This window comes from Canis aureus, chromosome 19 (assembly GCF_053574225.1).
Source record: "Canis aureus isolate CA01 chromosome 19, VMU_Caureus_v.1.0, whole genome shotgun sequence".
Lineage (NCBI taxonomy): Eukaryota > Metazoa > Chordata > Mammalia > Carnivora > Canidae > Canis > Canis aureus.
Genome location: NC_135629.1, coordinates 49,341,629 through 49,398,331, shown reverse-complemented (window position 1 = coordinate 49,398,331; position 56,703 = coordinate 49,341,629). Strand labels below are relative to the sequence as shown.

The following is a 56,703-nucleotide window of genomic DNA, read 5'->3' as shown; positions in this document are numbered from 1 at the left end:
GTGGTGGGGGAAAGGGAGCAGAGATAAGCTGGTCAAACATAATCCTGCCACAACATTCCAACCTCCCTAAGCCTCTGACACAGTTAAACCTTCCTCCATAGTTTTCCAGGAAGATCTAGCCTTTCAACTTCATTTAGTGTAAGCTATCTTGGAGTCAATATTCTAGACAACAGATTCAAAACTGATGTCACCAGAGGTACAACTTCGGTCAAAAAACCGAATGAAGAGAAACCAGTCAATTGTGAGGGAGGCTTTAGGTAATATAAGGTAGATATTGTAGGTAATAATTATACCATAATGCTTACAGAGCTCCTCCTTTGTGCCCAGCAGCTCTAGGATGAGGATGAGGCATGCAAAATCTAAGGGGGCACCTGTCATCAAGATAAATAATTTTAGGGACCTCTGGGTGGCTCAGTGGTTGGGCACCTGCCTTCAGCTCAGGTCGTGACCCCGGGATCTGCTCAATGGGAAGTCTGCTCCCTGCTCAATGGGAAGTCTGCTTCTCCCTCTCCCTATGCTGCTCCCCCTGCTTGTGTTCTCTTTCTCACTTACTCTCTCAAATAAGCCCGTTATCGCATCGGGCTCCCAGTGGGGAGCCTGGTTCTCCCTCTACCTGTGTTTCTGCCTCTCTTTCAGTCTGTGTCTCTTATGAATAAATAAATCTTTTTAAAAAAGATAAATAATTTTAATCACTATTTTAAAACCACCCTTTTTATTTTTTATTTTTTTAAGATTTTATTTATTTATTCATAGACACAGAGACACAGGCAGAGGGAGAGGGAGAAGCAGGCTCCATGCAGGGAGCCCGATGTGGGACTCAATCCCAGGTCTCCAGGATCACACCATAGGCTGCAGGCGGTGCCAAACCGCTGTGCCACCGGGGCTGCCCTAAAACCACCATTTTTAAATAATAAAAAGCACTATTTTAAAATCAAAATTAGGGCAGCCCCGGTGGCGCAGCGGTTTAGCGCCGCCGGCAGCCCGGGGTGTGATCCTGGAGACCCGGGATCGAGTCCCACATCGGGCTCCTGGTGCATGGAGCCTGCTTCTCCCTCTGCCTGTGTCTCTGCCTCTCTTTCGCTCTCTCTGAATAAATAAATAAATAAATCTTTAAAAAAAATAAAAAATAAAATCAAAATTAACTTTTTAGCATAGCCCAGGTGGCTCAGCAGCTTAGCGCCACCTTCAGCCCAGGATGTGATCCTGGAGACTCAGGATCAAGTCCCACGTCAGGCTCCTGGCATGGAGCCTGCTTCTCCCCCTGCCTGTGTCTCTGCCTCTCTCTCTCTCTCTCTCTCTCTCTCTCTCTGTCTCATGAATATATAAATAAAATATTTTTAAAAAATCTATTATGATCAAAATATTAAGTAAAGACAGGATCAGTAACAGTGCTACATGGAGCAAAGCCATATTGCTGTCTGAGGCAAAAGGGAAAGATTGGGATAACTGATCCTGTCTTTATCTAGGCTTTTTGCATGGATTTTGATGTCAAAAATTATTGGATTAAAGCATTGTGTGTCTTGGGGCACCTGGGTGGCTCAGTAGGTGAAGCATCTGCCTTCAGCTTAGGTCATGATCCCAGAGTCCTGGGATGGAGCCCAGCCTCGAGCTCCCTGCTCAATGGGGAAAGTCTGCTTCTCCCTCTCCCTATGCTGCTCCCCCTGCTTGTGTTCTCTTTCTCACTTACTCTCTCATATAAGTAAATAAAATATTTAAAAAATAAATATAATAAATAAATATTATGTGTCTTGATTTTTGGCACCCCTTAAATGTTGTACCTGAGTGAATGCTTCACTCTCTTCACCCTAGTTCCCACCCTGGTGCTCAGTCTGGTTCTGAGAAATCTGAGCCTAGCACCTGACTGAATCCCCCACCTGAAGCAGATGAGTGCATGTATTAACATCTGCACTGTCAGATGGGTAACCTGAGGTTCAGAGAAAGTTAGTCCCAGCCCCAAGGCCACACAGATGGCAGGGATCCAAGCCCAAGCCATCTCCCTCCCTTACAATTGGCCACTTCCTACAAAGGTGGAGATAGAAGCCAAGGTAAGGTAACTTGGAAACCCAGAGAAAACCTGCCCCTGGGGAAAGAAGAGGTGCCCCAGGAAAGCAGATGAGAGGCAAGCTTGGAATAATTAATTATCTGAGGTGAGTTAGGAGACAGCCAAAGCCATTTGCATCCTGTTGAGAAGAGTTAAAATTAATAAACATTAATCTCACTAAAATAGAGTTGAGAAGCCCAGAGGGGGAGCTCTCACATAGAAAGAGCCCTTTACATTCTCAACTGGAAAAAGCCTGTACTTTTACTGTCCTGTTACTAGCGGGAGGAAGATTTTCTCCTGAGCCAGCAACAGCCTGACCAATGAGAGTCACAACTAAGCCAATGAAAAGCCACCCCACTTGGAGGGTCTCCTGGCTGGCTCAGTGGGTGGAGCATGGAAACGCTTAATGGGAGTAGGGGTTGTGAGTTTAAGCCCCACCTTGGGTATATAGAGATTTCAAAAGGAAAGGAGAGGGGAGGAGAGGGGAGGAAAGGGGAGGAGAGGAAGGGAAAGAAAAAGAGAGAAAGAGAGAGAGAAAGAAAATAAAAGAAAAGAAAAGAGAAAGAAGGAAGGAAGGAAGGAAGAGAGAGAGAGAAAGAAAGAAGAAAGAAAAAGAAAGAAAGAAGAAAGAAAGAAAGAAAGAAAGAAAGAAAGAAAGAGAAAGAAAGAAAGAAAGAAAGAAAGAAAGAAAGAAAGAAAGAAAAAGAGAAAAGAAAAGAAAGAGGATCCCCAGGTGGCTCAGTGGTTTGGCGCCTGCCTTTGGCCCAGGGCGTGATCCTGGAGGCTCCGGATTGAGTCCCACATCGGGCTCCCTGCTTGGAGCCTGCTTCTCCCTCTGCCTGTGTCTCTGCCTCTCTCTCTCTGTGTCTCTCATGAATAAATAAATAAAATCTTATAAAAGAAAGTGTTTGCAAGGCTCAATTGGCTAAGCCTCTGACCTTTGGTTTCTGCTCAGGTCAAGATCTCAGGGTGGTGAGATCAAGCCCCATGTGAGGCTCTGCACTGGGGCTCTGCACTGGGTATGGAGCCTGCTTCTCCCTTTCCCTTTGCCCCCCCCCCCCCCCACTGCTTGTGTGTTCCTTCTCTCTCTTGCTCACTTCTCACTCTCTCTTCAATAAATAAATAAAATCTTAAAAAAAAACCCTCACAAATGAATAGATCAAAAACTGGTCTGATCCAGTGATTCCACTTCTGGGTATTTACCCAGAGAAAGTGAAAGCTAATTTGAAAAGATATATTCCTCCTTTTGTCTCCTGCAGTATTATTTTTAATAGCCAATATATGGCAGTAACATAAATGTCCATCAATAGATGGATGTATAAAGATGTGCAGGATGCCTGAGTGGCTCAGTGGTTGAGCATCTGCCTTCAGCTCAAGTTGTGATCCTGGAGTCCCAGGATTGAGTCCCACATCAGGCGCCCTGCATGGCCTGCTTCTCCTTCTGCCTGTGTCTCTGCCTCTGTGTGTGTGTCTCTCATGAATAAATAAATAAAATCTTAAAAAAAAAAAGAAACAGAAGAAGAAGATGTGGTATACATATAAAATAAATTATTATTCATCTATTAAAAAAAACAGCAAAATCTTGACATTTGGGACAACATGGATGGTCCTAGAGAGTGTTAAGTCAGACAAATACCATACGATTTCATTTGCATGTAGAATCTAAAAAAACAAAACAAACAAAATCAGAAACAGACTCACTAATACACAGAACAACCTAGTGATTGCCAGAGGGACAGGGACTGGAGAGATGGGTGAAATAGGTGAAGGAGATTAAGAAACACAAACTTCCAGGGTTTTGTTTTTGTTTTTATTTTTTTTTAAAGATTTTTTATTTATTTGTTCACGACAGATACAAAGAGAGAGAGGCAGAGAGACAGGCAGAGGGAGAAAGCAGGCTCCGTACAGGGAGCCCGAGGTGGGACTCCATCCCGGGTCTCCAGGATCACGCCCTGGGCTGAAGGTGGCGCTAAACTGCTGTACCGCCGGGCTGCCCAACTTCCATTTTTTTTTTTTTTTAATATTTATTTATTCATTTATGAGAGAGAGAGAGAGAGAGAGGCAGAGGGAGAAGCGGGCTCCATGCCGGCAGCCCGACGCGGGACTCGATCCCGGGACTCCAGGATGGCGCCCTGGGCCAAAGGCAGGCGCAAAACCTCTGAGCCACCCAGGGATCCCCTCCAGTTTTAAAATAATGAAGTCATGGGGATGAAAAGTACAGCATAGGGAAAAGAGTCAATAATATGCTGATAATCTTGTATGGTAACAGATGGTAATTACACATCACAGGGAGCACTTCATAGTGTATATAATTGTCAAGTCACTATGTTGTACATCTGAAACTAATATAATATTATACACAATATAATATTGTACACAGCTATACTTCAATTGAACACACACACACGTGCATACAGAATCAACTATTATAAAAAGAAGAAACAGTGGTCCATCCATATCCTTGAATACCAGTAAAAATAAAAAGGAATAAACTATTGCTATATACAACATTACAGATGAACTTCAAAAACATCATGTTCTTGGGGTGTCTGGCTGGCTCAGAAGAACATATGACTCTTGATCTTGAGGTTGTGAGTTTGAGCCCTAAGTTAGGTGTAGAGATTACTAAAAATAAATAAACTTATTTTTAAAAAGATTTTATTTATTTATTTGTTCATGAGAGACACACACAGAGAGAGAAACAAAGACACAGGCAGAGAGAGAAGCAGGCTCTATGTGGGACTTGATCCCAGGACTCCAGGCTCACACCCTGGGCCGAAGGCAGGCGCTCAACCTCTGAGCCACCCAGGCATCCCTAAACAAATAAATTTAAAAACAACAGCAACAACAACACAACCCATCATGTTTTTTGTGAATATATTGAAAATCACTGGGATCATACACTTAAGAAAGGTAAATTTTATGCTATGTAAATTTCATTTCAATAGAAAAAGCAAAACATGTTGAGTGAAAGAATCCAGGCATAAAAACCCCAGATATTGGGATCCCTGGGTGGCGCAATGGTTTGGCGCCTGCCTTTGGCCCAGGGCACGATCCTGGAGACCCGCGATCGAATCCCACGTCGGGCTCCCGGTGCAAGGAGCCTGCTTCTCCCTCTGCCTGTGTCCCTGCCTCTCTCTCTCTCTGTGACTATCATAAATAAATAAATAAATAAATAAATAAATAAATAAATATTAAAAAAAAAAAAACCCAGGGATCCCTGGGTGGCGCAGCGGTTTAGTGCCTGCCTTTGGCCCAGGGCGCGATCCTGGAGACCCGGGATCGAATCCCATGTCGGGCTCCCAGTGCATGGAGCCTGCTACTCCCTCTGCCTGTGTCTCTGCCTCTCTCTCTCTCACTGTGTGCCTATCATAAATTAAAAAAAAAAAAACAACCCAGATATTAAAAAAAAAATCAGGGATGCCTGGATGGCTTAGCAGTTGAACGTCTGCCTTTGGCTCAGGGCATGATCCTGGTCCTGGGATCGAGTCCCGCATTGGGCTCCTTGGGCTCCCTCCGGGGAGCCTGCTTCTCCTTCTGCCTGTGTCTCCGCCTCTCTCTGTGTATCTCTCATGAATAAATAAACAAAATCTTTAAAATAAAAATAAAATAACTTTTAAAGATCATAATATGATCCCATATTGGATCAAGTGCAGGCCAAATTAATCTATGGTGATAGAATTTCTATAAGGTTGCCTGGCACAGGGCACAAATAAAAGGTATGCAGCAGGGGAGTGGACTAGTTGGTGGCCACAGGAATCTATACATATATAAAAATTCATGGAGCAGGGTGCTTCAATGGCTCAATCAGTTAAGCATCCGACCACTGATTTCATCTCAGGGTCCTGGGATCAAACCCTGTGTCACTTAGTCACTTATCTTGGAGTCTGCTTGTCTCTCCCTCTGCTCCCTGAAACTTAAATAAATAAAAAAAAAAATTTTTTTTTTTTTTTTTTTTTTTTTTAAATCGCAGAGCTGGGTGCCTGTGTGGCTCTGTTGGTTAAGTGCCTACCTTCGGCTCAGGTCATGATCCCAGGGTCCTGGGATGGAGCCCCATGTCATCAGGCTCTCTGCTCAGCAGGGCTGCTTCTCCCTCTTCCTCTGTCTGCCACTCCCCCTGCTTGTGCTGCTGTCAAATAAATAAACAAACAAATAAATAAATAAAATCCCCCCCACAAAAAAAAACCCCACAGACCTGCCCACCGAAGGATTTGTGCACTCCATCAGGGGTAAGTTGTGCCTCAATCAAAATAACTAACAATCAAAAATTAAAAGACATCCCTTATGGTTAAAACGAAGTCACCAGTGTTCACCTTCCCACTTCCACTCCCCTCCCCCACTACCGAAACAACTACTTAAATAAAAAGAATGATACCGAACTGACCCCCTTTGTTCTGTGCTTTACAAGAATTAATTCATTTAAGCTTCCCAGCAACCCTATGAGGGGAGGTGCCACTGTCTCATCCCTTTTTACAGATGAAGAAACTAAAGCACGGAACAGTGAAGTAACTTGCCCAGAATCCTACTATTGGTGTGTGGTGGTGCTAGGATTTGAACTGAGGTGGCCTCTGTCACCTCCTCCAGGGTGCCAGGCACACCAGAGCACACTACTCTCTTCAGGTTTTTATAAACTTGATACATAGTTTCACATTCTGTTTTTCAGTAATTGGTATAAGCAGTATCAAACTGTATCATTTTCTTCTACTTAACTTTTTAAATCCCTCCCCTTAAGGCAAAGTTTTTGAGTTTAGCTCTGTGGATACATTTAGCCTTTCTGGTGTCAGAACAATCTACTCCCCTTTCTGTTTCTGGCACCCAGCTGGCTGGCGGGAGACTTGGTTTGCAAAGAGTCTTTTGAGAAACAATCCTCACTGAGTTCCTCCCCTGCTAAGAATCAGTCAATGGCTCCCACAATCCTCAGGGTCAAGTTTGAACTCCAGGGAGGTGCTGGAGCCCCTCCATCCCCACCATCTGTGGCATCTGGAGACTGTCCCCACTCCAGGTTCATCAGCACTAAACACTCCAGCCACACTCCATGATGCCCTGTTTGTCCAACCACCTGTTCACCCAACAGCTATTTATTTGAGCACCTTCCATGTGCCAGACACTGTTCTAGTTGCTGGGGACTCAGCTTCGAACAAGACAATGATCCCTGTCCTTAGAGAGCTGACATCCTGATTGAGACAAACAAGTAAGAAAACAGAGTAAAATGTATTAAAATTAGCAAGGAAGAAAAATTGAGGTATGTGAGGGGTAGAGTTTGGTAGAGATGGGTTGGGGCCTGTTTTAGGTGGAGATGCAGTCAGGGAGGACTTCTCCAAGAAGGTGGCATTTGGGATCCCTGGGTGGCGCAGCGGTTTAGCGCCTGCCTTTGGCCCAGGGCGCGATCCTGGAGACCCGGGATCGAGTCCCACGTCGGGCTCCCGGTGCATGGAGCCTGCTTCTCCCTCTGCCTGTGTCTCTGTCTCCCTCTCTCTCACTGTGTGCCTATCATAAATAAATAAAAAATAAATAAATAAATAAAAAGAAGGTGGCATTTGAGCAAAGATGGAAATGAAGTGAAGAAGAAAGAATGCCAAGGCAGGAAGGAAAAGTATTGCAGGCAGAGGGGAAACAGGAAATACAGAGGCCCTGAGGTAGGAATAGGCATTTTTGAGGAGCGGTGAGGAGGCTGTTTGCCAGAGTGGCATGAATGAGGGGAGTGGAGCAGGAGATGGGGGGTGAGGGAGGAATTAGGACATGCCAGGTTCTCCCTCATCCACCTCTAGGGCTTTGCCCCTGATGGTCCTTCAACTAAACACTCTTCTCCTCTTTACTTACTTTGCGGTTCCCAAATTTGTCCTCATCCCGGTGCCAGCCCCTCTGCCTCTTCCACAGTGGGGCAGCTGCCTGCATAAGGCATCAACAGTTCTGGGATACCTTTCTCCTGACACCTCACATTGTATCCACTCATTCATTCTGCAAAAATTGAGTGAGCACAGGCCAAACGTTGGGCAATTTCAGAGAGGAGCCACAATTAAATAAAATGGGGCCATAATTGTAATAAATAGGACAGGGTATGAAAAGGTCTCTCAGAGGAGGTGACATTTAAACAGAGACCTAAATGATCAGAAAATACTAGCCATGGGGAGATGGGATGGAAGGGCATTCCAGACTGGAAAACAGCTAGAGCAAAGGCCCTGTGGTTGGAAGCAAAGTAAGAATATTTTAGGAACAGAAGGAAGGGCAGTGTTGCTGGATGGGGATGAGGGGAGAAGAGGGGGATGTGGCTGGACAGGTGGGCAGAGTCCTGACAAGGCTACCCTATAGATCAGGGGAGGGTCAGGTGTTTTTCTGAAGACCTCCAGAGAACCAGGGACAGGTTTTCCAGCAGGCAGAGGTGGGGGAAACCTTCGAGTTTCCGAGGCCCCAGAGCAGATTGGAGAGGGGCCAGAGCAGCCTCGGGGAGGTGCCAGTGCAGTTATCATATTTGGATGAGGTTGCACATTAAGTCCTTGGTCTCCCTGTTTCAAACCTGAGTGCGACTCTGTTTCCAGTGCCACCAAAGTCCCCAGCGGGCATCGATAAATATCCACTGAATAAACGAATGTTGGAAAGTTGGAGTGAGAATTTGGCAGGGTTCCCCAGCTCCATCCAGGGAGGAGGGAGCCTGGGATCTGGCAGGCAGCAGAAAGCCCATCCATGATCACAGTGGCCCAGTCCCTGGGCCAGCTTAGAGCCTAGCTTTGCCACATCCTCTCCACCTGTAAAATAGATGGGCTGAAGCATTAGGAGAAGACAGGGCAAGGGGTATAGACATCCCAGGTCTATAACTGGGGATTCTAATAGCTCTCACTGTGTCCACTCACTCATTCCACAAAGACTGAGTGAGCATAGGCCAAATGCTGAGCAATTTCAGAGGAGTGATTAAATAAATATGACAGCATGGAATGGTCTCTCAGAGAAAGTGATGTTTAAGTGGAGACACCTAAACTGTAAGAAAAGTCTTGAGGAGATGTGTGCCTCAGTTTCCTCATCTGTAAATTGGAAGCAAAAGAAATCGCTCAAAGGATTCTTGAATTCAATTAATAAATAATCAAGGATAGCCAGGAGGCTGCCGTGGCTAGAAGGAGTGAGCAAGGGGAAGACCTGGAAAGAGAGGTGAAAAGGAAGTTCACCTTCACGACGGAGGTAAATAGTGCAGGGCCTGTGCTCTTTGGGCAGGACTTTGGCTATTACTCTAAAGAAGGTGGGAGCCATGGAGGGATCTAGGCAGAGGAGGGACAGGACCTGACTCAGGTGTTCACAGGCATCCTCAGGCTTTTCTGGGGAAAATATACTAGGAAGTAAAGGGTGGAGCTGGGAGCCCTGGGAGGAGGCTACTGTGCTGGTCCAGGTGAGCGATGGGACCAGACCAGCTGGGGGTTGGGGAAGGGGTGAGAAGTGGGCAGATTCCAGGTCGGTGTCATTCTCTTCCTTCTCCTCCTTCTTTTTCTTTCTGTTAAAATCCTCTAAATAAAAAAGGGAAAGTAAACATCCAGCCCTCATCCCTAGGTAACCAAAGTACCCTCAGCCCGCCACATTTTGGCTGGTCCCTGCAGGGCACCCAAGTTCAGGCTCAGTCTCCATGGAGCGCCCCGCCCTGAGCCCCAGGGACCAAGGTTTGGCTCACTCACCCGGTTTCTAAGGGAGTCCGAGGTCAGCCAAGAGCCAAGCTGCACGCTCTGGAGACTCCGGGGACCCTGGAGAAGCTCCATGGAGGCCTCCACTCTCCTCCTCCACTTGGGCACGAGCCTGCATTTATGGACCCCCACCTGTATGCCACAGCTCCGAAGAAAAGGTCTGCCTCGTACCACAGGGAAAACTGAGTCTCAGCGGGCCACAGGATCCTTAGGGCCCTCAGCCAGAGCCAGTGACAGAGCCGGGATTCAAGCTATTTTCATAGCAAGGGCAATCCCATTAAAAGCCACAGCAGCTAACACTTATTGGGTCCTTACTAGTTTCTCAACCCTGGGCATGCACGATCTCACTTAATTTTATCGACACCAGAGGGGTGGGTTGGTAAATCCGGTCTCACAGCTGAGGCGCTCACGATGTGGGGGCTCCCTCAAGGCACGGGATGCTGGGATTTGAACCCAGATCTGCCCAGAGCCCGTCTGCAGGCAACGGGGTATCCTTCCCAGGAGACTCGAGTTTGCAAAGGAGGGGGCGGGGCGGGGGAGGCGAACCGCTTTTGTTTTCAGAGGGGTCCCGGGAGGCCCGGAGGCCTCTGCCACGCCCCGCTTTAACGCGGCTGAGTCTTTCCTTCGGGTTCCCGCGCGCTCAGCTGGGGCACCCCGGGGCCGAGCGAGGAGCGGCCCCAGGCACGCGCGGGAGCAGCCGGCAAGGGGGTCGCGGCCGCCCACCCGCAGAGCCCCGCAGGCGGGACCCGCAGCCCCGGGGGCCGCCGGGAGCCGCGCCCCCGCCGCCCCGCCCCCTCCCCGGGCGCCGACCTCGGCGGTCACGTGACCCGGCCCGGCGGCCGCTGGGGCCGGAGGGCGCGGCGCGCGGACGCGGCGGCCTGGCCAGGCGGGGCCGGAGCGGGCGGAGCAGGCCGGAGCGGGCCGCGCGCCGGCGGGGGCTGCGCCGCGCCCGCCCCTTCCCCGCCCCGCGCGGGGCGCACGCGCGCTCCTCTCGCCGCCCCTCCCTCCGCGCGGGGACCCCTGGCGGGCGGCGCGAGGACATGGCCAGCGACGCCGTGCAGGTAGGCGCACCTGCGTCCGCAGCCGCCCGGCGGCCGGCCAGCGCCGGGGACCCCCGCCCGCGCGTTGCCGGGTCCCCCGCGGCCCGGGTCGGCCCGGGCGGGGGCCTCCCGCGTGCCCGGCGCCCCCTCCCCGGGCCAACACGGTGGAGCGGGCGCGGTCCCCTTTTCGGCAGGTGGAGGTATGCATCGAGGGGGAGCGGGGAGGTCCGGAAGGCCCCGCTGCACCCCCAAGCTCCGCCCCTGCCCGAGGATTAGAGGGGGCGCGGCGGAGGCTCCACTCCAGTGTCTGTGGCTGGCTGTGCGTCCCGGTGCCCGCCGCCCCCGCCGCTCGACTCGGCACTCCCTCTCCCCCACCCCAGCGTTCGGTTCCCGGCAGGTGCCGCTCCACCTGGGGCAGGTGCCTGGCGCAGTGGCCCGGAGGGGAGGAGGCCGTTCGGTCCGTGCCCCTCCCCCGCACAACAAAGCTCTGGCGGCCCCCCGCCTCCAGACTGAGCTTTATGATGATCCGGACGCCACCCAGATTGGCACCTGTTGGCGGAAGTGTCCTAGAGTCACCTCATTAGGTTGAGGAATGGGGGACCCACAGTGGCCGCGCTCAGGGCTACCAGGTGGAACCTTATCCCAGGCTGGGGATTCTCTTGGACCTGGAACACTACCTGGGCATGGGTGGCAGGGCTGGGTCACGCAGACACACACAGCCTGGCACCAACCTGCCACCAGCCAGGTTCTCCGTGTACCACCTTGTGAATATCACAGCCTTGGACTCACCTTCCACATCTGTGACAAGCCAGGCCAGAATGACTTCTGACCTTCGGTTCAGAATCTGAGGCACATCCTGTGCCTCTGGTGCCCTCAGTAGTGCCTCAAAATCCCTCTGTTGTCCTGTGGTTGCTGTGTAACTGGGTTTTCGTCTCCTTCTGCACCTGCCCCCATCCCCTCTGTGTCTCCCCCATGACTCCCTGTCCCCCACCCCAGTCCTGCTGATGGCCTGTCAGCCTTGCCGTGGAGCTGGGCGTATCTGGTGTTGCCGATCACATAAGGTCAGACCTTGGGGCTGGGGTGGGCCGGGGTTTCTGACTCTACCCCCGGCCCTGGGAGGGCTCTGTAGGAATCCCCTGGCGCATGCATGCACTTGGCATGTGCGAAACATGACCCGGGTGGAGGCCGTGATTCCTGGAATGAGGCTGGACCTGTGCTGTTGTCCCCCCTCCCATGTCTTCCCCACTCTGTTCCCCCCTCCCGGTCATCCCTTGTGCCTGCTTGGGCCTGCCACCCTGTCCCTCTGTCTGTCCCGACGTATGCCTGTCTGTTTTGTGTCCGGCAAACGGATGTCCTGTCCAGATTCCGGAAACGCCCAAAGCATTGAAATCTCCGGACATGAGGGTCTAGGGCCCTGGCTGCTCTGGGAAGGGGGGGATTCTGGGAGGTGGACCCTCTGGACCTGAGTCTCATGTGGGAGGTGGGAGGTGGGGAAGCAGGGATTCTCCAAGGCTGGGCCAGGCTCCTGATTCGTGGGTTTGCCTTGCTGGCCCAGGGATCACCTCTGCCCTCTGGGTAGGAGTGAGTCACCCAAGGGAAGAGAACCCAGGAGGCTGGGCCTGTCTCCTTCCCTCCCTGCTCTGCGTGTTCTCAGGCCTCAGCTTCTCTTCCTGTCTGCCTGGACTGTCCCTATTTGAGCTGGCCTGGACCCTGGCTGTACCCTGCTCTGCCTGCTAGGGATGGGATGGGGCTGGGTGGTGGGCGGGCACTGGTCACCAGCTGGTAGTATTAGGTGAACTTGGGTTTAAATTCCAGCTCTGTCACTTTCTCACTGTGTGTCCTGGACCCAGTGCCTTTGCCTCTCTGAGCCATGGTCCTGCCACCAAAAAAATGGGTCTACAAGGGTGTTCATAGTCCAAAGGGAGAGATGTAGATGGGCCTGTGCTCTGCAGGTGGAGCTGCTGAGAAATCCTTACTGGTGGTCATGGTCAGCAGCCCAGGGTGTGAATCTGTGTCCTTTATTGCAGGGTTTCTTGACATCAGTGCTATTGATGTTTGGGGCCAAATCATTCTTTGAAGCGGGGGCTGTCCGGTGCACCTTAGGATGTTGATCAGGTTCCCAAGTCTCAACCCAAAAGATGCCAGGAGTACATCCTCCCCACCCCTAGTTGTGACAACCAAAAACGTTTCTGGATGTTGTTCAGTGGCCCTGGAGGTGTGTGTGGGGATAACCTCCCCCACCCCGAACTGCTACTGTCACCTCTCTCAGCCTGTTTCCTCGCCTGGAGAGTAGGGAAGAATAGTGGCAGCGGCTCAGGATTCATGTGATGGGTTGGTAGGATGGTGAGAGTGACACTCTCAGCTGAACCCTTGCTGGGGACAGCTGCCCTCTGGTTTGGCTGGGAGCCAACAAGGACTTTCCTCATCTGTGCAATGGGTCCTCCCAGTGGGGACTGTCATTCAGTGCCAGGCCTGACACTTGGACAGGGTGAGCAGATTCTGGGCACTCCTGTTTTAAATCCCAGCCCTTGGGCAGCTCCAGTGGCACAGCGGTTTGGCGCTGCCTGCAGCCCGGGGCGTGATCCTGGAGACCCGGAATCGAGTCCCACGTCGGGCTCCCTGCATGGAGCCTGCTTCTCCCTCTGCCTGTGTCTCTGCCTCTCTCTCGGTCTCTCTCTCTGTGTTGCTCATGAATAAATAAATAAAATCTTTAAAAAAAATAAAGTAAATCCCAGCCCTTCCTCCTGCTGGCTGTGGGGCCTCAGAGCAAGTTATGACATCACCACTCCAGGCCTTGGTATCCTTGTCTTGAAAATGGGGTGATGACAGTACCCACCTCATGAACTCGCATTAGGTGACCTCAGCAGAACTCCTAAAAACTACTCTTCTTATTATTAATAGTCATACTTGGCTTTTAGTGGGCCGCTGGTTTGTGGGTACTCTTAACCCAGCCCTCCAGCACTGTCTCCTCATGATGTAGGGCTCAGAGAGGTGGCCCTGGCCTGGCTGGGCCCTACCTGTGGTTACAGCAGTGGGTGACCAGACTGAGAGGAAGCCGGAAGTAGGGACTGCCTGCGTCAGCAGGAAGGGGGCTGGCCATAGAAGCCTCTCTGGCGGGCTTGTGTGTATCTGTGTGCATGGGGTAGGCACAGGGTGGGCACACACGTGCCTGCCTTGTTTTGTGCACACACCTATAGGTACACGAGAGGATGTATACACCTAGGGTAGCCCCTGGAGCCTGCATATACTCAAAGGAGGCTGGTCTCCATGTCTACACTAGCGAGCATGTGAGGTGTGTGCACACCTTAGCAACCTCCTAGGATGTCGAGGGAGGGCTGTCCCTGGTTGCCTCCTGAGAAGTCAGGCTTAGTCCCGGAGAGGGCACAGGGAGGGAAGGTCCTCTAGGTGCCCCAGAGCCCCAGAGCTGGCCCCACGCAGGGGATGCTGGGAGCTAGCAGGAAAGAGGAAGTGGCGGTCAAGAGGCCCTGGGAGGGCTGAGGTTCAGGAAGAGGGCGGGGCCCTCAGCCCGGACCCAGGATGGCGGAGGCCAATCCCCCTTTGGACCAGGAGCTGGAGGTCGGGGCTGGGGTCGGGGTGGGGGGCCAGAGAGGACCCCGGTGACACAGACCGGAGGTCCTGCCCTCGGTACCTCTCGATTTTGGACCAAGGAGAGATGGGTTTAGGAGTTTTCTGTTTTGAAGATGAAAATACGTGGGGTTTTTTTTGAGGCTCCCAGATCGGGGAAATAGAGAAGGAAGGAGACAGGGCTCTGCTCTTTAGGGCCCGGTTGTAGAGGATGAGAGCAGGGGAGACAGAGCTTGCCAGGACCTCCTAGTTTGAGGGTACAACAGGAGAGAGGTGGGGCCCGTCCTTAGAATGTAGTTTGGGGTTATAGCAGAGGGAAGACGAGACCTGCCCTTGGCACCTCCCAGCGTGAGGGCATAGCAGAGAGGAAGGGGGCCTGCTCAAAGGATCTTGACCCCATTGTTTTGGGGAGGGGTTGGCAGCAGAGGCCTGTCCTGATACTTCCTTGTTTGAGGAGCAGCAGAGGGACAATGGAGCCTGCCCTTGGGGCCTAGTTTTAGGGACAGTAGAGGGGAGTTGGGGCCTACCCTTGGGACCTCCTACCCTAGGGGGACAGCAGAAGTGACAAGGGGTCTGCCCTCAGGACCTTGTTGGGGGGGCAATGGGAGATAGGGCCTGAATTTAGGGACCTCTTCATTTGGGGGGGCACACTGGTGAGATAGTGGTGCCTGTCCTCCAGAATCCTACTGCATAAGAAATAGATGAAGGGAGACGGGACAGTACTTATGGGGTCCCCTCGCCTCAGGGGCCAGAGGAGGAGGAAGCCTATGCCCTTGGGACGTCACAGTTTAGGGCAGTCAGGAAGCAGGGACAGCACCACGTCTCACCTCCTGGCTTGGAGGGTCGGAGCATGTTTTGGAAGCCCCCGGCCGGGAGGAGGCCAGGCCAAGCTGGCTGAGCGCATTGGGCGCTGCGGTGTCCGGGCCCCACTGACCGCGCTCCGTCTCCCGCAGAGCGAGCCGCGCAGCTGGTCCCTGCTGGAGCAGCTGGGCCTGGCAGGTGCGGACCTGGCGGCTCCGGGGGTGCAGCAGCAGCTGGAGCTGGAGCGGGAGCGGCTGCGGCGCGAGATCCGCAAGGAACTGAAGCTGAAGGAGGGCGCCGAGAACCTGCGGCGGGCCACCACCGACCTGGGCCGCAGCCTCGGCCCCGTGGAGCTGCTGCTGCGCGGCTCCTCCCGCCGCCTGGACCTGCTGCACCAGCAGCTGCAGGAGCTGCACGCCCATGTGGTGCTGCCTGACCCAGCGGCTGCTGCCCGAGGTGAGTGGGGGGCTTCTCCAGGGTTGAGAGGCTGCGGGACTTCGGGGGTTCAACCGCCAGGGTTGAGCCTAGCCCAGCTGTCACCACTGGCCTCCACACACAATCAGAAAAAAACACCAAAAACCAACCAACACCCAGGGAAAGCTTAACACCATCACACCACCAGCAGCCAAACACCAACAGCCTTACATGGTGTCACACGAGTATCTGAAGACTCACACAGTTGTAACAACATCCGGACAACACCCAAGGATGCTTTTTTTTTTTTAAATTTTATTTATTCATGAGAGACACACAGAGAGAGGCAGAGACATAGGCAGAGGGAGAAGCAGGCTCCCTGCAGGGAGCCTGATTCAGGACTCGATTCCAGGACCCTGGGATCACGCCCTGAGCCAAAGGCAAACACTCAATTACAGAGCCACCCAGGCGTCCCCTGAGAATGCTTTTAAAAATTTCCTTAATTCTTATTTATTTAAAAAATTCTTACTTGGGGTCAAAAAACACATAACATGAAATTGATCATTTCAATCATATGTGTACGGTTCAAAAGGGTTCAGTAAATTCGCGGTGTCATGCAAGTCATCACAGAACTTTTCATCTTGTGACCAAGGATCCTTCCACATCATGCCAGTAGCCAGAGACCCTGACACACAGTATATACCAGCACCTTGATAACACCCAAGGATGGAGATGCTGGCATGCGAATCCCCAGAGACTTCCATACTACCACCCAGCACCCAGACAGATGCACATATGGTCACAGCAACACAGGGACAACATCTAGAGCCTTTCACACATGATCACACCAACCCCCAGACATTCACACCCACACAGCTGTCCGACCTTTACAGATGCACATTATGCCATCAACAGCTAGAGACTTCCACACAGACAAGGCTTACAGACTCTCAAACACCCATACGCCACCTAGACAGGTTAGCAGCTGGAGACTGGCCTGTCATGTCAATTCTCAGAGACAATTCATTCAACACCCACCATTTCATAGGATCACATCCGCATATAATGTCCCCCCTCCCCTCAGTCACACTACTCTCTAGCACTCACACAGAAACATGCCAGCATCCAGGGACACGTGTGCCTGACTGTACCAACACCCTGACAGAGCCGGTATAGACACGGTTGTTAACCAGCCCATGGGGATCTGAATGCACTCTTGTGCCAAAAGTTGGAAATATGTGCCTAGGGGTCACCCCAGCACCCAGGCCTCACACAGTCATTCTGAATAGCACCTGGCATTTCACATAGTTACACGAGCACCTAAGGAGTTACATAGTCATGCCAACACCCTGTGGGCACGGACATAACCACACCCAAACCCACAGACTCCCACACAGCCATAGAAGTAGTTGGGGGCTTCAGTACACAGTCACACCAACACCGAGGACTTCTATACACCTGGACGCTAAGCCTACACTCACTGATGCTGCTCTTGTCCCAGGGATGAGGGGAGGGCTGGAGTGGGGGGACCTTCTGGGCCCTGGCCCTCATTTCCTCCTTTACCCGGCCTTGGGGGGCAGAACCCAGGCTGGGCAGGGGGTGAATCCTCTCAGCTGGGCAGAGCCTCTTAGGTAGGAAAGCGAGGGCCATGGTGACTCTGTCTTACCTGCCCCCTTCTCCATAGATGCCCCCCTGTCCCCTGGTGCAAGTGGCCAGGCCTGCTCGGCCACCAACCTAAGCCGCGTGGCTGGCCTGGAGAAGCAGCTGGCCATCGAGCTGAAGGTGAAGCAGGGGGCAGAAAACATGATCCAGACATACAGCAATGGCAGCACCAAGGTAGGTGCAGCCTGTGTGCGCATCCCCCTGTGTGCATGCACACCGGCAGGCAGATCACAGGCTGGGGGTGGGAACCAGGGTGCCACCTATATCTCTCTGCCCCATGGGAAGCTGGGACCCTCTGGGTTGGGGACGGAGGGACCGATGGGTGACTTAGAGGCCAGGCCAGGATGTGGGCAGCCTGTGGGGGCATGTGAGAAACAGGATGGCTGTGTGTGATGTTAGACACAAAGCAGAGCCCGTCCCCCCCCACCCTATACTCAATTATCCCAGACACTTGAGGGATGTCCACAGCTGGGGCAGCATTCGGCCTCTCCTGGTGGCATCCCGCTGACACATATACACATAGCAAGGTCAACACTTACACACACACATGCTATCATCCTAACATCTAGAGACACACCCATAGTCATAACATCTAGAGGCACAGAGACTCCTATCAACACAGGCACACATGTATGCTGTCATAACATCCAGAGAGACAGCAGTAACAGCACTTAGAGATCCATGGAGGGTCACCACTATGACCACCTCTAGACACAGAGACACATGCCATCATGTGACACCCAGGACACATGGCACAGGCCAGCAGAACACCTGACATACAGACACGCAGACCATTAAATTCACACCCTGAGCCTGGAGTTGTCAAACAGATACCCCTGTGCCCCAGGCCTGGTGTCCCTGGACTCCACTTACTGCAGACTGTCTCACACAGCACCCCCCACTCACCCTTGAACTTGACTATGCGGCTGCAGTCAGGGCTACAGCCGCCTCAAGGAACCCTCACCCACGTGTATGCCATTCTGACAGCTGACAAATTCAGTGCCTCTGGCTGCCAGGCACGGATCAGAGCCCGCACCCAGATTAGCTCCTTCAATCCTCAGCCTGGTGGCAGCTGATGCCTTAGTGCTCCCGTCCCTGCAGATGAGGGAACGGGCCCAGAGAAGTGGAGTGGCTTGCCTGGAGTTACCCAGGTGGCAGGTGGCAGGGATTCAAGTGCCATGAGCTACATCTGCACAAAAGAATGCACGGATATTCCTGCTGTGTCACGGTCGCCATGGCCTGTGTGGACAGAGGGCCAGCAGCCAGTGCCCAGTTGCCTAGCCTGCCCCTTACAGCCCACCTCTGCCTCCAGGACCGGAAGCTGCTGCTGACAGCTCAGCAGATGCTTCAGGACAGTAAGACCAAGATCGACATCATCCGCATGCAGCTCCGCCGTGCTCTGCAGGCCGGCCAGCTGGAGAGCCAGGCCGCCCCCGACGAGGCCCAAGGTGAGCCCCTCACCCTGAGACAGACGAGCCTGCATTCTGGCCTGTGGAGCTCAGCTCCTCAGCCCAGATGGGGACCTTTTCTGAGGCAGAGAGGTGGCTGTTGTGACTCACAGGATGACCCAGACCCGTTCCTAACCATTTCCTGGCCTATTTCCCATTTTGTCCCATGGACGGTTTGTGCTAGGTCAGGTCCTGGCGGTGCCCCAAGACCAAAACTGCTGCTGCCTTTTTATTTGTGTGAATAAAGTTTTACTGACACGCAGCCATGCCCATTCATTTACTGTCTCCTTTTTTTTTTTTTTTTAATTTTTCTTTATTTATGATAGTCACACGAGAGAGAGAGAGAGGCAGAGACATAGGCAGAGGGAGAAGCAGGCTCCATGCACCGGGAGCCCGATGTGGGATTCGATCCCGGGTCTCCAGGATCGCGCCCTGGGCCAAAGGCAGGAGCCAAACCGCTGCGCCACCCAGGGATTCCCCCATTTACTGTCTCCTAAGGCTGCTTTTCACTGTGACAGTAGAGCTGAACAGGGGAGACAGAGCCTGTGTGTTCCACAGAGCTGAAAATATTTACCTTCTAGCTCTTTTTTTTTTTTTAATATTTTATTTATTCATTTGAGAGAGAGAGTACAAAGAGGGGGATGGGTAGAGGAAGAGGGAGAAGCAGGCTCCCAGCTGAGCAGGAAGCCCAATGCAGGACTCGATCCTAGGACCCCGGGATCACGCCCTGAGCCAAAGGTAGATGCTCAACCACTGAGCCAGCCAGGTGCCCCAACTCTCCAGCTCTTTATGAAAAGAAATTGCAGACCCCTGCCACCTTGTCATGTTGGCCCCAGTCGTGTAGGAACTGTGGGTGTCCACAGTGTGTATCTGTTTCCATGTATGTGTCCGTGTGTGAATGAATACCTGGGAGCGTCTTAAGCTAATTGTCCACCTGAATTTCATGACAAGACCTTGATATATGTTGTGTGCAAGGGTCATGGTGGCTATGTTACTAATGTGTATCAGTATTAATGTGACATTGTGAGGACCAGGGGCAGTGTGTATGTCCCAGTAAGTGTGTTACCATGAGAAAGCGCTGTGCGAGCTGTTAGGGGTATTAATGTGTTCAGGCTGCTGTAACAGAATGCCATAGACTGGGTGCCTTTTTTTTTTTTTTTAAGATTTTATTTATTTATTCATGAAAGATACAGAGGCAGAGAGAGGCAGAGACACAGGCAGAGGGAGAAGCAGGCTCCATGCAGGGAGCCCGATACGGGACTCCATCCTGGGACTCCAGGATCACGCCCTGGGCCGAAGGCAGACGCTAAACCACTGAGCCACCCAGGGATCCCCCTGGGTGCCTTTTAAACAACAGAAATTTATTGCTCACAGTTCTGGAGGCTGGAGTTCCAGGATGAAGGTGTTGATCCAGTGTCTGGCGAGAGCCCTCTTCTGGGTTCAAAGACCACCGCCTTTTTGCCGTGTGTGTCTTCCTGTGGTGGGGGTGGGGGTAGCTTTCCAAGGGCATCTCTTATTAGGGCCCTGGTACCATTCAGGAGGGCCCCATCCTCAGGACTTGGTCACTTCCCAAAGGCCCCACCTCCTAACACCTGGTACCATCACATTAGGAGTTGAGTTTCAATATATGACTTTTGGGGGAATAAAAACATTCACCCCGTAGCAGTGGGGTATATAACTCAGATGATGGTGGGTTTGTCTTTGGGGTATGGGAGGCATCAGTGTGATTGTTCATCTGTACTGGGAATACCTACATGGGCTTCTTGGTGGCCATGTACAATGGTATGATCATGTCCCTGTGCCTCTGGGTGATGTTGTAATCTTGACTAGTGGTGTGATTTTGTCCCTGTAAGTGTAAGGGTCTTGGTGACTCTCTGGACACATGTTGACAATAGGCCTGGGGGTGAGAGTGTGACTGTGTTTGTAAGGTGATGTGCCTGCAAATATCAAGGTTCCTGTGACACTGTGTCCATGTTGTTGATGTCTAGGTGAGTGTCACACACCTGTGAGTGGTAGCGTGACTCTCTCTGACAGAGCACTAGGGTCCGAGTCTGGGTCATTATACAGGATGGTGAGACTGTCCTCGGACCCTCCAGCCATGGGTAGTGTGGTCATGGCCTTTTGCCTCCAGTGACAGTGTGTCCTTATGCCTATCTCTGTGCCATCGAGTAACTGTAGTCATCCTGTATTGGGCCATGGCTGTGTCCCTGTGACTTCCTATTGGGTGTGACACTTGGTCTGTGTCCCTGTAATAGGGGATCTTGGGGCGTGTGACCGATGATGCCACCCTGTCTGTGTGACTGTGTGATGGCATTTCTTTGCCCTATCCCTGTGCCTTATCCATGTGCCAGTGTGATGATGTTTCTTGGGCTGGAGGTAGAGCCCCAGAGTTTTGCCACAGTATAAATGTGTCCCATAGGAGGTTTGTGTCTTGTGGTCATGTCTCTCTGTCCAGTACAATGTCCCTGTGTGGCAGTGTGACTGTATCTTTGTGAGAACGTGTGTTCCTCTGCCTGTGGGTGACAGTGTACCTACTCTGGTGACAAAGTGAGAATGCCACGGTTACCCTGTGCATGACAGTGTGGTGATGTCTGTGTGACAGTGCTCTTGTTCTCCCAACGGCATTATATTTCACTATGTGGACGGTCACATTCGTTTACCCAGATGACTCCTGCAAACGGGGTTGTTTCCAATCTTTTGCTCTTAGAAAGAAGGCTGCAGTGAATAACCAAGTACGTATGTTAAGGGCAGAGGTGTTTCTCTGGGATAAGGTTCCTGAGCTGAGATTGCTGAATTGAAGGGCAATTACAATTGTGATTTTGATGGATATGGCCAAACTGTCTCCATGTGTCCCTATGCCTGTGTGTCTGTCTCCTTCTGGCTGTCCAAATGGCCATAATGTCCTGTGACAGGACCTGGGGATGAAATGGGACCCTGCCAACATGTCCTTTAAGCCTGTGTGGATAGTGTACCTGTGTAGATGACTGTCCCTGTATGACAGCCTAACTCTGTTCCTGGGATAGTCCCTGCGGGTGACGGTGTTTGGACAAAAGAGTGATTGCATCTGGGTGGAAGTGTGACTGACCGACTGTGACCGCTTGCTTGGGAAAAACGTGATACGTCTTGGTGGCCAGTGCCTGTCTCCATGCATGAGTGTGTGTCCGGGGCTGGGGTGGCTGAACCCGGGTCCTAGGCTGGCCTTACCACCTGGCACCCCACGCCCACAGGGAGTCCAGACCTGGGGGCCGTGGAGCTGCGCATCGAGGAGCTGAGGCACCACTTCCGAGTGGAGCACGCCGTTGCCGAGGGTGCCAAGAACGTGCTTCGCCTGCTCAGCGCAGCCAAGGCTCCGGACCGCAAGGCGGTCAGCGAGGTGAGGGGCGGGGCCTCGGCGAGGGGCGGGGCCCAGCAAGGGGGCGGGGCCAGCAAAGGGGCGGGAATTGACCTGGAGGGCCTTGAGGGATGTGGAGGCTTCGGCCGGGGGCGGGGCTTCAGTGGGCGGCACCTCGGTCGGGGGCGGGGCCTGGGTCGGGGGCGGGGCCTGGGTCGAGGGCGGGGTCTAACGCTCCGAGAGCCAAGGAATAGGACCCGGATGGTTTGAGGGGTTGGGCCAGGTAAGACTTAGCTAGGCGTCCCCCCCCCCCCCCCCCCCGCCAGCCACACTCTGTCCCTCCCGTCGCAGGCCCAGGAGAAACTAACCGAGTCCAACCAGAAGCTGGGGCTGCTGCGGGAGGCGCTGGAGCGGCGGCTCGGGGAGCTGCCCGCAGACCACCCGAAGGGGCGGCTGCTGCGGGAGGAGCTTGCTGCGGCTTCATCTGCAGCCTTCAGTGCCCGCCTGGCAGGGCCCTTTCCCCCAACGCCCTATAGCACCCTGTGCAAGCCCGCGCCACTCACAGGTGGGTCCTGCCTCCTCAGCTCTGTACTTTGGATGGCCTCTCCCCAAGTCCTGAGACCCCTAACCTAAATCTCCATTCTCCCTACCCCTGGACTCCCATCTCACTGTTCCCTCCGTTCTCCATTCACCCTAACCCTGTAGCCCTGGGCCCCATTTCCCTAGGCCAGACACCCCCATGCACTCTGGACTTCTAGCCCCGGCTTGCCCGCTGATTCTGGACTCTGGCCCCCATGCCCACCATGTCCCCATCACTATCCTTCCCTACCTGGCCCTGGTATTTCCTACAGCCAGAGCCCCCCAGCCCAGTCCCACCACCCCTCACTCTCAGAACCCTCAGTCTGGAACCATTGTCTTCTCCCACCCTAAAGTCAGCCAGCTCCTCCCTCCTTAGACCGCTCAGCTACTATTTCTCCCTTAGAGACCAGCCCTGCCCTAGACCCTTGCCCCCATCTCGGACCTCAGGTCAGCTCCCTGAATCCTACCCCAGAACCCCTAGTCCAACCCAGCTCCCCATTGCCTTGATCATCAGCCTGTGCCCTAAACCTATCTTCTGTCACTAAATCCCAAGCATTCAGAGCCCCTTCCCAGTGTGGCCCACCCCAATCTCCCCCCTCCCCCTTGTCACATATTTCTCACTTGGGTACAGCCATCCCAGTATCAGATCTGTTCCACCCTGATTGTATGCTGGCCACATCTGGACATGTCCACTTCACCTGCAGTCCCCACCTTTTGGCCTGGCCCAGATGTGGGTCCCCCTGAGCCTGCCCCTCCCTCAGGAACTCTGGAGGTACGTGTGGTAGGCTGCAAGGACCTTCCAGAGACCATCCCCTGGAGCTCCTCACCCGCGGCAGGGGTGCCTGGGACCCCTGACAGCCGTACCACCTTCCTGAGCCGCCCAGCCCGGGGCCTTTACAGCCGCAGTGGAAGCCTCAGTGGCCGGAGCAGCCTCAAAGTGGAAGCTGAGAACACCAGTGAGTGGGCACTAAGGCCTGGAGGAGTGAGATGCAGTGGGGATCTTAGGGTGTCACACACTTGTAACACTTTAAAAAACTGATACATTACAGTCATTAGGATGGATTCTGTTAAGAAAAAAAAAAAGTGTTAGGGAGATAGTAGAGAAATTAGAATCCTCTGCAGTGCTGTTGGGAACATAAAGTCCTTCAGCCACTGTGAAAAAACTAAACATGGAATTACTATGTGATCAGTAGTCCCACTTCTGAGTGTATATACAAAAGAGTTTAAAGAAGGGACTCAAGTTGATAGTTGGACACTCATGTCCATAGCAGCATTATTCACAATGGCCAAAATGTAGCAGCAACACAAGTGTCTATTGACAGACAAATGGCTAAACCAAATGTGGTATGTGTGTGCGGTGGAGTAGGTAGTATTCAACCTTAAAAAGGAAGGGCGTTCTGACACAGGCTACCCCACAGATGAAGCTGAGGACATCACCCTAAAGGAAATAAGCCGGTCACAAAAAGACAAGGACTGTATTATTCCACTTCTATAAGGTACCTAGAGTAGTCTAATTCATAGAAATGGAAGAAGGATGGTTGCCAGTAGCTGGGTTGGAGGGGAGAAGAGAACTTTTGTTTAGTGGGGACAGTTTCAGTTGAGGAAGATGAAAAAAGTTCTGGACATGGATGGTGGTGTAGTTGTACAACAGTGTGAACTGTAAACTTGAAAATGATTACAGTGATAAATTTTATGTTATATGAATTTTACCACTTTTTAAAAAATCTGATGTATAGGAAAAAGTATGTATAAAAGAGGAATAACAATGGAACAAACACCCACGTTACCACCACCCAGGTCAAGAAATAGAACTCTCTAGAAACCCCCTTGCCCCTCCTCCCCTTTCTAGTCCCTTTCCCTGTCCAGAGGTAGCTACTCCCCTGATGCATTGTTATCATTTCCCTGCTTTTCTTCGTAGTTTTAGCATCTATGTACACATCTCAAAACAACAGAGTTTAATTTTGCCTGGTGTTTGAACTTTACATACGTGGAATCATACAGAATGTATTCCATGGTAATGGCTTCTTCCATTTAACATAGTTTGGGAAGTTTATCCATGTCGTTGCATGAAGCTATAGTCCATTCATTTATTTTAACTCCTGTTTATTTATTTTTATATTTTTTAACTCCTGTTTAATAGCCCATTAGACTATTAGACTGAGCCATATCAATTGTGGGGGCCTTTTAAAGTAAAATATAGTAATTGTTGAATATCAGTTAATAAGGCTATGTTATAGCTTATATATTCTATTTATAGATATTTCTAGTTTGGGTCCCTTATATACGCATATATGGATATATATGTATATATGCATCTCCCCATTATACCTGCATGCATTTTTCCAGGGTAAGTTCTTAGGAGTATATTGCTAGAAGTTGCATATAAAGCGAAAGTGAATTTGGATCTCTACCTCACATCATACACAGAAATCAACTGGAAGTTGATTAAATGCCTTGATGTGAAAGCTTTGTGAGGGTAGCGTAGCAGAATGTGATGGGTGGAAGGGAGGATTTCTTTACTAAGATATGGGCCAAGATGCCTCCCCCCAACTCCAAACATTTCCCGACATCCTCCTCCACCCCTCATTCCAGGCGAGGTTAGCACTGTGCTCAAGCTGGATAACACGGTGGTGGGGCAGACATCCTGGAAGCCGTGTGGCCCCAGCGCCTGGGACCAGAGCTTCACCCTGGAGCTGGAAAGGGTGAGCTAAGTTGGGGGATGGCAGGGCCTGGATCCAGGAGGAGGATCCAAATCCTCCTTGGGCAGTGCCAAATGATGGCACCCGTTCCTCTCCCTCCAGGCTCGGGAACTGGAGTTGGCCGTGTTCTGGCGGGACCAACGGGGCCTTTGTGCCCTCAAATTCCTGAAGTTGGAGGATTTCTTGGACAATGAGAGGCATGAGGTGCAGCTGGACATGGAGCCCCAGGGCTGCCTGGTGGCCGAGGTACAGCCCGACCCCTGACCCTATGAAAATACTTCTTGCATCTGCCTACTCGCGGTTTTCTAGAAAGGGAAGATATATGTGTTGGATTGGTCTCTGAATCTTGATAGAGAAATACATATAATTAGTTACTTCAGTGACACAACTTAAGCTGGGATTGGTTTTGTTTTAAGGGAAGAAATTAAGAAAAAAAAAGAAAAGAAAAGAAATTGCAAAATTTCACCAAGCCAAAAAAGAAAAGAAAAACCTGGTGGCACATCAAGGAGATTGCTGTCAGAGCCACAGTCGAGTAGAGAGAAATTCCTTCTACAGTGGTGTTAGGATTAAAGTCTAAATTGAGGTGTCCTGCATTTGGCACTAGAGACAAGTGTGCCATAGTGGGCTGGATCATTCTTGGTTGTCCTGTAGGGTGCTGAGCAGCATCCCCAGTTTGCACCCAGAGGGAGCCAGCACCACCCTCCCTCCAAGTTGTGACAATCAAAACGGTCTCTAGACATTGCCCTGTCCCCTGGTTGAGAGCCCATGTTCTAAATAACATTCCTAGCTGATCCCTTGTGGTGTGAGCCAAGCCCTGTCCTACTTGCTTTGCTGGCATTAACTTGTTAATCCTTACAATGACCCACTTCCACCCAACCCGAATCAGGAGGGATCGATTCAGGAGGGATCGTCATTAGTCACCTCTGACGGGGGAGGAAACAGAGACACAGAGTAGGAAAGCCATTGGCCCCCTCATTCAGTCAAAATTTTCCTCAAAAATTCTTTAAGTGTGCCCCTAACACATACGTGTGCCCTGTTACATATCCACATCTCCATGTGGGAGTTCTGACATGATCTCATAATCGAGCCCCACTGAAGAAAAAGAGCAGAAGGGCCGGGCAGGGCAGTGACATTGCTCTTCCATTAGGAAGACCGGCCAGTACCAAGCAGGAATGGTGGGGGTGGTAGGGGAAGGGGGCAAGTTCTGAGGCAAGCCTGCTGGCCCTCAACGTTCACTTGTAGCATTCTGTTCTATTTTTCCGCCTCCCCCAGAGTGCCAGTCAATAGAACTTTCTAGAGTTCTGTTGTCGATGAGCCTACAATAGTTGCATTCTGTTGTAGATGGGAATGTTGTATATGTCCACCGTCCAACATAGCAGCCGCCAGCCACTTAGAGCATGGCTGGTGTGACCAGGGAACTAAAGTTTTCATGTTACTTAAAATTTTACTGAATTTAAATAGCCTTACGTGGCTAGTGGCGAGCGTATCAGACACACATAAAGTCACACAGTTCTGTGACTTTGGCGCCTTCTAGAAGATGCTTCGGAGTTGGGAGAATGCAGCTAGAGTAGTGGCTTCCCCATACCAGCTGGAGGGCTTGTTGAAACACAGGCTGCTGAACCCCACACTTGTATTTCTGACTCCGTGTGTCCAGGCAGGGGCCTGGGTATCTGCATTTCTGGCAAGGCCCCAGGTGCTGCTGCTGGTCCAGGGCCCCACTTGGGGAATCATGACCCTAAATGATGTAGGACCTTGCTGGAGTTGCATTTACCTCTTGTTGGGTCAGGACCCCCCACCCCACCCCTAGAGGAGGTCTTGGTTGCCTGCTTCTTGACTTTCTAAGATGGCACTTCAGGAGGTGGCCCTACCAGGCACTGGATTGGTTTTCTAACCCCTTAATAAGTTACAACATCTTCATACTCTGTTTGGATGTGGAGCCACAGTAATTCGAACCCGCAAAACATAAGGGTGTGCCTATCTACGCTCTCAGGGCTTCCACACCACCTAGAGCTGGGAGTGAGTTCTTACCCACTGGCCCTTCTCTCCAGGTTACCTTCCGCAACCCTGTCATTGAGAGGATACCCCGGCTCCGAAGGCAGAAGAAAATTTTCTCCAAGCAGCAAGGTGAGGTAGTGGTCAAGGTAGGGAAGAAGCCAGGGGTCCCAGGAGTATCATGAAGGGTAACCCCCATCCCCTGTACCCCCCTCCACCCGCCCCAGGGAAAGCATTTCAGCGCGCTAGGCAGATGAACATTGATGTTGCCACCTGGGTGCGGCTGCTTCGAAGGCTCATCCCCAATGCCACGGCCACAAGCACCTTCAGCCCTGGGGCTTCTCCAGGCCCCGAGGTCCGCTCCACAGGGTAAGGAGGGTGCTCTCTGAAGTCTAGGCTGTCCCTGGTTGCATGCTGGGGTGCTTGGTCCCACACACACCCTCCTCTCTTGGTCTGCAGTGATATATCTGTGGAGAAGCTGAACCTTGGGACTGCCTTGGATAGCTTACCCCAGAAGAGTCCTCTGGGTCCTCCTTCCAGCCCATCAAGCCTGGTGAGTGTTCCACTCCTTTCCCCCCACACCTGGATCTTCCAGGCTTCTCTACCCACTCAAGACCCAGACACCACCAGGAATTTCCCTGGGTCCCATATCTCTGCTAGAAGCAGGTGGTCGCATTCTCTATTCTGAATAAAAACATGATCTCAGGAGCCAGGCCACCTGGGTCCATGTTCCTGCAGTGTGACCCACGGCAAGCTGCTTCACCTTGCTGTGCTCTGTGCACTGGCCTGTAAAACAAGCATGTATAAAACTCACTTCGAAGATAGAAGTCAGGATGGTGGTTTTCTCGGGGTGGGGTGGGGGGGTATCATTGATAGGAGGGAGATACGAGGGAGCCTGTTGGGGTCATGGCCATGTTGTGCCTCTTATTTATTTATTTATTTTTAAATATTTTATTTATTCATGAGAGACCCACACAAAGAGGCAGAGACATAGGCAGAGGGAGAAGCAGGCTCCCTGTGGGGAGCCCGGTGCAGGACTCAATCCCAGGACACCAGGATCATGCCCTGAGCCAAAGGCAGACGCTCAACCACTGAGCCACCTAGGTGTCCTTATGTTGTGCCTCTTAATGTAGGTCAGAGATCAGCACGCCTTTTCCATAAAGGGGCATGGAGCCGATATTTTCGGCTTTGTGGGCCAGACTGTCTTGGTCACAGTGACTCAACGCTGCCATTGTAGAAAACAGCTGTAGGGGATACATACATACACCAGTGGGCATGGCTGTGTTCTGGTTAAAGCTTTATGGATGGACACTGAACTTTATTTATTTATTTTTTAAAGATTTTATTTATTTATTCATGAGAGATGCAGAGAGAGAGGGAGAGGCAGAGGGAGAAGCAGGCTCCATGCAGGGAGCGTGATGTGGGATTGAATCCCGGGATTCCAGGATCACGCCCTGGGCTGAAGGCAGGTGCCAAACCACTGAGCCACCCAGGGATCTCCACTGAACTTGGAATGTCCTATCACTTTCTCAGATCACAAAATATTACTCTCCTTTTGATTTTTCCCCCCAACCCCTTAAAAATGTAAAAGCTATTCTCGGCTCACGTACTGTACCAAACCTCGTTTACCCACCCCCGCTGCGTGCAATGCATACCCAGATGGACATGTTTATAAGAGCAGGCCCCTTGGCCCAGCTCACATTTTATGCATTTTATACCTCATTTGAAAAAAAAAGAAAAAAGCAGGGGGGAAGCCTGGGTGGCTCAGCAGCTGGAGATCTGCCTTCAGCTCAAGGCGTGATCCCAAGTCTGGGGATCGAGTCCCACATTGGGCTCCCTGAGGGGAGCCTGTTTCTCCCTGTGTCTATATCTCTGCCTCTCTCTGTGTCTCTCATGAATAAATAAATAAAAATCTTTAAAAAAATGATAGTATATGCTTCTGTATTTTATTTACAATAATATAATGAGATAGGTCATCAGGTGAGTTTGGCAAAACAAAATCCAAAAGTTTAATACCATCAAATGCCAGGCAGGGCACAGGGAGACAGGCATGTAGATTGTTGCATCTCCTTAGGAGGGCATAGCTGGTTGCCCTAAAAATGGACATCGTCTTGACCCAGGAGTTCCAATCCTGGACGCTCACACTGTGCGCATCCGGAAAGTTCACTGCAGCGGCTTTGTGTGGGCAAAAGTGGAAACGGCAGCGTCCATCCATAGGAGAGCCAGTGCTAAGTAAATGACGAGGTGGGCTGTGACAAATGAAGCTGGTCTCCCAGTGCTGGGACAGAGTGGTTTCCATAACAGGTTGTCCAGTAGGGGAGGCAAGATTAGAATATTGTCAATAGCGGAAACAAGTGAAATGGAGCCTCTCCCATCACTTTTACTTGTGTGGGTATAGAATATGTTTAGAAAGGTACTCAGGAAATCATTGATGGTGGCTGGTTCTGGGGAGGGTGGCTGGGGCACGAGAGGCCTGTCTTTCCCACCAGCCACCTACTTGTATTGATTGCATTTCTAGAACTGTGTCTGTAGTAGATGATGATGAACCAGTCGTAATATGTTCCCATTCACCATGTATTTTTTTCTAAGATTTTATTTATTTATTGGGGGGGGGGTGCAGAGGAAGGGGGAGGGAGAGAGAGGAGACTCCCTTCTGGGCGCGGAGCTGGATACAGGGCGATCTCACATCCCTGAGATCACAACCTGAGCCGAAACCAAGAGTTGGACACTTAACTGACTGAGCCACCCAGTCCCCCCCACCCTCTTCCATTTACAATATGAATTTTGACTCTTTTCAAAGTTACATGCCCATGTGGTATAAAGAATTAAGTAGCTTTTAGGGCAAATACCCATAAAGGAAATATGTAGGTAAATGGTAAAATATATTTATAGCATGAAAAAAAAGCAGTGAAAGGGGACAGGGAGTATGTGTGGGTATGGCAGGGAGTGGGGGGTCCGTTAGTTACTTAATATGATGGTCAGCTGACCACCTGTGAAGGCGACATCTGCATGAATGGCCTGAAGGAGGTAAGGGAGGAGCTGTGCAGATGTCGGGGTGGGGGGATTCCAGGTAGAGGGAATAGCCTATGCAAAGGCCCTGGGCTGGAAACGTGCTTGGTGTGTTCAGGGCGTGGGGGGAGGGATAGCGTGCCTGGAGGGCAGTGAGCAAGAGGGCAAGTGGAAGGAGAAGTGAGGTCAGAGAGGTGACGGGAGCCTCGGTGGCTATTGTGGTTATGGGTGCCTCTGACTTCCCTCTCTCTGCCACAGAGTTCCCCGATCCAGGAAACTACCACCACCCCGGAGCCGCCTTCAGAGACCCAGGAGACCCCAGGCCCCGCCCTGAGCAGGTGACACCCCTCCCCTGCTCACCACCCACCACCCCTGCCTGCTGTCCTTGTCCCCACCAGTGTCCTCTCTCCACAGCCCTCTGAAGAAGTCGCCCCTGACCCTCGAGGATTTCAAATTCCTGGCAGTGCTGGGCCGGGGTCACTTTGGAAAGGTGAGGCAGGGGGCAAGGAGTTAGGGGAACAGGGAGTTCCCGGGCTGACCATTAAGGTCATCGCTGCCCTTTGTGGTTCCAGGTGCTGCTCTCTGAATTCCGGCCCAGCGGAGAGCTGTTCGCCATCAAGGCTTTGAAGAAAGGCGACATTGTGGCCCGAGATGAGGTGGAGAGGTGGGGACCCAGCCCAGGCCCTCTGAGAACCTCAGTCTTTTCTTCAGGAAGATGGGAGACAGAGCAGTGCCCTCTCTGGAGCTGCTGTGACAGTGATTCATAACAGTCACTGGCACTAATTAAGCTAGTACTTAAGATACTAACTCTTAGAAAGCACCCACTATGCACCTTATGTTCAGGAACTCATTCATCCTCCACGACAGACTGATGAAGTAAATACCATTATGGTTCCCATTCTGCTGATGGCACAGAGAGGTTGAGCGAGTTGCCCAAAGTCACAAAGCCAGTAAGCAGCAGGTTGGGGATTCAAGCCTAGGGACTCAGGCTCTGAAGCCTGTACCCTTAATGGCACCATGGCCCACCTCTGCTTTGAGTCAGGGTCCTGGGTTCAAACCCCACCTCTGCCACAAATGTGCTTGGAGAGTCTGGGGAAGTCACTTTGCCTTCCTGATCCACAGCCTCCCTGTCTATAAAAGGGGAGTAATAATGCCTTTCTTGCAGGGTGGTCAGGTGGATTAAGTGAGAGGATGCATCAAGAGCATTCTGCACTACCTGGGCCCCTGCAAGAAGGCCCAGTAGAGGCGCTGAGATTGTCCCTAAGCTTTCTGACCTCCTTTTGTTGATCAGGAACCCAACTCAGATAGGCTTAAGCAAAAGAGGAATTTATTGCTCTGGATCAGAAAAGTCCAGGAGTGGACTACCTTCAGGCATGTCTGTATCCAGGTGCTCACATGACATCTCTCAGTCGGCTTTCCTCTTTGTAGGCTTTGCTTGCAGTCTTCTCAAGGGGACAGAGATAGCCTCCTGCCCCAGCCGTGTAAGACTCATCCAGTAGTTTTAGCCCTTCTTCCTTAATAATTCCAGCAGAAATCCTGAGATTGAGCCCCACTTCCTTGGCTTGCCCATTCCCAAACCAATTCCTGGCCAGGGGAATGGGGTGTTCCCATTAGCCCCCCCTGGCTGTTCCCTAAAGGGATATCAGGGGGCTGTTACTAGGATGACAGATGGCTTCCGGGTGCGTGTTTAGCAGACAAAGCTGCTGAGGTTCAGAGATACTAGGCAGCTTGCCCAAGGTTGCGCAGCTATGTGAGGTCCTCAGCAAACAGCTGATGATCGAGGACCCTGGAGTGTGGGAGATGGGGTAGGGGACTGCTGTGGTCTCTGACCCCCGCCCCCTACCCTACCCAGCCTGATGTGTGAGAAGCGGATCTTGGCAGCAGTGACCAGAGCAGGACACCCCTTCCTGGTGAACCTGTTTGGCTGTTTCCAGACACCAGAGCACGTGTGCTTCGTGATGGAGTACTCGGCCGGCGGGGATCTGATGCTGCACATCCACAGTGATGTGTTCTCTGAACCTCGCGCTGTGTGAGCTCCCCACCCGCGCCTCAACCCCCAACAGGCAGTGGCAGCCCCCCCTTCCCCTCCACCCTTCGGCCCCTGCCCCCCCCACCCTCCTGGAGTTTTTTGGGGGGATGTCTGGGGGGCTTTTGAGGATGAGGGAGCCAGGCTTCTATGGCCTTCCTTCCTGGCTGAGAGGCCTGGCTCCGTCACACCAGCTTCTCTCTGCAGCTTTTATTCAGCCTGTGTGGTGCTGGGGTTACAGTTTCTCCACGAACACAAGATTGTCTACAGGTGTGTGCCTTGTGCGTGCCTCAGCTCCTGTACGCACGCTCCGCCCACCGGGGGGCCCTCAGGCTTCAGGCAGGGCCCAGACCCCCACTCATCCCTCTTTACATCCCCCTCCCAACCCATCACAGGGACCTGAAGTTGGACAATTTGCTCCTGGACACCGAGGGCTATGTCAAGATCGCAGACTTTGGCCTCTGCAAGGAGGGTGAGGGGGGCGGTTGGGATCTGAAGGGCTGGCCTCTGGGGTTTAGACAGAGCGGGGAGGGAATGGAGTCCCCAGCCCTCCCTGGGTTACCCCCCACCCTGACCCTGGGATGGGGCTGGCTGGCTGAGCGGGCCACCCCACGCTGGGCTGGCCTACCTCTGGGAGCACCCCTCCCTCCTCACATGGCCCTCCTGCCCCCAGGGATGGGCTTTGGGGACCGGACCAGCACATTCTGTGGGACCCCAGAGTTCCTGGCACCCGAGGTGCTGACAGACACATCTTATACCCGGGCTGTGGACTGGTGGGGGCTGGGCGTGCTGCTCTATGAGATGCTGGTTGGTGAGGTAAGGCCCCAGGCTGCCCCCACCCTGCCTGACCCTGGGATGACGCTGGAAACTGCTTGTGCTGGCTGTGGGATCAGACGGGGCTTCGGTGTGCTGTGGGGTGGAGGCAGCTGGCTTTGCCCCCCCGCCCTTGCCTCAGTGTTCTCATCTGTAAAATGGGGTACTTACCTTCTCACATCAGCCAGCACCCAGGGGAAAGTGTGCTGGAGCCGAGGGCTTAGGTGGGGCTGGGAGAGGAGTGGCCAGAGGAGGGGCCTAATTCACCCTGGCTCTCTCTGTCCCCAGTCCCCATTTCCAGGGGACGACGAGGAAGAGGTATTTGACAGCATAGTCAATGATGAGGTTCGCTACCCACGCTTCCTATCAGCTGAAGCCATTGGCATCATGCGCAGGGTGAGGAGCACCCCCACCTTGGGCCTGGGCAGGGGCTCTGGGGCCAGGAGGGGGAAGACTGACAACTGTCCTCCCTCCAGCTGCTGCGGAGGAATCCCGAGCGGAGGCTGGGCTCCAGCGAGAGAGATGCTGAGGATGTGAAAAAGCAGCCCTTCTATAGGGTGAGGTCACCCCATGTGCCTGGCCAACTCCCCACCAGAGACCTGGTCATCCCCCCCAACCCCCAGGGCCTAGTCATTTCTCCCCTACCCAGACAGCTACTTCCCCTCCAGCATTGTCCCCTCCATATCCTCCCCTCCCTTCATGCCCACTTACCCTCCTACACCCACATCTCCTCCAGGCTGGCCTGGTTCCTGGGTATGAACCCGGGGCTCCCTCTCCCCCCACCCCAGGGCTCCCCATACATAAACTGTGATCCTTACTGGGCCCCCAGCCCCCATGGACCCCTCCCTCTGTGACTCCTTATGCTAATCCCCGCAGATGCAGGGCCGGCCTGGGCACCTCCTGCGTCCCCCCACTCCCCCTGCTGACCCCCTCCCTCTCTCCCCCTTCTCCCCCACCTAGACACTGGTCTGGGACAGTCTGCTGGCCCGACGCTTGCCACCTCCCTTCGTGCCCACGCTGTCAGGCCGCACGGATGTCAGCAACTTCGACGAGGAGTTCACGGGGGAGGCCCCCACGCTGAGCCCGCCCCGCGACGCGCGGCCCCTCACGGCCGCAGAGCAGGCCGCCTTCCGGGACTTCGACTTCGTGGCCGGGGGCTGCTAGCCCTCTCCCCTTCTCCCCTGCCCCCCCCGCCCCCCGACCAAGCTCTCAGTAGTTTTTAAAAAGGCCTTTGGGGTTTGCCCCATCCATGCAGTCTCCGGCTCCTCGCGTGTGCAGTGACGCTGGCGCGGGGCGGGGGGGCGTGTACTTGGAGGTGGGGAGAGTTGTGGGGGCAGATCCAGCGCGTGGCGGGGGGTGATGCCCTGGGTTATGGGGGGGGGTGTCTCGTGATGAGGGTTAAGGGAAGGTGGGGACTCCGGGCTCCTACTATGTGCCGAGCGTGGGCAGGCCGGGGTGGGACAGGGCTGGGAGCTGTGTTAGGGACTCTGCAGTTTGGAGGCCCTGATGGGAGTGGTTCGGGGGCAGGGCCTTGCGGCTGTGTTGGAGGCGCCCAGGGCCACAATGAGAGAATTGTTGCTGGGGTCAGTCCTGGCGGCGGCAGGAGCAAAAAGCCTCGGTTCCGGCTCAGCTGCTCGGCTCTTGACAGCCGGGGCCTCGGGCTGGGGCTGCGGCCTTCGGCGCATGCTCCGGCGGCTCCAGCTCCGCGCCTCCGCGCCTCCGCGTGGAAAGTCCTGGAACTGCACACCCCGGAGGCTCACGCGGCGCCTCTGTCGCCCCCGCGCGGTCACAGGGGTGCTGCGGCCCCCACCCGACACAGGCCCCGCGCAGGTCCGCAAAACGGCTTTATTCCCCCGAAGGCTCCGCGCTGCGGTCCTGGGCCCGGGGTGGGCTGACTTGGCCTCTGGGACTCCTGGCTCGCCTAGAGGTGGCTGAGGCTGCTGTGCCTGGAGCTGCGCAGCGAGCTGGCCTCCCAGGCGCTCCTGGTTAGGGCCAGCCCCGCCGGGCTGCCCTTGGCGCCGGGCCTCGGGGGCAGGAGGCGAAGCAGTTGGCGCAGCACCGCCTGGCGCAGCAGGATGTACACCCAGGGGTCCAGGATCTGGTTCCATGAAGCGAGGCGCACAGCCAAAAACAGCGGCCGCTGCAGGGAGCTGGAGCCCCAGCCCCCGACAGCCAGCACCACTAACACCTGCGGGAGAAGCCGGTGTGAGCGGTGGGGCAGGTGTAGGGAGAAGGGGACTGGCCAGGGGCGGGGCTGGGATGGATGAGCGCGCGGCCGAAGGGGAAGGGAGCCGGGAGCAGGAGCAGAGGCTCACTGGCTGGGGAGATGGGAGTCTCCGTGCGGAAGGGCTACGGAGCGGGCCGAAGGGGGCGTGGCAGAAGCAAAGGTCGCGGTGCTCGGGGGCTCGAACAGAAAAGGAGAGAAGCGCCGGGTGTCCCGAAGGACAGGGGGCCCGGGGGAGAAGAGAAGCCGGGCGCGTGCTGCTGGAAGGGGTTCGGGCACCGCGCGTCCGGGAGGAGGCTCGCCTGGGTAGGCGGCCCTACGGAGGCCCCGGGCCGGGTAAGCGGAGGGGGTGGGATGTCCGAGGGGGCCGGAGGGCGGGGAAGGGAGCGAGAACCCAGGTACCCCCGGAGGGCAGGGGTGGGAGGGGCCAAGGAGGGGGCCGGAAGGAGCCTGGCCCGAGGGGCGTGTGCGCCCCTCACCAGCAGCGGGCTCCAGCAGATGCACGACACCACCATGATGCCCACGAGCTGGCCCACCATCTCCACATCGTGGGCGCGGGCTCTGCGCGCGGAGCCCCGGCCCGGGGAACCGCCGGGGACCGAAGCGACGGACGAGGAGGACGAGGCGGAGGCCGAGCGGGGCGCGCGCGCCCCCCAGTGACGGCGGCCGTCGGGGCCGCAGGCCTGAGGACGCCGTCGAGAGCGGCGGCGGCGCCAGCGGGCGCGCAGCAAGGCCAGGCCGCTGAGCGTGTTGCACACGAGCGCGGCGAGCAGCGCGGCCAGGCCGAGGCCGGCGAAGAGGCCGGCGAGCAGCGCCTGGCGCCAGCCGCCCGCCGGGCGCAGGCCGATGAAGCACCACGTGCCCGGGTACTGCAGCTCGTAGCGGCCCACGCGCGCCAGCGGCAGCAGCGCCACCGCCAAGGCCAGCGCGGCCAGCACGGCCAGGGCCAGGCGCGCGCGGGCCGCCGAGACGCGCGCCGCGTGCAGCAGCGGCCGCGTGACGCCCACGCAGCGCTCCACGGCCATGCCGCAGCCGAGCAGCAGCGGGCACAGGCCGAAGAAGACCATGCAGCCGCCCAGGAAGTGGCAGGCGCCGCCGGCCGGCGAGCGGCCCGCCGCGTACAGGCGCAGCACCAGCGCCCCCGGGATGACGTGGCCCGCCAGGTCGGTGGCCAGGAGGCTGGCGACGAACAGCAGGAAGGTGGCGGCCGAGCGGCGGCGGCGCAGGCGGCCCGCGGCCTGCGCCAGCAGCGCCAGCGCCAGCACGTTGGACACGGCGCCCAGGGTCATGGAGAAGATGGGCAGCGCCGGCGACGCGCTCGCCCGGCCGGACGGCGGCCAAGCCGACGCGTTGGGAGCCCCGGGCTCCGCACACGGGGTCGCCTCCCCGGCCAGGCTCAGGTTGAGGGGCCCGCAGAGACTCATGTCAGGTGCTGGGGTGGGGGCTGGGGAGAGGAGAGGAAGGGCACCGTGAGGCCGGGCTGGAGAGGAAGGGCACGGCCGGCTGGCGCTGGCGGGCCGCCCCGCTGAGAGCCCCGCTCCCTGCCCCATGCCGATGCCGGGCATTCTCCCTGTCACTCTCCCTGCGGCCGCTCCGGATGGCTCCGGATGACCCCGGCTGCCCCATGCCCGACCCTTCCTCCTCCTCTGCCCCATCAGCCCATCTCTTGCCAGGGCCCCTCGCCACCTTCTCTGTCCACCTTGCTTCCCTGAGCTTCAGCCTTCCGTGTCCCTGTCCCCACCTCTGGACGCCTCGGATCCACTTCTGACACCCACCTCAGTTTCGCAGCACAGCGAATTCCCGGTCCCCTGCTCGTCTGACTCCCACTCACCCGTTTCTGATCACAGGGCCCCACCTGACCTCACTGCCCGGTCTCGGTCTCTGACCGTCACAGGTCACGTTTTCCCCAGTCCCATGTGTGATGCTCACAGCCCCACCTCTGCCACCACGGGCGCCTCTCTATCCCCTCAGTCCCTGTCCCCCCCACTGCCATCTCTGAGTTCCGTTCCTGTCTCACCCAGGCCCTGCTCCTGACCACGGCCACCTCATAGTGGATGCCCGTGGTTCCCATCCCCCCCCCCAAGTCCCTGCCTCGAAGGCCTCAAGGCAGGCCAGCAACCCCCATTCCTTGATACCCCAGAGGTGAGGGCTGAGAGGGCAGAGCTGCCTGCTGGCCAGATGGGAAGGGCACATGGGGACAGACCGTAAGACTCACAGGGATAGATGGGGCTGAGAGTCAAGAACACAGGCCAGAGAGACTGAGGTGGCCATGGCCCCATCCTCCCACCCCCTCCTCCCCCACCAGAGATCCTCAGGCCCCAGTCTTCTTACCCACACAGCTTGGGACGCCAGGTCCCCATCGCCTGCTGCTTGGCCCTGCTGCCTGCTGCACCCGCGCCCGCTGCACCAGAGCGCTCTCCGGCAGGCCGCTCCCTCTCCCTCCCTCCTGGGGCGGCTCCCCAGCTCCCTGCCTCCTCCCGCCACCCGTGCTCTGGCCTCCAGGGGCTGCTCCGGCTATCTTGCATCTTGCGCTATCTTGCGCCCGCTATCTTGCGCCCGCAGGGGACCTAGGGTGGCAGAGACCCATCTGTGCTCCTGGCAATGGGCAGGGGCCACTCTGGACCCCAGCTGCCCCCTCCAGGACGGGGGCTCTCGGGGAGTTGGCTTGGTTCCCCATGACCCCCTCCCTGCTGGCCGGGCGGGAGTAGCCCTCCCCCCACCCCCAGGCGCGGGCCTTTCGCCTGCCTCATTAATAAAGTGGATAAAATCTAAACACTGGAAAATGTGAGCATCACCCAGGGCGGGCTGGGGCAGCTGCAGGGGGTGCCACTGCTCCCAGGGGGACTGCGAGGTGCGGGGGGGGGGGGGGGGGGGGGCTAACCCCGCCTGGGGGCAGCCCCACCCTCTTGCCCTGCCAAAGCCTCCAGGATGTTGGGGTGGTGGCCACAGCGGTGGTGGTGGGCAGTGCCTCTTGTGCACCAGCTTGGGTCTGGCCCAGGAGACCCGCCCACTATTTACACAGGGGCTTAAAGCTCAGGCCAGGGCCAGCGTGAGTCAAACCCTGGGAGGGGCAAGAGAGGAGGCGAAGAGGGGGCAAGGGACTCTGTCCTGGGACACACAAGTCCCAAGCCACCTGTGGACACAACTGCAGCCTCACATCCTGCCCTGACAAGCAGGGGCACACACACAGTCTCACATTCTAAGACACAGGGTCACACCTCTTCACATCCTAAGACCAGATCCTGCCAGTCTGTCCCCAGCACAGCAGGAGCCACATCATCGGACCCCTGAACACGGTGACAACATCACCCCGAGGACCCCCGGAGATCCCCATTGTCACTGGTTCTAACTTAACATGCTGAGATGCAATCCCCTGAGAAAATGCTTGGAGCACAGAGACACCCAGACAATCCCTACCTCCTCTGAGACAGCCCACCAGCCACACTCACCCAGACACCCCCGAATGGTCCAAGACAGGCCCCACGAATACACTCCACACCCCCAAGATGCAAGGGGTGGCACCTCCAGGGCATCTTGAGATCCAGCTGGTTAACACCTACCCTAGAACAGAAACACCCAGAGACACACATACACCCCTGGACACCTCGAGCTGCACTTACATGGCCGCGCTCCACACGCACCGACACCCTGATAGACACAGGCTTACGGTCTAAATGCCGAGACGCACAGCCACACCCCTTCACACCCTGAGCTGTTTACCAGCATAGACACGGAGCACCCCCCCAACAGCTGTCTCCATTCCCTCCCCCACCCAAGAATACAACCAGGGGCTGCACACACACCTCCAGTCTGGCCAGTCCCCCCAGCTCCCCTCTCCCAGGCAGGCCCAGTGCCCACCTGTGCAAAGTAGGGATGAAAATGGGGAGCGGGCAGAACTGAGACATTCCTGCAGGGACCTCTGGCCCGGTTCCCCTTGCTTCCACTCCTGCCCTTCCCTCCAGGTCTGGCCAGGGTCCCACCCCCCTCCCCGATCTCCACTCAATCCTGGAGGATGAAGTGGGTTGTCAAAACAAGCACGCAGGGTTTATGTCCAGGGCCGAACATGGTGCACCATGGGCGCCAGCAGACCCCACACATCTGCAGTCAGCAGGAGCCCGAAGGAGTGGCAGCCACACCGTGACCGCTCCCCTCAGTCTTGGGGAGCCCCCCCACAGCACTTGCCCTGGCAGGCTTCCATCTTGGGCCCCCTCATCTCTTTTTTCCCAAGCCAGCCTTCCCGGCCTCCCAGCCCCGGTGCTCCCTGTGGCCCTGGGCGCCAACAGCCTCACACCCACTGTTCACATCAGGCTCGAGGTGACGAGGTGACGGGAGGCCTGGCTCTAGGCGAGCAAGATTTGAACCTCAGTAGGCCTAGCAGCTCCGGCCTTTGACTGGAAGCCTTGTGGCTGGCAGCCAGAAAGCTCATCAGGCGGAACGGGTGGGGGGAGGCCCAGGCAGGCTCCTAATTCAATTTGGAGCCTGAGGAGGATGGATTTCAGCTGCTACATTCTTTCCCAGCCCTGGCTCACCCCCTTCTCCCACCCTAAAGCCGAGGCCGCCACACAGGTCCAACAGCAGATAGATTCTTTATGGTTTAAGACAGCAAATTCAGATATAAAATGCCCATCGCCATCCTCCCTCCTGCCCCTTCCGTCTGGGGCTAGGCTGAGGGGGACACGGGGCAGGGGAGGCAGGGAGGTTGGGGGGTTCACAGCAGACTAGTGTTTCGGATGCAGAGGTAACAGACTCCACGGTGAGGGGGCTCCTCTCTGGGTGGGGCGCGGGGAGGAGGGCATTATTGCATTTGCTGAGGGGGGAATGCCCCCCCTTCTGCATTCCCTGCAGCAGGAAACTAGGGAGGTCACGACCCCCAAACAGGCCCCAGGGAGATGAGGGACCAGTTTGGCAGCTGATGCGGAAAGTGTTGGGGGCGGAGGGTGGCCGCCCCATCTGGCTGGGCCCTCCCCCCTCCCTGCGCCTGACTCGGCTGAGGTAAGTGGGGAGCAGGGCAAGGGGGGACCGGGGACCCCAGCCAGGGTGGGAGCTGGGGAGGGGTGGTACCGATTGGAGTGGGGCGGAGGCTGGGCCCCACCGCCACTCTGCATCATCCTTGGGCCCTTGAGCAAGGTCCAAGCCGGATGCTGGGGTCCAGGCCATGGAGGCCCTCCCACTGGGGGCTCCCACCAAGCAGAGCCAGGTCACTGAGAGGTCTGGAGGGAGGCCTAGAAGCGGCCGACCTTGGCATCCCCAATGGCACCCCAGACGTCAAAGACGAACTCATCAGGGAAAGCAAAGTCACCAAGCCGTTCATCCAGGGCCTCGGCGAGCTCATCTGGGTTCCTTTTGTCCTTTCCAAGCTCTACCATGGTGGCCGCTGGACAAGGGTGTGGGGGGATGACAGGATGGAAGCACAGATGACAGAGGTACTCAGGGCAGACCCAGCCCCACAAGACCCAGAAGCCCTCCCCTCAAGACTTGCAACCCCCCCTCCAGACCCAGGCTCCCCACTCACCCAACTCCGTGTCCCTGATGCCCATGTAACTCTCCAGCAGGTCATCTACCTTCTCAATTGCCTTCTCCTCAAAGGCTGAGGGCTGGGGGGGGGGGGGGGGAGGAACAGTGACATCACAAAACCATGAATAAATCTGTAATTATATTATTTATAATATAATAATAATTATATTACTAGGTGTGGGATGCTCTTTTCACCACTCTACGTGTATTAACCCACAGCTCATCCTCCCCACAGCCCTGTGATAGTCTTACTAGCCCACTATTTAAAAATGAGGAAACTAGGGATCCCTGGGTGGCGCAGAGGTTTAGCGCCTGCCTTTGGCCCAGGGCGCGATCCTGGAGACTGGGGATCGAATCCCACGTCGGGCTCCCGGTGCATGGAGCCTGCTTCTCCCTCTGCCTGTGTCTCTGCCCCTCTCTCTCTCTCTCTCTCTCTCTCTCTTTCTCTCTCTGTGTGTGACTATCATAAATAAATAAAAATTAAAAAAAAAAAAGAGGAAACTGAGGCCCGCTTGCCCAACCAAGGTCCCAGAGCTGGAATGTGGCAGAGGTAGATTTGAATCTAGTGCACAAAGCCCCTCCGCCAACCAAGGCTGCAGCCACCTATGGATGTCCGGGGCCGGGCCAGAACACTCACCACATCCTCTACTGTGGCAGGGCCGCGGGATCTGAGCCGGAGGGTCCCTCGGCCAGTGCCCAGCTGGGGGCCAGAGCCAGGACGGCCACCCCCTGAGCGGACACCGATCATGTCTGTGGGAGGCAGGGAAGGGGTGAGGGTCTGGGAAGCCCTGGGCAGGACCCCAGGCAGCCTAGCCTCAGAGACCCCCTTCTACCTTCTCCAAGCTTCTGCAGGTTCTGGGGGGCTGCCCTCCCTCCATCTGACCCCAGGAGTGCAGGCCCCTTACTGGGCTCAGCAAGGATGGAGAAAGGACAGCCAGGGGCAAAAAATGGAAGAGGCTGGAGGGGAGACAGAGGGGGCCCTGTTCCCAGGGCCTGAAGGACAGGAAGGGGTGGGGCCTGGGTCTTGAGCAGTTCTCCCCAAGGCCAAGGGGAGACACAGCTGCCAGGGGCCAAGGACCAGCCCAAACGGCCTGGGGAAGTGTTTGAGAGTCCCCCACCCCCACCTTAGGGGCCTCAGGCTCATTCCAGAAAGTTAGTGAAGCCAGACGGAGAAGTGGGGGTGCAGGAACAAGGCAGCCAAGCCTGGCTTCTCAGGCCTGGGGGTGACGGGGGGGCACTCGCCAGGGTTGGGGGCGCTTGGCTGGGCTAATGATTCCGGGAAGCTGGGTGTGGGGGCAACTTCCTCCTTGCTCTTACCCTCCTCCCAGGCTGGGCGGAGAGCCAGCACCCCCTCCCCAGGGCAAGGCGGAGCTACCCCCCCTTCCACTGCGGCTGGCTGGCCTTGGGCGCCACCTGCTGGTGTCTCCCCGCCACTGCGGCCCAAACCCCAGGGACCGGGCCAAGGCGGTGGTCCAGGCAGCAGGCCCTCACCGAAGGCCTTGCGGGGCTCTGTGAGCTTCAGCGTGAAGGTGCGGCCTCGGGGCAGCTCCTTGAGCAGACGAGCCACCTCGTAGTGCCGGCAGCCCAGCAGACTCTGCCCGTTAATGGCCTCGATCATGTCACCCACACTGATGAGCTGGATGTGGTCGATCACGCTTCCCTCCTTAATGCGCTGTGCAGAGAGGAGCGGTCAGCCCCCGTGGCTCTGCCCTTGGGTCCTATGGCCCACCTGTACCCTCAGGACTCGGGGTGCCCCAGTTACCCCAGGCACCTTGATGAAGGCATAGCCGGCCCCGTTGTCAGTGATGGTGAGCCCCAGCGCCTCCTCTGACTTGAACACCTCTACCTCCTTGCGCTGCCCCTTGACGTGGGCAAAGATGAAGTCCTCCAGCCCGATCTGGCCCCCCAAGAGCTTGTCCATGTCCACTTTGTGGGTGTTGAGGGTACAAAACATCACCTGCGTGGGTAGGAGACACTCAACCCTCACCTCCCTCCCTCACCCTTTGCTAACCACCACCCGAGGGGGAAGGAGGGTGCTAGGAAAGGGCTGGAGGTCCCTGCCTGACCACCCCAGAGTGGCCCCCACTTGGATGCAGCTCTGCTAGGGCTGGGATTTCCCTGCTGCTCCCAGAGCATAGAGCCTGGCACACAGCAGATGCTCAGTAAGGGTTTGTGGAATGAATGAAGGGGCACAGATTGCCCACCACACCTGCTGAGACCTTCGCATCAATCTCCTGCTCAACCTCACTGTTTCCCATCTTTCAGCTCCCAAAGTCCTTGGGGTAAGGCCTTCCAATGTATCATAGAGAAATGAATCTCGCATCTAACCTCCAGATCCCGTAATCAACTGGGGCACTAGTCTCCCAATGCATGATGGGAATGTCACAAACAGCCCTGGTCATGCACTTCTACAGTCCACTGGGGCATGGGCCTCCCAATGCCTAATGGGAACTCAGCACCCAGGCTTGGCCTCCAGGTCCCCACAACTCACTGGGGAGCAGGCCTCAGCGGGCATAACTTTAGCACCGGAGCCCCGGCTCACGAGCTGGATTTACGCCCAGGCCTCAGCCCACATCAGGGACCCCGGTGCCCAGCTCCCCAGTGGTACCTCGGCAGCTGGCAGCCGGAAGGCCTCGGCGATCTTGCCGTACAGCTCCTTGACGTTGGTGAAGCCCTCGATGCGGCCAGTGGGACTGCCGTGGGCCAGCTGGGTGTGGAACACGAGGCGGGGCCGCAGGGCCGGGGGAGGCGGGGGTAGGCCCATGTGGGGCCCCCCTGCCCCACCCCCACCCAGGGGCCCTGGCTCCCCCACGCCCAGCCCCCCACGGCCTGGCTCGGCCTCCTCATTTTCCACCAGAGGCGGCGCCTTTTTCCGCCGCCCCAGTCCCAGCGGCATGAGCAGCGAGAAGCGGGGGCGCACTCTGGAGATCTGCAGGGCGGAAAGTGGGCTTAGGAGCTGGCCAGGGGCCTTGAGCCGCTTCTCCCCCATATTAGCACCCTACTGGCCTTATGAAATATTTAGAGCACAGACTGGCCTTGGGTCAAAACCTGGTCCCGGCACTTATGTGCCTTGTACAGAAGTAGTAACGGCAGCTAATACCTACTAAGACCCCGAGCAAACTGTGCTGTGACCTTACTTCATCTTTATACCACATCGGGACGTGAGGACCATATGAGGTTATGATTATGCCCATTTAAGAGATGAGAAAATGTAGGCTCAAAGTGGTTATGCTGCTCTTGATTTTTCTATTGGTGGCAGCCACTAGTGCTGAGCACAAAAAACTGCTGACTCTCCTTTCAGGGCACACAGGCAGGTGACACTTGCTGACCTCTTCGTGACAGGGCAGGCACATGACTAGTTCTGGCCACTGAGTTGTGAGAGGAAGCGACACATGACATTTCTGGGCTGAAGCGTTTAGTTATGGGAGCAAGAGACATGGATGGGGGGGGGGGTGTAGGGGGGCGGTTCTTTATCTCCCAGACATGGTGACTGGCCCCATCTGGTAAGGTGGCAACTCCATCGGCCAGCCCCTGGGTGACTACAAAGTATGTAACCTCCAGCCAAGCTGCAGTGATGCAGCACGAACAAAAAAAATAAACCTTTGTGGAGTTCACCCAGGAAGATTTGGGGGGCGTCGTTTGTTCCTGTAGCAAAACTTGTCCTGATATACTCTTTTCCTTTCCTTTTTCTTTCCTCTACCCCCATTTCCTCTCAGTTTCTTTCTTCTTCCCTCGTTTCAAATATTTTTTGCATACTCACTATATGCCATGCACATTTTAGACATTGCCTTCAGTAAGACAAGCAAGGTCCCTGACCGGGGCCACTATATGCCATTGCACAGGTTGTTCACTGTGCAAAAGCACCAGACCAAGGTGGCAGGTAGAAATGAAATTCAGCCTGTGCTCTGCTTGCTGAAGCCACACGCCAAGCTGATGGGTCTGCTGGGAGGAAGGGCTGCCTCTCTCCAATTCCCTCAGGGTGCCATGGATGCTAGCTGGACCTCTGTCCACGTTGTCCAGAGCATACAGTCCAGAGGAGAAGGCAGATGCACAGTGAGCAAGCACATGTGTCAAAGTCTAATATAATTTCTAATCGTGCTATGAAGACAGTAAGACAAGTTCTTCAACAGACAAAGTCAAGGAGGGCCTCTCTGAGCAGGTGAAACTGAGCCTGAGGCCTGAATGATAGGAAGTATTCATATGAGGATGTGAGGCAAGAAGGCTCCAGGCAGAGGGAATAGCCAGTACGAAGGCCCTGAAGGGGGCCGTGCTTGGTGTGTTTGAGGAGCAGCTAGGCGGCCTGTGTGGTTGGAACAGAATGGTAAAGGGGACAGCAGGAGGAGGGAGGGGGCAGAGCGACCAGGGCCTCATGGGCTCAGGGAAGACTTACGCCTTTGCTCTCAGTGAGGTGGCAGTCACGGGAGGGTTCTGAGCAGACTCACAGACTCACAGACAAGCAAGAGACCAGTGTAACCAGAGAGGAGTGAGCCATGGGAGAGTGCAGAGGGGTGGTAAAAAGAGGTGATGAGGCGTGGGAGGGGTCGATGGTGCGGGCCCTCCAGACTGGGAAAGAGTTCGGATTTCATTTTCGAGTCACGCATCCGAAGTCACAGAAGCCAGGTGAGTTCTGTGGTCTGTTTGACTCCCATGCAAAGTGGTTCCCTAAGCAGCTCAATCTCCCTCAGCCTGGGATGTCCACTCTGCAAGCGGGGCCAGGCTGTGCTGAGGAGCACATTATGCCAAATTTGGTTTTTCTGTGTAAAGGGGACTTCCTGCTCCCTCCCTTAAGACCTCTTCCTCCAGGGGGCCATCCTGGATTCAGCCAAGCCCAGTGTGCTGCACCCACTCTCAGGCCTCCACTCCTTGGCTGCTGCTGATGCGCCTGCTCTCCCAACACCACCTCCAGGAGCACCTGCTCCAGCCCCAGCGTCTCTCACCTACACTAGTGCAGTTGCCTCCTGGGAGTCGGCGGCTTCTGCCCTCGCCCTCCACGGTCTGTGTCAACAGAGCAGCCAGAATGATCCTGTAAAACAGAAGTCACGTCACATCCGTCCTCTGCTCCAACCCCTCCCAGGGCTTCTACCTCCTTCAGAGTAAGAGTCAACATTCTCCTTTCGACCCACAGGCCCCAAGAGATCTGCCCCCATGGCCTCCCTGCCCTCACCTTCACCCACTCTCCGCCTTGCTCATCCCTCTGAGGCACACTCAGCCTCCTAGGCTCAGTGCTTCTGCGTTTGACTCTGCCTTCTGGCATCCACACAACTCATCCTCGCATCTCTTTCAATGCAATGGGATATATATTTCATCCACTATTCTTGTCTGCTGTTTTCCGAAAGGCAAGGAATTTTGTCTGCCTTATGCATCCTTATACTCTTAGCACAGAGAACACTGCCTGGTGCATAGCAGGTGCTCAATAAATACTTGTTGAATGAACGTATAGATGAATGATCCTAATATTCATCAGCCCATCAGTCCCTGTGCCTGGCTTTGGGGAGACAGAAGGACCCAGGCTATAGTCCCTGCCCCAAGGGGGTCTTGTCTCACCAGCAAAAGAGCAAGCGCCCCCCTGTGGTCCTCATCCCTTGCTTCCCAGCATAGTGCTGGGGACAGGGTAGGTGCTCCTTCTAGCCACACTGATTTCTCCCTCACCTTTCATCATGGTTTTGTTTTCACTCCCTTCATAATCAAGGATGCTGAACAACTTTTTTCTTTTTCCATGGGGGCAGGGAAAGGTTGGGGTGGTGGTGGAGGAGAACCTTAAGCAGGCTCTACAACCGGTGTGGAGCCTGATGTGGGGCTTGATCTCACAACCCTGAGATCATGACCCGAGCTGAAATCAAGAGTCAGACGCTTAACCAACTGAGCCACCCAGGCACTCCAGGCTTAACAGCTTTTTTTTTTAAAGATTGTATTTATTCATGAGAGACATACACAGAGAGAGGCAGAGACATAGGCAGAGGAAGAAGCAGACTCCCTGCGGGGAGCCTGATGCAGAACTTGATCCCTTGACCCCAGGATTATGCCCTGAGCCAAAGGCAGACGCTCAACCACTGAGTAATGCTTAACAACTTTTAAGACATTTATTAACTGCTTGGATTTGTCGTTTTGTGAATTGTCTAAGTCTTTGCCCATTTTTAAAAATTGCACAGTTTGTTTTTTATTGTAATGCCTATATCTTTTTCTTTTCTTTTTTTTTTTTAAGATTTTATTTATTTATTCATGGGAGACACAGAGGCAGAGAAAGGCAGAGACACAGGCAGAAGGAGAAGCAGGCTCCATGCGGGGAGCCCAATGTGGGACTCGATCCTGGGTCTCCAGGATCAAGCCCTGGGCTGAAGGTGGCGCTAAACTGCTGAGCCACTGGGCTGCCCTGCCTTTATCTTTTTCTTATTGATTTTTGGGAATTGTTTACATATTTGGGATACTAGTCTTTTATTGGTTACTTCATCTAACCATAGCACACATCACAGTAAGCATTCACCTAATATCTGATAAAAAACAAATTCTGAATGAATAAACCCATACTGCCCCCTCAGATTATTACAACACACTCAGTGATGCTTCAAACCAAACCAAACCAAACCCCTCATCATCACCTCCCCTGTTCTCCTCCTGCTGCCCCTCATACATCTTAGCGGGATGCTGAGAACATGAGTCTGGAACCTGGTTTCTCCACTTATTAGCTGTGTGACCTTGGGCAAGTATCTTAACTTCTCTGAGCTCCAAGGAGGGTGGCCTGGGTTCAAATCCCATCCTTGCCACTTACCAGCTGCGTGGTCGTGGGCAAGTGTCACTTCATGTGATGGAGCCTCAGTTTTCTCAGTCGAAAAATGGGTGGAATTCCTGTCTCTCTCCAGGTGCTTATGGGAATCCAAAGAGATTGTGCAGACAACCCGATTAGCATTTTGCCTGACATTCAATTTAAGAAAACTGTTACTAGTATTGTCATTATTATTATGGCCTCCTCCCCTGCCCCCCCCCCCCCCCCGCCGCCCAGGAACATCCCAGTCTGTGCTTCTGCTGTCTGCTGTCCGCGGAGGCCTAGTCTAGGTGGCCTCCTCCAGGCAGCCTCCCTGGCTTGCCCCAGCCTGCTGGAACTGCCCCTGTGGTCCAGACAGCTCAAGGCCCATGAACTTAATTACACATTATCCCGGCAGAACTCTTGTCTTTCAGTCCCAGGCTGCTATTTCACTTCGTGTCTCTATTTTAAAATGTAAACCAGATCACGTCACTCCCCGGCTTCCAATCTTACAGCGGTCTCCTACCTTTACAGAGGAAAAGCCCCAAACTCCTGACTATGAGCCACAAGCCCCTGCAGAACTGCCACTCTGGCGGCAGCTCGTGCCCCCACACACTATCCCAAGCTCCATCCAGCCTCAGAGTTTTTGCCCAGGCTGGGCCCCCTGCCTGACCTTTGCTGGGCCACCTTCTTTCTGTCATTTAGATCTTGTCTCCAAAGTCGCCTCCTCCAAAAGCCACCCCCTTTACCACAGATTCCACCCGGCCACCCCCCTCATTATTTTATTCATAGCACACGCACTTACTACCATCCGTGGGTACTGTCTTTATCTACTTGTTAACTTGCTTGCTGCCCTTTTCCCCACTAGGACGGCGGCTCCCACAGAGCAGGGATTTTTGTCTTGTTTGCTATTATGCCCTCTGTGCCAAGGACAGTGCTTGGCCCATGGGAGGTGCTCAGTAAATGTTTGCAGAATGGACGGGTGTGCGTGCCTCGTGTCCTCATTCAGACTCCTCTCTGAGCCCTCCTATCCTCAGAACATGCCTGCTGTGGGGTTGCTAACTGACACTTCCTCCCCACATTCCCAGTGTCCCCTCAAACCTGAACATAGGGATGGTGGAAAAAGTGTCAGCCAGGGGTCCAAGCGCATTGGCTGGAATCCTAGCATCCCCACCCTCGCTTCCCTGGGAGGGGCCTGAAACTTAGCAACCCCACCACCAAGCAGAATCACAGTGAGGGCAGCAGGAAGTGGGGAGGGGAGTTCCTGGGAGTTGACAAAAGCTTGGGTGGGGGGAGAGACACCACACCCAACCTCCCCTTTCTAGTAGGATACTGCTTTGGAGGGGAGGGCGGGAGGCGGGAGGCAGGGAGGCGGGAGGCCTCTGATTCAGTCTTGAAAAACCGGCTCCCGGGTGTTTCCGGGGAGAACGCCTACTGCCTGGGCCTCAGCGCAGGCTTTCCAGAGGGGCCCAGTGGGCAAAGGACCCCAGCATCCAGGCCTCCTATGTCCCCTGCAGATGTCACTCTCTTCTTAGGACCTAGGTATTCAGGCAAGCCTTCCCAGGTCCGGGGAGGCAAGACAGGGTTGGTGTCCGGGGACCTCTTAGGGGGGAAGCAAAGACCAGCAGGTGTGGCCCAGATACATGCATGGTTGGGGGATGCAGGCAGCAGCGGGCAGAGGAGCTGGTCGGGAACACCTGAGCCACGGAGCCACTGGGCCACTGATCCATGGAGCCATCTAGTCTAGCGGCTGAGACTCCAGTTCTGGACTCCGAAGCACGGGTTCGAGTTCCAGCCCTGCCACTTACTAGCTGTGTCACCTTGGGCAAGTCACTCCACTTCTCCGGGTCTGTTGCTTCACCTCTAAAAGAAGTAACAGCACCTTCCATGAGGTGTTTGGACGCAACGATGTGCATGGTAAATACCTGACACGGAAGCGTCCAGCCAGTGCTAGCCGGGGGTGATTTTTTCATGATTATTACCGGGACCTCAGTCCTCTCCAGGTCCCTCTCTCGGCCCTGGAGGGCCGCGTCGAGGCCAAGGTGGGACGAGGGAGGTGCCCGGGCAGGACTCAGAAACGCCGAGCCCGCCGGGACGGGGCTGTCCAGGGCAGTGCAGGGGGCAGGGTGGGCTGCCGACCCCATCTCAGAGGCGGGAGGTGTTTGACCCCGGCCCCCGGCGGGAAGATGGGCGCCTCCGGGGGAAGGGGCCTCAGGCATCCTGGGGCCCAACCTAGACCTCCAGCAGCGACCCCGGGGCCGTCCCCCCGCTCCTCGCTCGATCCGCCGGATCCCCGTGGGTCCGCGACCCCGCGGGCCCGCGCTGGGGTCCCCGGAGCGGCCGTGCCCCGCCCCGCCCGCCCGCCCGCAGGGACACTCACCTGCGCCGCCGCCGCCGCCACCCGCGCGCGCCGGGCTCGGCCCTCCGCAAACTCCGGCCCGGGCCTCTCCCGCAGCCGCGGCCGGGGGGCGGGGCCAGCGCCCGCAGCGCGCCAATCAGGAGCGGCCTCCCGACGCCCGTGGCCAATCCGCGCCGCGCCGCCCAGCGCCGGGTGGGCCCGACGGAAGCATTCCAGAGGGATCCCTCCGCCTCGCCCGGCTCCTCCCGGCCCCCCCGCGCCGCGGCGCAGTGGACCTGCCCACCCTGCCGAAAGCCGCGGCAGGCTGTACCACCGCAGGGCGCGGAGGGGGGACCTGAGGCTGGGCCCCTGCCAATCGCGGGGAAGGAAGGAGGCGAGCAACCAATGGGGAGCTGGGGTCCCTGGACCACGTGCTGCCGGCGGAGTGTCCTTCTGGGGTGTCCAGGGTGGTAAGGGGCGGGAGGGCCGGTCGTGGGAGTCAGGTGACGCGGGCCGAGTTTCGGGCAGAGGCGAACTCGCCACGTCCGGAAGAGCTGACCCTTTAGGAGACCTAGGAAGGGGCCGAGGGCAGCCCCCGATCCCAGTCCTCCTCCCTGTCTGCGCCTGCCCCAGCCTGGCCATCCTGTGAGCGGATAAAAAGGATGCATTCATTCCGGGCGGGCGAGCGGGCGGAGGAGCGAGATGAATAGGGAGGGTCCCGAGTGTCCCTGCTTCCTGGGGTGTACAATGGACAAGGGCATTTATTCATTCATTCATTCATTCCCTCACTCGTCAAATATTTCATGTGCCCCTGCTCCGTGCCAGGCTCTGTCCTACGTCTGCAGCTACTAAAGCGAGTAAGCTGAATGTGCTTCTGGTGGAGGTAACAGCTCGTGCAGAAGGCCTGAAAGCTGGACTGAGAGATACAACACATTTTGGGAGAGTGCAATATCCTAGGAGCTAGCAAAACTGTGTGAAAGGGTGCATGGAAGGAAGACAAGATCGAGATGGACTGCTCGCTTGTTGGTTAAATCAGTGAATATTTACTGAACACATAATATGTGCTAGGTTGTAAAGGGTCCCCAACCATTCCGAGCCTCTGCCCTTTCATGAGGCTGTCTCCTCCATCTAAGTGCCCCCTCACCCCTGCTGGGGTCCTGAGACTGGCAGTGAGCAGCCTCTCAGAGCACTTGTGTGAATGAGAGGACCAGGTGACCTCGCCATCACCAGGTTTGGTGAGGCCCCGAGACTGGGATGTCTCAGGCAAGGGTAGGTCCAAGAAACAAAGACACAGATGCACCTCGTACAGACCAGGATGCTCAGTTCCCAGGACAGATGAGCTATCCTTGCTCTACTTCAAAGCCAGCCTCTGGGGCAGTTGGGGCTGGACCAGGAGCTTGCTGTGTGTTCTGGGAATTGTAGTTCTTGGAGGCCTCTAACAGCTGCAATTCTGCTCAGGCTTCATTGAATGACTGGGTCTCTGCAGTCCCCAGGGTGAGCTGTTGTGCATCCCAGCCCCACCGGGGCCTACAGAGAGGCAAACTGAAAGAGGAGAGTGGGGCCGGCTTAGCTGCTGAGGGCTGCGAGTCTGGCCCCACCCAGCTGGCAAACGCTGCCACTGTTGATGCAACAGGCACCGCTATTGTCCTTCTCTTCCTGTTCTGCTGACCTCTGCCATCCCCACTGAGTGATCAATTGCTATGGCTGGGCCTCTGTGGGACTGTACCCACTGCCCTGCTTGTGCCTGGCATCTGAGCTGCCCTCTACAAACCCGAAGAGGACAATATGTGGAGCCATGGGGACAGCAGAGTCCTGAGCAGAATCCACCTGAATCCACCTGTTGACTGATGAGGAAGTGCCTAAGGAGGGGTGAGGGTGTTGCCCAAGGGTACAGAGCAAGCCACTCTTTATCCAATTTTATAGTTCAAAGGGCTAGTAGGCCCAGAAGCTGGGGAGCTCAGACTTCAGTGTTACTACCTCTGTCCCCTTTGGAAAAAAACATCTGGAATGCCAGCTAATACACGCAGAAGGAAAGACTGAGTTGGAAAATCCCCATTTTGCAGCCAGTAGAGAAATAATTAATGCAGGCGAGGATCCTCAGTGGAGGAAGTAGATATTCACACAATCTCAAAGGACCAGCCTGCAAATTACTTGTTAATTACAGTGGGGGAAAGATACCGTGGAAAAAGCACCAGGGAGAAACCTGGCAGTCACCACTTTAACCAAGTGACCAAAAGTAACATCACCAGTGATGGGACAAAGTTAACCTCGTATGCCCCTTCCTGTGATGTGCTGAGGATACATCACCTGTAGAGTACTTGGTCCTGTCCAGAGTGCTTAACCTGGATCTAATCATGAGGACACAACCAGATACTTCCAAATGAAGGGACTCTGCCAATGTACAAACAAACAACAACAAAAAAAACCCCAAAACCAAAAAGCAAAAATGCCTGGACTCTTCAAATAGATCTATGTGATGAAACGAACAATCAATGTGTTAATAAGTGAGTAAATGAATGAACTGCTTGGGAACAGTTCTAGATTGAAGGAGATAGCAATGACAACAAAATCAATGTATGATCTTCAATTGGATCCTTGATAAAAAATTTTTCAGAAAAGAAAGATAGGGCAGCCCGGGTGGCTCAGTGGTTTGGCGCCGCCTTCAGCCCAGGGAGTGATCCTGGAGACCTGGGATCGAGTCCCACATTGGGCTCCCTGCAAGGAGCCTGCTTCTCCCTCTGTGTCTCTGCCTCTCTCTGTGTGTCTCTCATGAATAAATAAATAAAATCTTTAAAAACAAAAAAAGGAGGGTCCCTGGGTGGCTCAGCGGTTTGGTGCCTGCCTTCAGCCTGGAGCGTGATCCTGGGGTCCCAGGATCGAGTCCCGTGTCGGGCTCCCTGCATGGAGCCTGCTTCTCCCTCTGCCTGTGTCTCTGCCCCTCTCTCTCTCTCTGTGTCTCTCATGAATAAATAAATAAAATATTAAAAAAAAAACAAAAAAAGGATAAAATAGCTATGAAAGATATTCTTGGGATAATTAAGAATATTTGAATGTGGAGTGGATATTAGATAATAGAACCATGTTAAGTTTCCTGAATGTGAGCATTGCACTGAGGTTAGGTAAGAGAATGTTCTTTAAAAAAAAAAAAAAAGATTTTATTTACTTATTCATGAGAAACACACAGAGAGAAGCAGAGGGAGAAAAGGCTCCATGCAGCGAGTGCGATGTGGGACTTGATCCCGGGGCCACAGGATCATGCCCTGAGCCAAAGGCAGATGCTCAACCACTGAGCCACCCGCGCATACCAGAATGTTCTTATTTTGGGGAGAAACTCACTGAATTATTTAGTGATAATTTTGTGATGGCTGCAACTGCCAAATAGCTCAGAAAATATATGTATATATTTTATATACAATATCATAATGTGGTATACATTTGTATTAATATAGAGGAGGGATGGAGAGAGGGAGTGGGAAGAGAGAGAGTGCCTACAGGTGAGCATATATGTGGCAAGATAGTAACAATTGCTACTGAATCCAGGAGAGTAGCATATGGGTATTCATTTTGCTATTCTAGTGAGTTTTCTATATCTTTGAAAATTTCAAGATAAACATTTGGGGAAAATACCCCCATTTTCCTCCTATCTCTGGTGCAACACTGCAGTAGGCTCAGTGTGCATCTTTTTTTAAAAAAATTTTATTTACTTATTCATGAGAGACACAGAAGAGAGAGAGAGGCAGAGACATAGGCAGAGGGAGAAGCAGGTTCCCCACAGGGAGCTCGATGCGGGACTTGATCCCAGATTCTGGGATCACAACCTGAGCTGAAGGCAGGTGCCCAACTGCTGAGCCACCCAGGCATCCCTCAGTGTGCATCTTTTTGTGTGTTTCCTTGAAAATGTGCACTGTTTTATGGGGGGTGTTCCATTATACTTGGCTTCTTATTTTTCTTTTCCAGTTAGCGCTGTACTGCTTGCTTGCTTGCTTGTTTGCTTCTTTTGCAGTAGGTCTTAAAGATCCATCTGTTTTGCCAATCTCTTAAACCTATTTTCTTTCTTTCTTTCTTTTTTTAATTTATATTTTATTGGTGTTCAATTTGCCAACATATAGAATAACACCCAGTGCTCATCCCATCAAGTGTCCCCTCAGTGCCCTTCACCCAGTCACCCCCACCCCCCGCCCACCTCCCCTTCCACCACCCCTAGTTCATTTCCCAGAGTTAGGTGTCTCTCATGTTCTGTCTCCCTTTGTGATATTTCCCACTCATTTTTTTCTCCTTTCACCTTTATTCCCTTTCACTATTTTTTATATTCCCCAAATGAATGAGACCATATAATGCTTGTCCTTCTCCGATTGACTTATTTCACTCAGCATAATACCCTCCAGGTCCATCCACATCGAAGCGAATAGTGGGTATTTGTCGTTTCTAATGGCTGAGTAATATTCCATTTTTTTTAGTAATATTCCATTGTATACATAGACCACATCTTCTTTATCCATTCATCTTTTGATGGACACCAAGGCTCTTTCCAGTTTGGCTATTGTGGACATTGCTATTAACATCGGGGTGCATGTGTCCCAGCGTTTCATTGCATCTGTATATCTGGGGCCTATTTTCTTAAAAAAAAAAAAAAGATTTTATTTATTCATGAGGGAGACACAGAGAGAGAGAGAGAGGCAGAGACACAGGCAGAGGCGCCATGCAGGGCGCCCGACATGGGACTCGATCCTGGGTCTCCAAGATCACACCCTGGGCTGAAGGTGGTGCTAAACTGCTGAGCCACCAGGGCTGCCCTATACCTATTTTCTTAATTTCTACCTGGTGCTCCACAGATCATCCCTCACTGTGCACCCCCCTCCCCGGGGATGGACACCAGGGAGCCTCGAGCTCCCCACACTGCAGCCTTGGACATGTCCCCTTAGAAACCTTGTAGGAATCTTCCTAGGAGAGAGAACTGCAGGCAGAGATGCTGGATCACGGGGCACAGTCAGTTGCTATGTGGCCTCTTGGACCAGCTGCCCCCAGTCACATCTGGCAATTCGGATGTACCTACATCTCCTCTAACTGTTAGTTCTATCCAGCTCCTAATTTTTGTTGCTCGGACTCACTGTCAAGTGACATCACCATTACCATCTTTCATATTTCTCTGATTTCCAGTCACTTTGAGCAGCTCCTCCTTTTCTTGATGGCCTTCAGTTTCTTCTCTCTTGTAAATTGCCTGTTCATATTCTTTGCCCTGTTTGCACTTGGGCTGCTATTTTTCACTTGTTGATTTGCATGTGCTCCTCATGGAATGGAGATCTGCACTGTCCAATCTGATGTGTTTAATGTGTAACCTCCACTCTCCACATGTGGCTATGAGCACTTGAAATATGGCTCACATCACAGATTGAGATGTGTTGGCATTGTAAAATACACACCAGGTTTCTAAGACGTGGTACAAAGAAAAGCAAGTGTAAAATATCACATCTCATTGATTCATTTTTTAAAATTCATTTTTATTCTGACTACGTGTTCTCATAATAATGTGGATGCATTGAGCTACATAAAATGTATTACTCCAATTCCTTTTACCTGTTTCTTTTATTATTGTAATGAGGCTGCTAGATGGTTTAAAACTACACCTGCTCTTGTATAGTTCTGGGGGAGCACTGGGATATTGAGTATTTGGCACCTTCAATAATGCTAAATAATGGCTCTGCTAAAGCCAGAGCTTCTTATGTGCCAGACACTGTTCTAAGAACTTTACATTTATCGAACCATTTAGCTCTCCTAACAACCCTGTGAGGTAGATACAGTATTAGGCATCCCAAATATGTTCTCCCATTCCACCACGTGATGATTCGCTTCACCCATTAAATCCTTCGTTGGGAGAAAATTCATAACTGCAATATAACAGGACTTATCTGCTTATTGTTTGCACCCATGAAATTTCACTAAGAAAGCTCTTCTCTTAAATCACAAAGTTATTCTTCCATAATTTATTCTATTCATGCTACAGTTTCACTGTCTCTGTGTCTTTTTTTTTTAAGATTTTATTTATTCACGAGAGACACAGAGAGGGAGGGAGAGACACAGGCAGAGGGAGAAGCAGGCTCCCTGCAGAAAGCCTGATGCGGGACTTGATCCCAGGACCCCGGGATCATGACCTGAGCCAAAGGCAGACAGACGCTCAACCACCAAGGCACCCAGATGCCCTGTGCCTGTGTCTTTTAGTCGTTTCTAATCCACATTGGGTTGTAGAGTCGAAGACAGTCTTCCTTTTCTCCATCACCTGTGCTGCTCACCGGCTGTGTGACCCTGGGCAAGCCCCTTCGCCCTGTGTGCCTCAGTCTCTTCTGTGAAATGGGGATAATAAAAGGACACACCTCCTAAAGCCGTCGTAGCTATGCTAGAGCTGTTCTGCATCAGACGCCTCCAGTGGCACTGGGGTAGATGCTCAGTGAACACCAGCTGCTGTTATTGAACTGTGTCCAGGTCAGAGAGATGAATAAACACAGTATGTCATAATAGAAACAGATAGAAACAGACGCCTTTATTAAGCTCTTAATATATGTCGGGGCCTGTGCTGCCTGCTTTTCATGAATAATCACACTGGATATCACCTGCATTCTATAGAGGAGACTGACGCTCAGAGAGGGGGGAGCCACTGACTCAGAGTTGAACAGTGACTCATGGGTATGGTGCTTTAGCTTCAACCCCAAGACATGTGACCTCCCTCTGGGTGGGTGGGCCGTACTTGCCTTCGCTTAGAGCCTGACCCTGGACCATGAGGGGACAGAGAAGA

At 54.3% G+C, this 56,703-nt stretch overlaps 3 protein-coding genes across 12 annotated transcripts; 1 reads left to right on the top strand and 2 right to left on the bottom strand.

Moving 5' to 3' along the window:
* The first annotated feature begins 10,628 nt into the window (after window positions 1–10,628).
* Window positions 10,629–34,355, top strand: PKN1 (protein kinase N1). 3 transcript variants are annotated; one of them, XM_077859652.1, is made up of 22 exons: window positions 10,629–10,763; window positions 15,281–15,584; window positions 17,227–17,378; window positions 18,517–18,652; window positions 21,880–22,025; window positions 22,335–22,548; window positions 23,324–23,518; window positions 25,155–25,264; window positions 25,364–25,507; window positions 27,310–27,385; window positions 27,481–27,622; window positions 27,713–27,806; window positions 30,521–30,600; window positions 30,677–30,752; window positions 30,835–30,926; window positions 32,115–32,291; window positions 32,496–32,558; window positions 32,684–32,760; window positions 32,962–33,104; window positions 33,390–33,497; window positions 33,578–33,658; window positions 34,062–34,355. In XM_077859652.1, the coding sequence occupies exons 1-22, from the start codon at window positions 10,743–10,745 to the stop codon at window positions 34,263–34,265; spliced, it is 2,835 nt and encodes a 944-aa protein (XP_077715778.1). In that variant the 5' UTR covers window positions 10,629–10,742; the 3' UTR covers window positions 34,266–34,355. The 3 variants fall into 3 exon arrangements, with proteins under 3 accessions (XP_077715778.1, XP_077715776.1, XP_077715777.1); XM_077859650.1 differs by lacking the exon at window positions 10,629–10,763 and adding an exon at window positions 11,732–11,803; XM_077859651.1 differs by lacking the exon at window positions 10,629–10,763 and adding an exon at window positions 14,188–14,318.
* Window positions 34,356–34,932: 577 nt separating this feature from the next.
* PTGER1 (prostaglandin E receptor 1) lies at window positions 34,933–39,700 on the bottom strand. Of its 2 annotated transcripts, none has more exons than XM_077859658.1 (3): window positions 38,775–39,700; window positions 35,805–36,769; window positions 34,933–35,289 (listed from the first exon to the last, which is right to left on the bottom strand). In XM_077859658.1, the coding sequence occupies exons 2-3, from the start codon at window positions 36,747–36,749 to the stop codon at window positions 35,023–35,025; spliced, it is 1,212 nt and encodes a 403-aa protein (XP_077715784.1). In that variant the 5' UTR covers window positions 36,750–36,769; window positions 38,775–39,700; the 3' UTR covers window positions 34,933–35,022. The 2 variants fall into 2 exon arrangements, with proteins under 2 accessions (XP_077715784.1, XP_077715783.1); XM_077859657.1 differs by lacking the exon at window positions 38,775–39,700 and adding an exon at window positions 37,657–37,993.
* A 204-nt stretch (window positions 39,701–39,904) lies between these two features.
* Window positions 39,905–50,063, bottom strand: GIPC1 (GIPC PDZ domain containing family member 1). 7 transcript variants are annotated; one of them, XM_077859659.1, is made up of 10 exons: window positions 49,959–50,058; window positions 49,387–49,441; window positions 47,606–47,699; window positions 45,777–45,862; window positions 43,448–43,768; window positions 42,602–42,796; window positions 42,331–42,511; window positions 41,477–41,589; window positions 40,838–40,919; window positions 39,905–40,699 (listed from the first exon to the last, which is right to left on the bottom strand). In XM_077859659.1, exons 5-10 carry the CDS (start codon window positions 43,733–43,735, stop codon window positions 40,548–40,550), a joined length of 1,011 nt encoding a protein of 336 aa, XP_077715785.1. In that variant the 5' UTR covers window positions 43,736–43,768; window positions 45,777–45,862; window positions 47,606–47,699; window positions 49,387–49,441; window positions 49,959–50,058; the 3' UTR covers window positions 39,905–40,547. The 7 variants fall into 7 exon arrangements, with proteins under 7 accessions (XP_077715785.1, XP_077715786.1, XP_077715791.1 ...); XM_077859660.1 differs by having other exon boundaries at window positions 45,781–45,862; XM_077859665.1 differs by having other exon boundaries at window positions 42,611–42,796; window positions 49,959–50,057.
* Window positions 50,064–56,703: the final 6,640 nt, after the last annotated feature.

What these genes read in the sequence shown, in the direction of transcription:
- PKN1 (XM_077859650.1), top strand. Translation starts at nt 11,747, where the DNA reads ATGGCCTGTCAGCCTTGCCGTGGAGCTGGGCGTATCTGGTGTTGCCGA. An exon ending in CGCCCCCGACGAGGCCCAAG is followed by an intron (nt 18,653 to 21,879) that starts GTGAGCCCCTCA and finishes CCACGCCCACAG; the next exon opens with GGAGTCCAGACCTGGGGGCC. An exon ending in CCCGAGGTCCGCTCCACAGG is followed by an intron (nt 27,623 to 27,712) that starts GTAAGGAGGGTG and finishes CTTGGTCTGCAG; the next exon opens with TGATATATCTGTGGAGAAGC.
- PTGER1 (XM_077859658.1), bottom strand. Translation starts at nt 36,749, where the DNA reads ATGAGTCTCTGCGGGCCCCTCAACCTGAGCCTGGCCGGGGAGGCGACC. An exon ending in TCTGCTGGAGCCCGCTGCTG is followed by an intron (nt 35,290 to 35,804) that starts GTGAGGGGCGCA and finishes CTTCTCCCGCAG; the next exon opens with GTGTTAGTGGTGCTGGCTGT.
- GIPC1 (XM_077859662.1), bottom strand. Translation starts at nt 43,735, where the DNA reads ATGCCGCTGGGACTGGGGCGGCGGAAAAAGGCGCCGCCTCTGGTGGAA. An exon ending in AGAGCCCCGCAAGGCCTTCG is followed by an intron (nt 41,590 to 42,330) that starts GTGAGGGCCTGC and finishes TGCCTCCCACAG; the next exon opens with ACATGATCGGTGTCCGCTCA. An exon ending in CATCAGGGACACGGAGTTGG is followed by an intron (nt 40,700 to 40,837) that starts GTGAGTGGGGAG and finishes ACCCTTGTCCAG; the next exon opens with CGGCCACCATGGTAGAGCTT.